Source organism: Dipodomys spectabilis, unplaced genomic scaffold, assembly GCF_019054845.1.
Source record: "Dipodomys spectabilis isolate Male_0828 unplaced genomic scaffold, ASM1905484v1 ptg000095l, whole genome shotgun sequence".
NCBI classification, from domain to species: Eukaryota; Metazoa; Chordata; class Mammalia; order Rodentia; family Heteromyidae; genus Dipodomys; species Dipodomys spectabilis.
Window position 1 is genome coordinate 46,754,164 of NW_024870772.1, and position 72,089 is coordinate 46,826,252.

The window sequence follows — 72,089 nt, forward strand, 5'->3', positions numbered from 1 at the left end:
ATACTTAAGGAAATGAAGAGCCACTTGTTAAATCACATATTTTACAAATGAAGTGAGTGTCTAAGACTTAGGGGTATGTGTGTTCCAAGTTAGAGAAATGAATTTGCCTTTTCTAGAATGTTCTCTAGGCAGACTTGTAACGCTAAAGCAGCAGCTGGGAGGAGCTCACTGCTAGCCGCATGTAGGCAAGCCTTTTTTAATATAGTTCAAGCATTGCTACTTGTTTCCCCCTTGCAGGCCAACACTGTGTAGTTCAAGCATTGATACTTGTTTCCGCCTTGCAGGCCAACACTGTGTAGAAATGTGTATGGCAAGCTTATATTCATTTGACAAATGCAGGCAGAAATGGGAGTGAACTAGGCCAAGATCCATTTTAGAAAGTTTTTTTTTTTTTTTAGAAATTGGACAAGACACGAAATCTTTCAATTACCACAGTGTGTGATCTTCAGGTAACACATAGAATGCACTTGGTGTCCACACAAGGCCAGCCATCCACACTGAAAACAGCTAACTAGTAAACCACTACAGGGCATGTGAACAACAGAGAAAAAGAAATGGTCTTAGCACAAAGGCGCTCCTTTCCCAGGTCAAGGCTGCGTGGCCTCTCTTGCTCCGCCTGGACCAGCAGACCCCTCGCTGCCCTTCCTCTCTTCCTCTTTCTTCCTGTAAACTTTATTTAACAGCTGGATTTCCTCCTGGTAGCCGTCCTTCTCCTGACGCTGTCTCTTGCTGTTCTGTCTGTGTGCCTCCACAGTATCTGGGATGGAGATGCTGATGTCCCCATCTGGGTTACTCGTAGGTAAAAAGAGGGAGTAGGAGGCCGTTTCCCCCAAGTCACAGGACACAAACCTGTTTTCTTTGCGCGAGTAGCGCAGCGATGGTGATCTCACTTGGGTGGAGGACTGGCTGATGTTGCTGATAATCGACACAGTGTCCAAGGCCTCATCGTTGTCACAAATTTCAAGAACCTCCAAGTGTATTTTGACACTGGTGTCTGCAAACGTAGAAGGAGAATCCTCGGTATTTGGTTCATGGCCAACACTTTTAGATCGATAGACTTCTATTTTCTTAGAGGCAGGGGTTATTTTCTGCCCTTCTGCGCTGACCTCATAGGTAGAAAGGGACAGGGTTTTTCCGGTGGGTGCCTGGAGAGACACCATCCCCTGGAATGCACACAGGGGTGTGGCAAGGCTGCCGCCCGAACGCTGAAACAAAACAAAATAGTTATGGACAGCTCTGAGAGGAGGACAGGGAAGTCTGTTACCCCTTAGAACGGTACACTTCTCAGATCCATTTCCCCAGCAACTTTTCAGATGGATTTAAATCCAGACACCAAAGCCCCACAGCTCCGTTTCTCCAAGATCAAATCCAACACCTAAAAGAAGAACAATTCATCGAAGATACGAGAAGTATTTCCACAGGTAAAGCCAAAATGTGTGTACTGAGGGGAAGCAACAGATGATTCCGAGGGCAGAATGTGGGCCTAAAATGAAGTTCTTTGTACCAATCTGAAATTGGTTTTATATTTTTGTCACCTATCCAGTTTAATTTAAAAGCTTGGATGGATGGAAAGAAATGCAGCCTGTATTCACAGCACACACTTTGCTTCCAAGAAAGTGTAATAGTGTGAAAGTAACTCAAATGAAGTACAAAGGAAATCTCAGCTGTTAGATCTGAGCATACACGGGGACAAAAGGCCAGTGGAGCTGCACTGCAGCGCCCTTGTCCTCCCCATGAGAATCAGACATTACAGTAATCCCCACAGCAGACAGAAATACCACACCCCTGCTGCCGCCTTAACCACGCACTGTAGATTGTATTTAAGAACTACAGTCACCACCAGGAGACCCTTAAAGGCAGGTGGAGTTTCATGCCTTGTCTCTCTGTATTGCTGTTTGTGCTTTCATACAGTCCCCTGACCCCGACCTGCTGGTCCCAGAAGAAAATGCAAAATTTCTCCCAGTAGTGGTTCTCAAAACCAAGTCTAACAACTAGAGTACTGTCATTTGGTAATTTGTTACAAATGCAGATTTTTTTTTTTTTAAAGCCCAACCTAAACTTACACTCTGGACTCAATGGCCAACAGTTTATTTCAAATAAAAGCCCTTTGGGTGAATCTGTTACGTGATAAAATTTGAGACACGCTATTCTCATTTTAAAAAGAAGTTGTAGTCCAGAAAAAGTGGGGAAGTGGGTTGCTTTAACAGACACATGTACCCCCTACCTGGAAATCCTGGGGTTGCTTACTGGATTTCTAGTTACTAATTGGGTAATTAACCTTCCCAATTTCCCAGTGACTGTTCCTCAGGTTGAGAACTGAAATGCTCAAATCCCAAGCAGGTGATCATAGAGATGAAGGTTCAAAGGCTAAGCACCCTGTTTGTCATGGGAATTTCAGATCTGGACCTACCAGATTTAAGGAAGTCTTGGGACCAGGGCAGTGGAGCTCTCTTCTGTGCCAACTAGTCTTGGAAAGAAGTGAACCAGGCACTTCCCTAGAGTGTCTTTGCATTACACTCCTGCCTTGAATGAGGAACCATGGAAAATACAGTTTGCATTTTATAAAATGATGTTTATTAACGTGAAATCCAAGAAATGGAAATGAGGCTTTTTTTTTTTTTTTGGAAATGAGGCTTTTATTAATATACCGTTTGCGGTTCTTTCTTTTTTTTGATTTTCTGTTGTCCCTGTTTCTGTTTCTGTTTTTGTTTTTTTTTCCTGTACCCTTTGTGTTGTATATAGGTTTATCCAATTTGGGAATGGAAAGGGAATTACAGAAATGGTGGGACAAAGGGTGAACCAATGCAACAGTGATACTCAGTAGATACTACATTGGAAATGAGCTATACAACTTGAGGGGAAGAGGAGTCAGAGGGGAGAAAGTGGGAGAAAATGAAGGAGAGGGTAACACTGTTCAAAAAGAAATGTACTCATTACCTTATGTAACTGTAACCCCTGTGTACATCACCTCTACAGTAAATTTTTTAAAAAATGACAGTTTGGACGTATGACTGTTATTATTCCTTTCTTCCTATTGTCAGGATTTTGCCAGCAGATATTTATTTGGTAATGAGGAGGTAGGGCCCAGTGTTGCCAGGAAAGCTCCCGGGACATGTGTCCGGAGCTCCAGGGTTCTATACTGGAGTTCATCTCGCATTTGGAATATGTCATTTTTCTAAATGGAGCAGAGAAGAGCGTTCTAGAAACTTTACCTCCATACCTTGGTTGATCAGAAGGACAATTTCAGTTGAGTATACAATTTAATTTCTTGTTTGCATTGTGCAAAACTAGAAAATGTTAGTACATTTTTTTAATTATCCGAAAAGGAAAGGTATTCAAGTAGTCCTCTAGTTCTAGTCAGACAATGATTTGTAGCACTATCAAAGTGGTCCGAATCTCCAAGGCAGGCTCCTCAGGGAAAAAAAAAAATGGTTCTAGCAACAGTCAATGTAAACCTGAACTTATAATTTAGTCTTCCCTTAAGGGGGAAAATAGAGGAAGAAATGTTAAACAAGCTAAGTCACAAACTACATGGTAACATGGATGTGTAAATCATACAAAAGTTCAAGATCTATTTTTTTAAAAAAAGTTTTTTATAAGAAAAAAGCAGATGGGGCTGGGAAGGTGGCTCAGTGGTAGAGCACTTGCCTTGCATGCCTGAAGCCCTGGGTTCAATTCCTCAGCACCACATAAGCAAAAAGAAAAAAGCCGGAAGTGACGCTGTGGCTCAAGTGTAGCCTTGAGCTGAAGAGCTGAGGGACCGAGCCCAGGCAGAGTTCAGGCCCCACAACCGGACCCCCCCCCCCCAAAAAAAAGCAGATAATATAAAACATATGCTAATACTGGTTTTGTTTGTGTTCACATTTATACTGACTGAATAGTGTCACTCACATAAATTCAGACATGAATGTTTGTTCATATGGAAGTAGTTTTCACAGGTACAGTCACACTAAGATGAGATTCTACTCCCTAGTTCAAAATTCACTGCCTGCTGTGTCCTTCTGAGGGAATGGTTTGGACAGGCATAGGTGGAGGGGGTTTGATCTGTGGTGGAGGGAGGAAAGGCTGTAGTCAGGCCTCCATTTCCAGGACTGCTAGGATATCCCTGAGAATCAAGGAAGTATCAGACCCTGAAAACCTGGAGAGACTGCCCTGACCCAGCCTGTCCCACCCCTCTGATACCTTCATTGGAAACAGATTTCATTGGAACAGATTCAGTGGCATGGCAGGCATGTTTGCATTAATTTGCAGTAGTAACTCTAGGGGACAAACACAGTACACTGTTTTCTGCAAACAGTACAAAAATATACATGAAAGTGAATTTTTGTAAATTCTTATAAGTGCCTATTTGCTATCAGAGACTAGGCTATGTGGTCAGTTTTGCCAAATACACAGAAAATATAATCTTAAAGGAGGAGAATATTTCCTGTGGATAATTATTTTCCTTGTCACTTCTAAGTGCCTAACATGACAGGCCCGCAAAAATATTCATTAAATGATCATTATATATGAATCAATGAATCCATATAATTGACCCTTATATATTTTTAGATTCTATATTTTACTTTCAAAAGCACCTCAAAAATATTCATTAAATGATCATTATATATGAATCAATGAATACATATCACTGACCTTTTATATATATATATATATATATATATATATATATATATATATATATTTTTTTTTTTTTTTAGTCGGCTGTGGGGCTTGAACTCTGGGTTCAGCTCTTCAGCTCAAGGCAAGCGCTCTACCACTTGAGCTACAGCACCACTTCCGGTTTTCTGGTGGTTTATTGGAGATAGGAGTCTCACGGTCTCTCCTGCCCGGGCTGGCTTTGAACCGCGATCCTCAGATCTCAGCCTCCTGAGTAGCTAGGATTACAGGCATGAGCCACCAGCGCCCGGCATATTTTTAGATTCTACTTTTGAAAGCACAAATATAGGATCATTTTTTAAAAATATTTTCATTCGATTTTTTTTTTTTTTTTTTTTTGGTCCTGCGGCTTGACTTCAGGTCCTGAGCACTGTCCCTGAATTTTTTTTGCTCAAGGCTAGCATTCTACCACTTTGAGCCACATAATTCCAGTGTTCTGGTGGTATTTTGGAGATAAGAGTCTTACAGATTTGCCTGCCTGGGATGCCTTTGAACCACAATCCTCAGATCTCAGTCTCCTGAGTAGCTAGGATTACAGGCCTGAGTCACCAGCACCCAGCTTTGATGTTCATATTTTAACAACCCTATATAATAAGTAATGAGAGTTATAAGTACATTAAAATCATATTAAGTCTTTTTATATAAAGTCTAAGAGACTTAATTGGACCTGAAAGTTTACTGCATGGTCAGAATGATGTATTTAGAGCATAAAACCATTTCAATGTGTGTTTTCTTTCCATTTAAAAGTCAATGAATTAGCATATGCTGTCAGGAATAATGATAATCCATTATTGCTGCATTCCTGAGTGTGGGTGGCTAGGAGCTTTTCTATCTGGAAATGAAAAGCAGTCTCTAGATCATGCAAATACTTCAGGGAAAGAGAGCTCACCATATAAACACATTAGCACAAATAAGCTGCTACGATAATTGATTCAAACTCATTGGCCTTGGGCATACCGAATGCTTTTTATAGTTCTTCAGTGTAAGCCTGTAGGTGAATTCAGGGTGAAATTATAAAGAGCCTCTCTAATTTTGTCTCCTAACAAGGTTAGCTATTCTGTTGATTATTTAAATCACTCAGGAAAAACAACATTACAGCTCTTAGGATCAGAGCCTTTATCAAAGACGGTGGAGCAGGTCAAGGTTTTCTGTGCTGAAAGCTAGAATTTTATCATTAAGTCTGTATAAACCAGTGACCAGCAATTTAAGCACTAGTAAAACCCATACAGGTGACCTCTAGTAGATTTTTTGAGAACTAAGCCTTGAAAAGTATACACATTGAAGAACTTAAGTCAAAGAAAAACATCTTAAAAAACGGTTTGATTGGGAAATGACACTAAAAAAGACAGAACAAGAACTTACTGAATAAAGCAAAAGTAGATTTAAAATAATTTATTCTGCAGAATTTTGCTCAATATATTAAATGACAGGGTTGCTACATTTGCCTATGTCCAGTTCCCAAGATATTCCTTGTATGATCATTCTCATTTAAATGTTTACTGAGGTAAAATCAGATGCCACAAGAATTGTTCCAGACAGGAGACAATAGTGGGCAAAGAGAACAAGGGTGTGGTGTGTGTCACACTGAAGCTCCTCAGAACTCAGGCCTATATATGAAGCCTGTTTTCTAGCAGTGCAAAGCCTAACCTGTAGTTTGACTGACCTCCTAAGACTTTACTGAGACTGCTGAGCGGGAGCCATGTTTCAGATTTCTTACTAGGCTTTCTGAGTTTCCTACTTAACATCACACTAACTTTATAAATGGAGACCTAAGTTATCCAAAGTGTATAGACAGTATGATCGAGTTGCAGGAGGTGACAGAAGTCAGTACACGTCAGAGCCAATTCCAAACCCAAGCTTCTCTGTCTCAAACCCACTGGTCTGAGGAATGATGCTAGCTTACAGCACAGTAAAAATGTGGATGACACTTGACGCTCCAGACCCAACCAGAAGCCCAAGACCAAGGTGAAGAGCATTTCACTCTTGTATTCAGTGAGAACTTTGCAGGGTCCTGTGGAAACCAGGCCGGAGAAAGGACGTATTCACATGAAGAAGAAAGTAGTTAAAGAAAATCTTCAGACAACCCTAGAAGATAATCTCAGTAGGGGAAGAATGTGTTTCAGGATAAGGAAGTGCAAAGGCAAATGGGGGTTTGGAGAAGTCCAGAGGCAGCAAAAAGGAGCTAGAAACAGAGGGTAGACTCCTCGGAGAGCCCAGAACAGTCGGAAAAGTTGTGTTTGCACGTCAGAAACCCAGCGGGCCTCTGTTGTTCACTTCCACAGATACGGAAGAGAAGGAAGGGAAGCCGTGTGGACTTCCACCTTGTGCACAGTCCACACTCTGCACATTGCACAGCAAGTCTAATGTAAGAGCATTCTGAGAGTATGAAGTCATTTACACGTAATCTGTCCAGGGAGGAGTGAAGGGGTGAGACAACCTGCCCAGGTTGCATGGGAAAGTCAGGGCTGGACCCTCATCTAAACGCACCTTCTATCATCTTCCTACCGTGCAAGAGACAACTGGAGATCATGTAAAAGAGGAATTAGGAGAGAGTGGAGCAGGGAGAGAAGTGCGTTTTAGAATCACGAACCTCAGTAATTGGAGTAGAAATCTGACAATTTAGCCAAAATGGACAGACTCCCTGAAAAACACAAACGCTACCAGAATGCATCCAAAATGAAAAAGATTTTAAACAGCCCTGTCACTATTAGCACAATTAAAGTCATGATTTTAAAATGAAAAAAAGAGAAAGATATATCTCTAGGATGAAGAAATCTATCAAATATTTAGTGAAGAAAAGTTTCAATTCTATATAATCTCTTATAGAAAATAAAAGAGGAAGCACCCTTCATGTTACAGACCTGATTTGATCTTAGTACTAAAGCTACACAGAGTACAAACAAAAAACTACAGATTGAATTACCCATGAATATAGATGCAAGCACCTTGAACAAATGGAATTTAGCAATTTATAAAAATAAATATGGGGCTGGGAAGGTGGCTCAGTGGTAGAGCGCTTGCCTTGCATGCATGAGAACCACATAAGCAAAAAGAAAAAAGCCGGAAGTGGCGCTGTGGCTCAAATGGTAGAGTGCTAGCCTTGAGCTGAAGAGCTGAGGGACAGCGCCCAGGCCCAGAGTTCAGGCCCCACGACCGGACCCTAAATAAATAAATATGCACTGGAACCAAGTGAAATTTACTCTAGAAATGTAAGGTTGTTTATAATTCAAACAGTGATTGATATAATCCCTCATGTGAATAAACAAAAGAACTAACTGCATGGTTATCTCAATTGACACAAAAATGTATTTAACAAAATTCCACATCCATTCATGATTTTTTAATAAACTTAGAAAAGTAGGAGAAGGATATTTCCTCAGGTTCATAACAAATATCTGTAAAAACTCTTTCTCCCCAAGCCAAGCAAGGTAATGATGTCATAACTTATCATTTTTATTCCACATAGTACTGGAAGTTTATGGCCAGTGCAAAAAAAAAAAGAACCTGGAAGAGGAAGCAAGTAATATCAGTCACAACAGAGAAATAAAGCTGCAGCTAAGTACAGATGACATGTCCATATAAAATCAACCTCAAAGACTCTACAAAAAAAAAACCCTCTGAACTAATGACTGATCTAAGCAAGACTGCACAACCAGTACCTTTATTAGGCACAAATACGAAACCTGACTCCGTAGTAGCTTATGATGGGACCTAAAAATTCTGCAATTACTCAAAGCTCTCCAATGATGCTAAGGTGGCTGGTTAATGAATGAAAGCCAGAGATATAGAATCTGTTTGACTCTTCTCAGTACCAAAATCACATAGGTACATAAATAAATACATTTTATAGTGTTAATAATTTAGAGAAGACAAAGACAGATGTTTATTGCAAGAATATAGAAATCCTCCATGAGGCAACCTTACAGTTCAATGGAATGCAACCAAAAATCTTATGTTTTCAATATATTCTAAAACTTAATTAAAATGTCACTTATGTTGCAAGAGATAAACCATTCAGATGAAAAAAAAATGTTCAAGTTTAAAGCATGAAACCTCATTTTCACTGACTCACACCCCTTGAATAAATGTATCACTTTGTTAAAATTACTTTTTAGATGAAAATTCACATTCTTACATTTTCAGTTCATAACACTGGGCACATGAGCTCATACCTCACAATATGAGGGTATGAGAAGTCATATGGGAAGTTTGAATTTAAGTCTGTTCTTTCATTAGGCAAGCTGCTCCAGTAAAATACTAAATCTCACCTCTAAAGTGACATTACAACTTAGCTAGTGTGCATACCCAAGTTTATTTCCATGGATTATCCATTTTCCTGCTTTTCTAACAAGATAAAAGAGAATAAATTAATTTGAAAGGAAACATGCACTAATTAGAAAAATAAGATTTCACAAGAAATAAGTGAAACCCAAGGATTGAAATCATTTTCTTCAGGACTGGGGTGTAGCTCAGCTGTGCTGTGGTAGAGTACTTGTCTGGTGTTTAGTGTTGGCACACTTGCCCAGTGTGTGCAAGGCCCAGGGCTAATCTCCAAGGGCACACATTTTTCATACATAATCACAGACGCACATCATGGAATGTTGAATCACTTTGGAAAATCTTATTTAAAATGATTACAAGAAACTGGGTGCTGGTGGCTCACGCCTCTAATCCTAGCTATTCAGGAGGCTGAGATCTGAAGATCATGGTGCAAAGTCATCCAGGCAGAAAAGCCCATGAAATTCTTATCTCCAGTTAACTACCAAACAAACTAACTAAACCAAAACAATGACAACAAAAAGCCAGGAGTAGCCTTGTTGCTCAAAAGCTCAAGGACAGCACCCAAGCCCTGAGTTCAAACCCCAGGAAGGAAAGAAAAAAAAAGTAACAATGTGACACATTCATTTTAACTGAGTTCCTACTGTAAGCCAGGCACTGTTCTAGGAGCTAGCAGAAGAGACCGTCCCTCTGTCTATCCGTCACCCACTGCTACATGCAGAATGATGTGTGAGTCTCTGGCAGCATAATTTTTGTTCAATTGTCTCTCTCAGTACCTTTTTGTACTGTTTGGATGTTAATAAAGATAGGCTATTTTTATATAAAAACAATTATTTCATTATTTTTAGATAAAACAATTAAGTCATTGTTTCATATAAAAACAATTAAGTCTTAAGACAAAACTGAATGCAACTCATTTCGCTTATGAAGAAAATGCAAAGTAAAATTTCAGGTCTTCAATTCAAAGAAGATGTAAAGGCTGCCTCCTCCCTTTCTTCTGACTCTTAAACTATTCCTCCCACTCCTTACACACCCAAGAAACAGGATGTGTGGAGAACTGTTTTCTAAAACTCATTTACAAGTCAAGGGCTTCAGAATCTTCCCTTACTACTCAGCAAATATTAAAGCATTCCTATTTTAAAACACATGGGAACAAATAACCTTTGGAAAAACAATGAACTCCAAGGCTTACTCACATTATTAAATCTCAAAAAGAAAAATGCTAATGGTGAAATTATCCATCATTCATATGCACAGTGTTCAGAAATTAAGCGCTTGCCTGCCGAGAACAAGTGCTCTAAAAACGACCATAGATGATGCCAGCAGCCATCCCCCAACCAAGCCCCCCCCCCACCCCATCCCATGACCCCTACAGAAAGTACTGGACCCTGAACCTCTGTCATGCTTTTCCTATTCAGATTTACACACCTCAAATGCTTTTCCATCTTTACCAAAGCACAAGTGCTCCCTATGGCGTTAATATTCGTAGCCTGAAGTGTGAGAGCAAAACCAGCACCGATGTCTTCCTCGGCTCAATTGCACAATTTGCTTCTATCACAGACCTTAGGGACCACAGCATTTCTGCATCATTACCTTGAGAACATTCTCCTTTTCCTCTGAAGGGCGTTCTGCGGGGCTTCTTGTCCATCACCAGTATCTCTACCCCGGTGCTTTGGGCCATTCCTACATAAAATGAGTTTGATCTGGGCATGGGGCCTGAGGAGGAGAGGGCTCCTAAGGGACTGGGTGGCCAAGTGGCTTGGGTTCTGGACACAGGGCGGGAGGGAAGGCCCAAACCTCATCACTCCACAGAGGAACACTCAATTTAAATCGTCTTGGTATCATCTGTTTCTTCCTACAATTTCCACTGAATGTTCTGCACTGAGGTTTCTGCAGAACATGAAAACTCTGGAAAGCGAATTTGTGCAGAAAGGAATCAAGCACACTTAATACAGCATTAGGATAAAGTCCTTGGCCTGAAATATTGACTCTTCATAGTATGACTGCTAGTGGTGGTTTGCTGATGTTGTTATTCATTTGTTTTGTAAACTGATGGTATTTCTAGAATATGTAACTTAAAATTTCTATGTTTTTTTTTTAAAATTCACATTAGTTACTTGCATACCGGACAGAAAACCCCATGTGCAGATGCAGTTAATAATTTCACAGTGGGGGGAAACTACTGGTTTTATTCTGCTTTGTTGGTTGTTTCAAATTTGGGCCAGTCCATGGCAGCAGACTTTTCTCATCAGAAATTGTTAGGGTGACAGGATACAGTAACTCTCTTGAGCAGGCAGTTCAGGCATCTGGAGCGGAGCAGCTAGGCTCTCAGAGCTAATGGTTTGTAGATGATAAAGGTATTTGAAGAAAATTAAATGCATAGAGTTCAACTTCCTCCTTCAGGGACCCAGGCTTACAGCTCATCTTCTTTACGTCAGTTTCTAAACATTAGTCTTGGAATTGATGCTTAACTAACCACAGAAGGATTATGAGCAGAGCTGGGTAAAATGTAGGTTCACCGTCACCACTCTGAGAAGATTCAAATTTTGTAGGTTTAGTATTAGAACTACGAATGCATATTTGTGAAGATCTCTCTCCAGATGCTTCTACATGGATCTGAGAACCAGCAATGCAGAGGGTCAAAGCTGAGATGTCATAGAGGGAATGCTCTCCTGGTTCATTCGCAGACATGCCAGTCAAGTATGAGGACAAGATTCCTGGCAGGCACCAGTGTTGTCCGTTTCCTAAGCACTAGTCACAATCTTATTAACTCCCAGAGCCCTGCCACAGGTCAGGCTGTGGCGGAAGCCTCCAGTACTCATGACACTTAAGGACAGAGGGCTGTTCTGTACTCTCAGACAAGGGTGGACTGGCCAAAGATTCACATCTCAGTCTATTAATAACAAACAAGAGGGAGGCTGACTGGTTGAATTACTTGGATTAGAAATATAAAGGCGGGAGGGAATATTATAGAAGTCATTCCTAACAAGCGTGAGTGAGCAAGGGAAGACATGGGCAGCCAACTGCCAGCTGCAAGGTGTCTTCGTGGTGCGAGACTTAGATGGCAGGCTCTGAGCATGAGAGGCCCTGGATGGGTGTGGTGAACACATGGGCATGTCTGCCTGTCAGCCCTGCTTCCCAACAGCCCACTCTGCCATAGCTTCAGCCACCGAATTCTCTGGATGGCTTTCCAAGCACGATCGTGCAATGCACTCGGAGCAAAGTTGAATATTTAAAACAAGCCGTCTGGCAGCTTTTGATGTTCATTTTGAAATTCAAATTTCAGGCGTTCCTTAGGAAATGTTTGTAATAAAACTTTAATCCAAATGTTCACCTGAAAACTACTTTTTCATATTGTTCCTCCCCCCTTTTTTTCCTAGCAAGGCATACTGTCTTAATAGGCAATTTTATTTGAGTTAACTAGGAAATATGAGCCTAAAACATTGAACAAACGATTGGAGAGTGTTTTGTCCTTAACTCCCTGCCAAGAGCATTGTCTTCGTGAATGCTGTCATTTTCCAAATGATGTTCCTCGTCTTATGAGTATGCACTCTCCCAAGTGAAGCCCGTCAACACAGCCTGCCACAGGACGGTCTCCTCAATATTAAATCTGTTTAGAATGTGGCCCAAAGTGCTTTTTGGTCATTTTATTTTAACTTGAAACCAGAACATGATTTTTGCCACAGGACTAATCAGAATATTAGCTTTTAAGATGATGAGCCGATCCTAACAATGAAATGTATCATGAATTCAATCTTATTTTGTCATAACTCATGTTCCTCGGTGGCTGTCAGCCTTAACAATGCTCATTGTCGATGAAGGAGGCTAAAAACGGATGCATGTTCATGTTTATGTGACGAGTATCTATCGCTTGATGAAGGACTTCCCACACAGCTCATAAAACATTATTTGTTGGGGTACCTACCAGGGTATTTCTGCAGAACAAGGAGGCTGAGAAAGAACCAATTTGTCTCCTGCTTTTGCTGTGACATTCACCTTCCACTACCTTTACACTTTCATATTCCTGTGTCTTGGGACTTTGAACTTGAACCAGGACGTACGCAGACTGCCCAGCTCTGAGGCCTTTTGGACTTGGGATGGACCCAAACTCTTGTCTTCTGTAGTTGTCGGGATTTTTGACGTGGACTGAATTACACCAAAGGTTTTCCAGGCTCTCCACCATACAATGGCACAGCATGGGACTTCTCAGCCTGATGTAACAGTGCGGACAGGTTCTTGTAGTGAGTCATCTCTCTATCCAGCCTTCTGTCCAGGTCCCTGCTTGTTTCTGTTTCTCTCTGTCCATCCATGTATGTATGTGTGTAGGTACTCTATCTGTAGTAAGTTTTCAAAATCAGGTGACTTAAATCCTGAAGTTCTCTTGTTCTTCCTTTTGTAGGCTTATAACTTCCTTTCCAGGAAACAAAATCCAAAGCTTAAACATCGAGTAAACCTTGATGCATGCTTATGTGTATGTAGATGTGTATGTGTGTTTGTGCATGTGCATGTGTGCTTATGCACATGTGTGTGATGTGGGGGGTATCTGTGTGTATGAGTTGTGCATATGTGTGCATGTGTTTGTGTGTGCATGCATATATGTATGTATATGTGTTTGTGTATTTCTGTGGATGTATGTGTGTAATGTGTGTGTATGTAGTGTATAGTGTTATGTTATGCAAAGTCCATCACTTGCAATTAGGTTAGGTGTCAAAATCTCAAGGAAACATGAGCTCTGCTTTTCTGAATAATAAGCGAATGACAGAATCTTAAAAACAAGAGCATCAAAGCTAATGGCTGAGCTCAGGAGACAGGAGGAGAGCTGAGGGAAAACTGTAGATTCTTTTAATGTCACAGAGCTTATGTTATAAATCTTTGTTTTCAAATATGATGAATAGTTTTCCTGGCTCTCCAGGAAAACTGAACCTATGAACTTCAGGATTCCATCCTGGGAGTGTCTATAATCAGTGCTGGTATGGACTGGATGCTGCAGGTAATTCTAACCTGCAGTCAACGTAAGCTAACTTCTTTTTTTAAAAAAGTACTGTACAGTGGGGTTACAGTTACATGAGTAAGGTAATGAATACATTTCCTATTGAGCATTGTTACCTCCTCCTGTTTTTCTCCTACCCTCCCTTCCCTCCTCACCTCCCCAACTCTTCCCTACCCCCCCCAAGTTGTAAAGTTCGTTTTCAACATAGTGTCTTGTACATCTCCTTGTTAGAACGAGTCAACCTGTATCCTTATTTCAGCATTTTGTTATTTCTTTTCCCCTCCACGAACTAGAAAAATGTATATGCAAGATGCAGGGCACAGACATCAAATACAGTTTAAAAAGAGGTTATACCGTGGGGGAAGAACATATAAAAGAAACAAAAAAAATCACATAGTACATTATAAGTACGTTAAAAACAATAGCAAGTGGGGCTGGGAAGGTGGCTCAGTGGTAGAGCGCTTGCCTTGCATGAATGAGGCCCTGGGTTCGATTCCTCAGCACCACATAAACAAAAAGAAAAAAGCTGGAAGTGGCACTGTGGCTCAAGTAGTAGAGTGCTAGCCTTGAGCTGAAGAGCTGAGGGATAGTGCCCAGAGCCAGAGTTCTGGCCCCATAACCGGACTCCCCCCCCCCCCAAAAAAATAAGAATAATAAAAAACAATAGCAAGAAAGAAAAAACCACTTGTGTCTCTATCTTGGGGCTCATTTCACTTAGCATCATCTTATATGGTCATAGGTACATAGCTTTTGACATTTTCTTCTTGTCCTAGACATATACTAGTGATTTTAAGCGACTATTTTCCAAATAAAAGTTCATATCTGAGAAATGGGAGGGGGAGTGTGTGTGTGTGTGTGTGTGTGTGTGTGTGTGTGAGAGAGAGAGAGAGAGAGAGAGAGAGAGGGGCGAGAGAGAGAGAGAGAGAGAGAGGGAGGGAGAAGAAGAGGGAGAGGGAGAGGGAGAGAGAAAGGAGACTGTGTCTATGTGTTTGTGCTGCTCCTGGGGCTTGAACTCAGGGGTGGGCACTGTTCCTGAGGTTTTGTTTTTGTTTTTCTCAAAGCTAGTGTACTCTACTACTTGATCCACAGCTCTGCTTCTAGATTTTTGGTGTTAATTGGAGATAGGAGTTTCATAGACTTTTCTGCCCAGGCTGGCTTTGAACAATTCTGAGTTCATATTCCTGAGTAGCTAGGATTACAGGTGTGAGCCACTGGCACCTGGCATGAATCTTTTTTTCACCAAATATTCTCCTTGAGTGATATCAAAATAAGATCTTATGATCTGATTTGACATATTAATAATTTAGTTTTGGTCTTCTAATTTTTAGGGTTTAACCTGTTCTCTTAAATAGTAATTATTTTGAAATGGTCAATAGCACAACAGAAATGTTTAATTGTTTTGCTATATTTACTGTAAGTCATTACATTTTGTGATGGTAGAAGTGGAAGATAGGACATCACACAGACTGAAATGCATTGTAGAAATATCTTAATAACTTACCAAGGTCTAATTGAAGAAAAATACTTGTAATTACAATTACATTATGGAACAACAGTAAGGTCACATTAAGTAATAGTTAAATTTTAATATTGGGTTATATATCATTTAAAAAGAAATATTCCTTTAGCTGGGGTGCTGGTGGCTCATATCTGTAATTCTAGCTGCTCAGGAGGCTAAGAGCTGAAGATCACACTTCAACCTGGGCAGCTAAGTCCATGAAACTCTTATCTCCAATAAACTACTCAGAAAAGTCCAGAAGTAGTGCTGTGGCTCAAGTGGTAGCACACTCATCTAAAGCAATAGAAGCTCAGGGACAGTGCCCAGGCCTAGAGTTCAAACTCTAGGGCAGGAAGAAAAAAAATATTGCTTCATAGAGCAAGAGAAATATATATTCATTCATAGAAGGAATAAGGGAAATATTATTCTTGATCCAAATCAATACAATGGGTTGTTAAAATTATCTATTTTCTTGCCTACCCAAAAGGATAGGGATTTCCCCAGTTTCTTGAAACAAACTGCTGGTAGATGGGTACACTTATTAAATCCAGTAAACTAGCTGTCCAAAGAATTGCTCCTTGGGGGACTAGACTTTGGATGGGTTGGTTCTGTGCTCCTCGCGGTGGGAGTACACCAAGTTTCATTCTGGAATGGGTGACAAGGTCTGGAGTGAGGAATGGCCTCAGTTTGGACGGTAGACAGGGCGACTCAACACACAGGGCCTGCGCCCTATTTGTGGGGCCAGGAGAAGGGAGGCTATAAAAAGCTTGTGTAGATGGAAGCACTGGGCCGTGGCTACTTATTTATGTCCTAAACAGCCCCCCAAACAGCAAGTCTGTGTCTGCAGGAGATGACATAAATGAGCCCAGCCTGGGAGGCCAGGGAGGTAGACACAAGGATGGTCTCCCCCCAGAGCAGACCACGTCTCTGGCCACAGCCCGTAGTCTTGGCTCCCTGGAAGTCCTGGGTGGGACAGGGGTTCTGGGAGGAGGTAACTCCAGTAGCCTTTGGCTGGGGCTGGCCCCTGTTTGTTGACAGATTTCTTCCCTAGGGAGGAAGTGTATTTCTAACTTGGATTTTGTCTGAGTCCTTCACTATGATTCTGGAGTTAGCGCTGGGCACAGTGAAACAGATTTAAAGAAGAGAGAGAGAAAGAAATCTGCTAATGGCTTAGTTACCCATGGGCTCTCTCTAAATCAGATATGGCCTCTCTAAGGACAGAGTTCTGATTTTTGCTCTCATGGTGAACTCCGCAGCCATGCCCGGATCTGTGACCGTCTGCTGCCTGGACACACTAGATCTGCAGTTCTCTAGGTGGTGTTGGGAGATGGGACACCTGGGGCATGATCTGCCCTCAGGAGAGAGTCAGCTCCTCACCAGGGGGGCCCAGAGGAGCAGCTCTGCCCTCCGTCCTACAAAGGAAGAGAGGTGCTGGCTGCTTGGAGCCCAAGCAGGCTCTCAACAGACACAGCGTCTCCCTTCTGGACCACTCAGATGCCAGAACCTGGAGAACTAAATTTGCCTCATTTATGGCATTTTGTTAACACAACCCAATCAGTGTAAAACAGAAAGAAAGTCATATACAAGATTCTGGATGAGTGCCTTGGTGTGCTGAAAGTTCTGAGGGATTTTAGAACACTGTGAAGGGTCAGAGGCATGGTTTATAAGCCAGGCCACCAGCGACGGCAACATCATTTTTCTATGAGGTTAGATTTCCAAGATGCTGTAACTTTGAAACGCAACCAGGAGCATCTCAAATGTAAAAATTATTTCAAACAAATACCCATTTGCCTCACCCATTTGCAACCACCTTAGAGTACGTAGCTCCATGACAAATACAAACAGCTCCAGAAGAAATGCCAGCGCAGGCAGCTGGAGGAGTTAGCACAGAGGTGAGAATCTGGTTGATATAGTAGCAAGAGGAACTCTGGAAGAGACAGTCCTTTAGCCTTTTTTTTTAATGATCTGACCTTAGCTGCACAGAATGGCTTTCATTGTTATGATTCCACATAACTTACAATATATCCCAAACAATCTCAGCCCCTCTAGCATTCCTTCTTCCTCACTTTCTGAAAATAATTTCAACAGGTTTTTCATTCTGTTTTCACAGAGAAGCAGAGCTTCTCTGCGGTGGCATCTGGACCAGTGTGATGCATGAGAGAATTACAGACCCCAGCACTTGGGGATGATAAAGACCTACCTTCATGGAGGATCTTTTCATGCTTCATTTGTCCAAAAACAAACAAACAAAAACCCACGCTTTCCACATATCACATAACTAATCAGTGGCAGGGCTAATTACTGGACAGTAACAAGAGAGTCGCAGCAGGCTTGAGGGCTTCTGTGCCTTAGCGTGTAATAATTCTATGCCAGAATAGAGTGAATTCTTTATCTGTTCTTGGAATTTCAACTAGGATGACCACTTGTGAAAGAGGAAGATATGTAAGGTAATGCTACACACTCTTCACCTGCTCACTAAGCGATTTCTATGAGCTCATCCCAAATGCACATGCAAACCGATCATGGCCTTCACAGGGGTAGCCTTTGTTTTGTGAGTGTGGCTGAGCGTGTGCCTCGCTGTGGGAAATGGACTGTGTTGAAGGTCTGAGGGTCTCCTTACCGGATACACATGTGCAGGACATTCAGACATGTGAACTCGATCTGGCCTAGTTTGTGTCTTGTTGACGTGGAGTTTATCTATTATGACCTAGAGAGAGAATTTGCAGGAAAGAAGTTTACAGGAGGGCTACTGCAAGGCAGGGCCAAGGACGGTGAAGTCTGGAGGCCATTAATCAGATTGTCATCTCTAATCTCTGGGGATGCCTGGGATGGAAAATCCAGAGTGGGCTTTCATGTTTTTTGTCATGGGTGTGAGCACCGGAAGCTTAAATCTGAGAAGAGAGCCAGTAACCGGGCGCCATGCCCCTGGGGTGTGAGCTCTTCATCTGAATTAGACATGATGAGCAAGGTCCTCCTGCTGAATTAGCGCCAGGTCTTTTCAAAGTGACAAAGGGGTAATAACAGAGTTGCAAGTGAGTTCTAGGCCCCGGTGTGCACTGGGGTAGAATCATGACGACACAGTTTCCTAGCTGCGCTGTTTTAGGGGACCTCTGTTTTCGTTTGTTTGCTTACCACCAAGAATACATGTGAACTTGGGTTAAGGGACCAGCTCCTAACAGTCAAGCTTTGAGTGAGCTTCACTGCAATACCTCATACAATAATTCTAGTAACTCTGACTCATCCAATGCAGATAAGGAGAATGAGTAATAGAGCACAAAAATACTGAGCATGAGTAAATACATATTTAATGAGTACAAAAACCTAATATCTAAAAGGTACTTGTTTCTCCCCCAACACCCTATAAGCAGAATAAAGAAGTTGGGCAGGAGCTGGGAGGGTGGCTCAGTGGAAGAGTGTTCGCCTTGCATGCATGAGGCCCTTGGTTCAATTCTTCAGCACCACATAAGAAGAAAAAGCTGGAAGTGGCACTGTGGCTCAAGTGGGAGAGTGCTAGCCTTGAGCTGAAGAGCTGAGGAAAGTGTCCAGGCCCAGAGTTCAGGCCCCACGACCAACAAAAAAAAAAAAACAAAAAACAAAAAAAAGAAGTTGGACAGTAGCTGTCAATCAGAAGCACAAAGCACCATCTTAGAAGCACCCAAGTCGGATCCCAAAGGTGCAGGATGACAACTTTCATAACAGCCAACAGATCTGGAGTGCCTGTGCACCTTGGCTTACACCAGGATGAGCTCAGCCTGACAGGACCCCACTGGAGACCCGGTCTTCTGAGCACACCCTGCTGAGGGCGAACAGGGGACAGTCCCACAGTGTAACTTCATAATCATAATGAAGAGCTGTAGGCACAGATATTTTCTGAAACACCAGGGTTCCAAGGCCAACCCTGTGCGCATCTGATTGCAAAGGAAAGCCACTGTGGCGTAATCAGTCCTCTCAGGCACCGAGTGTCATCCCTCAGGAGAGACGTTTCCCACTTTGATTCCATCAGGACTTGCCTGACAGAGAGTGTGAATTCGAGGTGAGAAAATCACTCCTGGGAAACTTGGAAGGGTTTGAGTGAGTGAGCCTAAATTATTTCCCAAGTTCAACCGTCTACTATCTCTGGCTGACTCATTAAACTTCAAAAGGTTGTGCCTTTTCCTGCCTCAGAGGAATGATGGGAACCTAATGAGCCAGACTTCCTTGTAGCACACTGTTACCATCACATCAAGTAAGCTGCAGAATGTTGGAAAATCTACTCAGAGAAGAAAAACCAAACCAAACCGGGAAGGTGTTCACTCTACTTCTGCTGCATATGTGCTCAGTGATTATATAAATAAAGCTTGAGACAGACTTAATGAAATTACATAGTTTAGAGACATATGAAAATATAGCAAAATCATAAAGATCTGGGAGGTGAATGGTTATCACAGAAAGTCTGAGCAGTGTTTGCCTTTAGAACGAGGGAAATGACCATGAGGGTCAATTTATCAGAGCAAAATAACAATCATAAATACATATGCACTGGATATCCCAGGCCCTCCATGAACTAAGAAAACTGAAGAGAGAAATGGACACTGGGATGATAGTGGGAGACTTGCATTTGTATAGGAAGTAATGGGTAAAATATTTGAACAATCTGTGAATAAGAGCCACCAGGCAGCAGTGGCTCACTCCTGTGATCCTAGCTACACTGGAGGCTGAAATCTGAGGATCGCAGTCCAGGAGACTCCTATCTCCACTTAACCACTAGAAAACTAGAAGTGGTGCTGTGGCTCAAAGTGGTAGAACTCTGGCCTTGAGCAAAGAAGCTCGGGGACAGTGCTCAGGCCCTGAGTTCAAGCCCCACGACTGACAAAAAGAGAAAAACAGAGGACATAAAGAATACTGTAGAAAATGAGGGCTTTGTAGGCCTGCACAAAGCCCCGCAGACATCGGCAACAGAAGACACGTTCTCAAGTGCATGTGGGCGTCTTCATCATAAACCACATTTTAGGTCATAACAGAAGTCTTAACAAATGGACCTAACTGAGGAGGTTCAAAGGTAAACCGAACACTACAAAATGCAGCTGAAAGAAATGAAGGAATACAGAAAAAAATGAAAAGACGCCTGGTGCTCATGGATGGTAAGACTTTACATTGTTATGCACTACATGAAGCAAGGTACACATTCAAAGCAACCCCTCCGCCAGTTCCAATGGCGTATCTTTACATGGATAGAAAAATGAATCCTGATTCATGTGGAATCACAAAGGATCCCCAAAGCCAAAATAGCCTCGAAAGAAATAAGGAAGCTGGATGCATCGTGCTTCCTAATTTCAAAATATATTAAAATCTCTACCATAACCTAATTTGGATAGCACTGGAATTAAGAAAAACATGTACCCCAATAGAACAAAACAGAGAGCCAAGAAATAAAACTCCTACATATCTGGTCAACTAGTCTTTGAGAAAGAAACACATAAAGAACAATTGCCTTTGCTAAGGATAATCTACACTCACCAAAGTTTTCTGGAAAACGGACCCAAATGATTTTAGGAAATGACATTATCTCCTAAGAGATAAGCATATATGTGCAGATAAACACAAGTACACAAATAAACACAGGCGTGCAGATAAACACAGACATGCAGATAAACACAGACTTGCAGATAAACACAGGCATGTAGTTAAACACAGACCTGTAGATAAACACAGACCTGTAGATAAACACAGGTGATATTGATGCCTCTGTTTTGCATGATGAGCATGCAGCCCAGCTGCCAGCCACCAGCCTCATGCAGCTACTGAGCGTTGGAAATGTGGCTAGTGCAAAAATCCAAAATTTCACTCCAAAGTTAAAAACTAAATTAATAAATCACATTTCTATAGCTATGGTGCTGTTTCGGACCTTTTTGTGTGTTAAATTATTCATATTCCCCAAATACCGAATGCAAAATGTAGGGGGAAAAACTTGCCAGAACAAGTTGCTAGCAATGCTAGTGGTTTTCAGGCTTGTGTCTAGAGCTGCTAATTGTAATAAGAAGAATGTGGCGGTGCTGACATAATGCCGTCATTCTTAATTATCCTAAAATGAGGTATGTAAGGGAAATAACAAGGTTGTTCTGTCAATCACAAAACTGTTTTTCAAAATTGTAAATCACAGCTAGTCTGTTTTTGTCATTTACATCTCGATCCATCTGGAACATTTGTAATCAAATTTCATGGAAGGTAACAAGCACTTTTTTAAAATAATAAAACAAGAAATACTTTTAAGTTTTGCATAATTTTTTTCTTTTTTTCTTGTCAGCCGTAGGGCTTGAACTCCGTGCCTGGGTGCTGTCCCTGAGCTCTTTCACTCAATGCTAGTGCTCTTCTACTTTGAGCCACAGTGTCATTTCTGGTTTTCTGGTGTTTAATTGGAGATAAGTCTCATGGATTTTCCTGCCCAGGCTGGCTTTGAACCATGATCCTCAGATCTTAGCCTCCTGAGCAGCTAGGATTACAGGCATGAGCCACTGGTGTCCAGCACATTTTAGGTAAGTTTTGTGAATTTAATAGTATTCTGCATCAGGTATATATGGCTCATGACTGTATTATTAGTATATGTTTAGAGTATATAAGGCTGGTTGCAGAAAACTGAGATGGTAGAGCCAGTTTGGATTAGCTAAGTTAGTAAGTTATATTAGAACATAACTGGATATAGCACACCTAAACCCAAATACAAGTGCTTTAAACAAATTCTATTTTACAGCTATGAAGTGTTGATTGATATACCACTAGAATATGATGGTAATTATCTTCTCTGTAGCACTCACTGAAAGGCTTCTGTTTATCCTTCACCATTCAAGTGGACTTCTTCCCTTTTTGTTTTGTAAGAATAATCACTGATTCCTTGCAGATTTTAAGGCTGGAATATACCATCACAGAGGAAAGAGTCTATAGTTCACATAAGTGAAAAATGAGGAAGAAGTGATTTGAAGTGGGAAGGTTACCGAGTTAGCAAGCATTAACTTGCCAGGAAGCCCGAGCAGGCTCAAAGATTGAGACACCAGGCTGACAAATGGCAGACAGGGCACTTGCTGAAGGAGTAGCTAGGGAAACACCTTTATGACCAGGCCTGGTAATAATTCCCATAGCAAGCCTTGTCCATAGACACCCTAAAATGTACACAGTCTAAGAAGAAAAGGCAATGTTTCCAGAGCATTGATGGTACCAAAAAGAGAAGAAAAGAAACAGACATGGGAAGGCAAGCATCATTAGAAGTGATTTCTTGGTAGGAAAGCAAACACAGGGACTTCACAACTATTTAATATTTTTAAACTGTAACTTCTTGAACCACTGAAGACTTTCCCAGACTGCTTAGGCTAAGCGAGGAGTAACAAGAGTATTAAGTATGCGAGGTGTGATGAAGACTATTTAAGAAAGAGTAGAATTAATATAAATATGCTCATCTATGTAAAGAGATCAAGGGAGGAAGACTTCATTTTCATATATGAGTATGTAAATAGAAAGAAAATATGTAATTTTTATCAGAGAAAATAAAATACAAAACATGTAAAAATTTAAAAAAAAGAGTATTAAGTATGCGAATGATGGGGTATAGTTCTGAATGTGCATCTCGAGTACTGAGGTGGGTTAAGTGCTGAAGGGTACTCGCTAGATCATTGCATTCCAAGCAAACATTTATATTTCTTAGATAAACTCCAACTTATACATTGCATATAAAACTTTTATTTGAACCAGACTTGCTTTCTTATTCCTATTTGTTTAGTGAGGGGACAATATAACCACTCCCATTTCATGATAGTAAACACATAGGAACACAGAAAGTGTCAGACGAGTCAGGGGAGAGAGGCTCAGGTCAGCCCACAGAGGGACTGCACCTAGTGCTCACTCCAGACACTGAATGTGCTGCTCAGCCACATGAAAGAAAGTGGTACTAGAGCCTCACCTGGCTTACAACATTCTTGGGAATCCTGCAATCCAGTTGTAAAAGTTATATTATATACATAATATATAATATATATAACATGTGTTATATATTATATTATACTAACGTAATATAGACTGCACGTTACATTTTGTAAGTTAGAATGAGTATGTTAAAATATAGAATATACATAATATATACCTATATTAATAAACTATATTCAAAAGAAAGACAAGAAATCAGAACCTACAACTTCCACTTTATTCTATTCTGTTATTGTCTGGCACTTTGGGATTTTTTTGCCCTACTGTGTCTATAGTTTAGTGTTACTATATATCTCTTTTCCACTCTGTTCCCACTGGCATTGTGAAACTAACCCTGGAGACCGTGCACACCAAGAAAGTCAGCAAACGCTACATATTGGAGCTTGATTCATTTTACTGGTAGCCAAGAGTTTCGGAAGTCATGCAAAACATGTGAACAAAACATGTGAAAAGTAAAAGCATGCCCCCTGTGTTAGGAATTGCTTCAAAAATAGCATCGAACATGAAAATTTGAGAGATATTATCTGATGGGAGTGAAGTCTCATGTCCCTGAAGCAGGAACTTCACATGTCTTGCCTAAGTGAGTTTTGCCTAAGGAATTAGTGCACAGAAATGATGAGTTGGCTCTGCAGGGTTGTCTGAGGATGCAAGTTTTTGGTCAAAATTGGTCAGGTGTCACTGAGACTTCAAATGGCTATATGGAAATCACAATAAAGAGGTTTTCATGTTGTTTGTAAATGGTGTGCCCACAGGTCCAGTGTCACACCTGTGGAGTTTTCATCAATTGGTGAGAGCCAAAGGAAGCGTCTTCAGTGATTCGCAGCTGTGTGGCAGTGTTTGTCTACCTGGCTCCTGACCACCAAGGAGAGAACAGTTAGCACAATGGGGGGGGAGATGCTAATCTCTTGATTTCTTCTAGTCTGCACTCTCCTCAAAGACTTTAAAAGGGAAGAACCTTGACTCCTTAAAGGCTCCATGGGGAAGTCAGTGACAGTGTATGAATCACACCTGTCTCTGGTATTTTTCTTGCTTTCAGCATTCATTCTCCCTTCTCACAGGCACAAAGCAACACCATCAGAACAGTTGTTCCTATAACAGAAGCCAGTGTGGTCTCGAACATGTATGGCTAGGAACAGCAATTGACTGGGCATAACTTTTAAGAAAAGAAAACATGGCCCCCTCGAGCGTCACGGGGGAAAATGAAGCACGTGGAGTCACCAGTGGAAAGGATGTGATGAGCCTCTTCCATGGTGTTCCTGACCTCACACAATTACCAGAGCCACGTGCACTCCGTTGGGGTGGGAACTGACCCTGTTCCAGGGTGCTCCTGGCCTGGCCCCAAGGCGCTGAGCGGACTGAGGACAGCCCTGTGGTATGCACCTGTGCCCAGACCCGAGGATAACAAAGCGTTCATCCATCCCATGGCTGGCTAGTGAGACTTCAGCACTGGGGACTGAGCAGGTATGGGTGTGAGGAGCACCAGGGCTCCTCTTACCACTGCTTTATCACCTTGGTTTCTGGGCTGGTGATGCTCAGCTGAAGCTTCCCATTGGAATTAATTACTTAAAAACCATCAAATGCCAGCGCCAGCCTGCTCCAATTCTCATTTGCTGCTTCTGAAGTGTGCACGTTCTCAAGGCTCCTCATACAATGTTAATGTCCAGGAGGGAACAGGACTCACAGGCCCAGATAGTGGGATATGTTCCTCTAGAAGCCTCTTCTCCCAAGTTCGGACTCATGAGACATACGCCAGAGGCCACATCCAGAATCAGAAGATCTTGCAAAAGAGTACAGCCTCAGTGATTTTTATTATTCTCTTTATAAAGAAAACGGATCCTCGTGTGAAAGTTGAGCTTAAGTCACACTGAAAAGGAACCCTATTATTGTACGATACTACTGTTTTAAAGATAAATATGGCTAAATTGGGCCTCTCGTTTCTCACCAGTATTTGAAAACTGTCAGTCATGACTTGGAGTAATAAACATCACTTCGTGTTTAGAATCCGCTTGGACTCTTCCCGGGCGTGTGTGCAAGTAGGGTTGGGTCTGCAGCTGTCGGATCCAAGCCACCCAGAGGTGACCATATCCTGGGCCTCTGCCTCATCAATGGAGTCACTCATCCACAGGCTCATCATCTGATGGCATTAGTGAGAGGTAGTGGAGTCAGGAGGCTGGAGGAAATGAGGGAGCCCCTGTGAAATGAAAGGCTTATCTTGCCCTTCGCTGCATCTTCTCTCTGCTTCCTGGCTGCCCTCCACCACCGTGGTGGCCTCCATAATACTCCACCCCTTCCCCAGGCCACAGAGCCCACAGGCCATGGACTGTACCCTCTGAAGCTGCAGGCCCACACCAGAAATCCTCCCAGAAGTACGCTGGCTTCTCTTAGGAATTTTGTAACAGTGTCAAAAGACCCAACATGGTCATTAATTGCCATTTTATCCAGGCTAATGTTTATTCCTAAAGAATTCTAGGTTGTAAGATATACACTGGAATGTTACATGAAAATACTACAGAACATGAACTAAGACTGGAATCACACAGAGAAGATCAGCACCGCCCAAGGGTGGCACACAGATCTGTAAAGTGCTCCGTAAAACAACAAAGTAAAATGCCATAGAAAGACAGTGTCAGACAGTGAGCATTACTGAAAGGTGTCTGTGAGTGAGGACAACAAAACGAAATGCTTTGAGAGACCTTGGATGATGGCGTTGGGCGTGATGGGAGGTGGAAAGCAGGGGAGGACTGAAGTCTGTAAGTGCATGCGTACAATGCCAAGTGAAATCCTTTAAACAATTAACAGGCCCTAAATACAGTGAATGACAGTCCGCTCTGGCCCTGGGTACTAGTGGGAAGGGAGAGGAAGAAGTGAGAGAAGGTGTGTGTGTGTGTGTGTGTGTGTGTGTGTGTGTGTGTGTGTGTGTGTGTGTGTGTGTGTGTGTGTGTGTGTGTGTGTGTGTGTGTGTGTAGGAAAGAGAGAGAGAGAACGAGAGAGAGAGAGAGAGAGAGAGAGAGAGAATATGCCCAAAATGCTTCATGTACAAGCATGAGGACGGAACTGCGGAGCTTGCCGGGGTTGTCCTGGAAGGGAGAGGGGGAGAAGGCAGAGTGATGTAGGACTGAGTATGATCAGATGTGCCCAGATGAAAGCCTCTTGTATAACTAATTGATGCTAATAAAGAGGTAGAAAAATACCACAGAATTTCGACTCTCTTGCCAGATAAATGTGTTATGAGTTTTACCACTTACAGTTCTATGATTCATGGAAAGAAAGGCCGGCTTCAAGCATTATTTTTACTGAGAAGGATATGCGAAATCATTCTTCTCAGAAATTCTTTTCCTTCCTTTTAATTCCTCCAACAGCTTAAAAATTGGTGCCTATCACAAATCAGTAATAATTGTTAGTATGTGATGTTAATTTGCTAGCTGTTTTGACACGTCTCTGACTTTGCCTATAGTGCCCCGAAACTGAATTTAGATTTGTCAATGACAACCTACAGTATAGGAGCAACAGCTCAAAGAGCAATGTGTCCTCGGGCCTGACAGTAGGGCCCGGGCCTCCAGGGTCTGGAGTCTCAGGGAACCTGGGACCTGGTTATGCAGGCGGTGCAGCGGCAGCAGAGTTGTCTCCGTGGGCTGGGAGGCAGAAGCCGGACCTGGCAAGCGGTGCGCTGCAGAATGATCTAGGCAATTTGCACTCATTTTTAACTTCATGAAAATGGAGAAATGGAACAGAGTCAGGAGGGCGCAGCCAGAGCCCCGTGGGAGGGGAAAGCTTCATGGCTCTGTGTCAGGGCTCCCGGCCCTGCACTTGCTCATCCATTCCCCACTCCGACCACCCCTCCAGCACTGTCACTTGTGTTCACATCCCTACACCATTCCAGTGTGTCTGCTTTCACACTTTAATCACTATTACAGGGTATGTTTATTTCCCGTTACCAATATATCACTGTATTTGTGAAACTCATTTTATGGGCTGTGGGTTCAGTTTAAGCTTCATTGCCTCTTCGTAGCCGTGGTTAGAACCAGATTTTGAGACACTTGATGTTTTCCACGACTGTGGGTTCTTTGGGGGGAAAAGAACTCAGAAATCTTTTTGTCCGGTTACTTTTACAAAATGTGCGCATAGAATGCATCACAAGAGAGCAGCCAGCAAGAGCGAGTGGGGAGAAGCAGGAGGCTGAGAGTGTGACTTCACTGTCTACTGCTGGACTACATCGAAGTGTCAGGGTGTTAAGGGCTGCGCCACCAGAAGTAGGAATGTGTTGCAGCTCAGCCCAGCAGAAGCCCCCACACCCCCTCTGCTCACCATGGACAGAGACTGAGCCCTTGACTTAAGGGGAGTGCAACTGAGGAAATTGCTATTAACACTTTAATCTGTTTGGATTTAAATAACCGGTGGGACAGGTTGCTACTAAAATGCAAAGTGCAATTCTGCACAGCCCTGGGAAGCTCAGGGCACATTCATGTTCACTTTTGGAGATTGGATGGTTACCACCTGTGTGCCACAACAGATTCCAGCACTATGCCCCCAGCATTTGGAGGGCCCCTACATTTTTCCACAGTTGTCAGACTGTTTTAACTTCAACTATTTTAGTGTCTATTTTAATTAATACCTCCTGATTATTAATGACGAAGTGTACTTTTGCATATTCATGACTATTTGAATGCTCTGCTTGTATTTTATTGATTATTTTATTATTTACTGGTGCTTGAGTACACCTTCTAAACCCAAGTTCTCGGTTGATTATATATGTTGCAAATATTCATCCATGTGGAATTTTAAACATATAGACAACCAAATCTCAATGAAATAGGAATTTTTTATGGGGTCAGGACAGTTTTAAAGGTTTCCCAGGTGATATTCATCTACTGAGACAGGAATGCATTTGAATTCAGTGTAGAAGGATTTGCTGGCCATCAGAACTCTCTGAAGTCACAGACAGTAGTGAATAGGACAACTGTCTCTGGTGTCTGCTCCCTGGATCTGACACACCACAGGCTTAACCTCCTTGTGTCTGCTTTTTCCCATGTAAAACTCAACTGCCATGCCTAACACGCAGAGTCCTCATGAAAGCTAAATGAGCAATTATACAGAGCATTTAGAATCTCAGGTGAAACATAGTAATTACCTAATCACCATCTCATCACCAATTGTCATGATTATCTGCATCATCTTAACCAAAAGTTTAAGTTAGCGGTCTCCCAGGTAGAGAGCACCAGCAGCTTCCTTAATGGGAGCACGTGCGAGCCTTTTCCCCACGGAGGTCCGGGAACAGATGCCGCCTGCTTCCCTCAGAGCATACACAGTCTAGAAGTAACCAACACAGTACAGTCAGGCGGAAAGTGAAAAGGAAGCCGTATGACTTGGTGACAAAAAAAGTAGTCTCCATTCCACTTCTGCAAGTGTTATACCGTGCCTCCAAAACTGATAGTACAAAACTAATTTAGCAATAAATAATTTAGGTATAAAAGTACTAGGCAACAATAAACCCCCTCAAAGCACACAAGGAGAGCCAGTCACACCCGTGAGTCTAGTGAAAGCTTCATTTGTAGTGAAAATAGGGAAGATGGAACACTTAGGAATAGGAGCAGCCTCAGGCATCTGTGGGCCTCTGGTGCCAGACATGGCCATTGAGTGATCCACGGTGGGTGCTTATTTCATTGTGCCCAGTGCACCACACAGCTGCTGCTGAAGACTGAGCTGCCACCATTCAACACACCCAACAGCGTCAGCATCTCAGTACAACCAAGCATGGTGTCTGCATCTCAGTACAACCAAACACAGTGTTAATGTCTTAGTACAACCAAGCACGGTGTCAGCATCTCAGTACAACCAAGCATGGTGTCAGTGCCTCAGTACAATCAAGCACGGTGTCAGCATCCCAGTACAATCAAGCACAGTGTCAGCGCCTTAGTACAGCCAAGCACAGTGTCAGCATCTCAGTACAACCAAGCACAGTGTCAGAATCTCAATACAACCAAGGACAGTGTCTGCTTCTCAGTACAACCAAGCACGGTATCAGCATCTCATTACAACCAAGCACAGTGTCAGTGCCTCAGTACAATCAAGCATGGTGTCAGCATCTCAGTACAATCAAGCACAGTGTCAGTGCCTTAGTACAATCAAGAACAATGTCAGCATCTCAGTATACAACCAAGGGCAGTGTCAGCTTATCAGTACAAGCAAGCACAGTGTTAGTGTCTCAGTACAACTAAGCACAATGTCAGCATCTCTGTACAACCAAGCAGTGTCAGTGCCTCAATACAATCAAGCACAGTGTCAGAATCTCAATACAACCAAGGACAATGTCTGCTTCTCAGTACAACCAAGCATCGTGTCAGCTTCTCAGCACAATCAAGCATGGTGTCAGCATCTCAGTACAACCAAGCATGGTGTCAGTTTCTCAGTACAATCAAGCACAGTGTCAGCATCTCAGTACAACCAAGGGCAGTGTCAGCTTATCAGTACAAACAAGCACAGTGTCAGCATCTCAGTACAACCAAGCACATTCGCTTTGCTACTTGGAGAAAGTGGGATATGAACACTGAAGTGCACGGCTGTTTATATTTTTATTTCATGTTGCACACAGAATTGTTCTTCTAGATGCAGTACCAGTACAGTAAAAAGAAAGGCACAAGAAGCTGTTTTATCTGAGAAGATAAATAATTGAAATAATTGATTTTGTTCTTATACTACAGCTAAATAGTCAGTAGGGCCAAAACCCAAATTTTCTTTTTTCTGTGTGTTTTTTTTTTTTTTGGTGCCAGTCAAGAGTCTTGAACTCAGGAACTAGGTACTGTCCTTGAGCTTTTTTTGCTCAGGGCTAGTGCTCTACCACCTGAATCACAGTTCTACTTCCAGCTTTTGTGTGGCTCATTGGAGATAACAATCTCACCGATTTTCCCCACCAAAACTGGCTTTAAACCTCGATCCTCAGATCTCAGCCTCCTGAGTAACTAGGATTATAAGTATTTTCATAATCACCATTTAACTCATATGTATATACAAAGTCCAGCTAACTTTAAGCTACTTACTTTACTATTCCATAAAAACTCATTAGGAAAATAATAGTGCTTTCTAAGCAATTATAGAAACAGATGCTGACAATGAATTGCTTTGTAAACTTATTTTTTAAAGAAGACATTTTCCTCAAAATTAAAAAAAAAGATTTATTCTCAAGTGAGTAAAAAGCATGTTCCTTTTGGCTTTATTTACTCCTAAGGCTGAGTGTCTGTGGTCAGACTCAAACACAACCACTTTCTCCTGCTTCGCTTCAGAGTTTGTGTTCTCTACTCCACTGTCAGGGTGAAGGAAGTCCTTTCACACTTCTGGTGGCATAATCACGCATGTATCATCATGTAGAGATGTATCGTGCATGTATAGATGTATCTGCGTGGCAGGGATGCAATGTATTTGCTCCTGATGCATGGAATTTTAGAACCCTAGGAGAAGATATCCAAAGAAAATCAATTGGCATCCCCTGGCACTTATGTGGGTGATGCGGAGATCTGAACTCAGGGAGGCTGGCACTCTACCTCTGAGCCACACCCCCAGCCCTTTCTGCACTGGTGCTTTTACGATAAGGTATGATGTCCTGCATGGGCCCCTGTGGACTCTCATCCTATTGTTTTAGGCTTCCTGCCTTATCAAGGATGACCATTCCATACTGCCCCACTCAGTTATTTGGTTGAGAAGGAGTTTCATGGGCACTTTTCCAAGGCTGGGCTTGATCCATGATTCTCCCATCTCAGACTCCTCAGTAGCTAAGATTATAGGCATGAACCACTTCACTCAGATTCATGGATAATTTTGAGTTTATCACTGAAACAAGAAAAAAATATTTTAAATTATTTTAAGTTCAACCAGGCAATGGTGGCTCACACCTGTTAATCCTAGCTACTTAGGAGGCTGAGATCCAAGGATCATGATTTGAAGCCAGCCCAATCAGAAAAGCCAGAAAAGCGCTTGAGACGCTTATCTCTAATTAACTATGAAAAACAAAAAAAGACAGAAGTGAAGCTGTGGCTCAAGAGGCAGAATGCTCTCCTTGAGCAAAAAAGTGCAAGAATAACACGAAGGACCTGAGTTCAAGCTCCGAAATGCACAAAAAATACAAAAATAAAAATAAATTATCTTAAGTTCAGTTTTCCACACTCATAGATGATCATTAATCACAGGGGGTTCTAGAAACCATCATTTCTCTCAGAAGCAAAGTCATACATTAGTGATCATACTATACCAAACCTTTTAAACTGACAAACATTTCTGAGTAATTCGTTCAGACATTTCAACAGTGAACCATGAAGTATTTATTCTTCCTAAAGAAGGAATTATGTATCAAGTTTAGCCCTGAATTCCAGTCTTACAAACACCCTCAATTCATGCATTCTACCAGACATTATTCAAATCTCTGAAAGTGATTATATTATAGTAACATCATTTTATACTCATTAACTTTGATGTGACATTTCATTCTGACCATAAGTTCCGTCAAGATACAGAGAATCTGACTAATATAAACTTTAATAAAGATTAAGCAAGATGTTGTGTAAATCAATTAGAGCTCATAAAATACACTTAAAAATCAAATCTATTATTTTTTTAAATATTCAGTACAAAAACAAACTACTTGTTGGGTACCAGTGGCTCCCATGTGTAATACCAGCTATGTAGAGACTGAGACCCAGAGGATCATAATTCAAAGGAAGTTTAGGCAAAAAAATGTCCAATAGACTCCATTTTCAAAATAAGCAGCAAAATGCTAACCTGAAGGCATGGCAGAAGTAGAGAGCTGGCTAAGCCAGGAAGCTGAGCAAGAATGAGGCCCTGAGTTCAAATGTCAGTACTAGCAAAACAACCACCACCACAAGAACAAAAATAACAGTAGTCAACCTAGTATCCTCAGACACAAGCTCAGAAACACAGACTAAATGTTTAGAAATAGAGCCACAGAAACCCAATAGCTAAGGCTTTCGTACTATGACTGCAATATTCTAAAGCTTGGACTGTTACTGCTATACGAGCTGACACTGTTTTCAGAAGAAAATACAGCTTCCGTCTCCTTGAAGAAAGGGGCAAAAACTCCCCTCCACTTCTGCTGCATATAGCCTGTGCTGAGTCGGCATATTTACCAGTGAAGGCCTGTTTGGCTAAAGGAAGGCTCTCATAGGCTTGTCAACTCCAAATACATTCCATTAACACGTTAGGATCATTTTAAAGGTATCATTGCATTGTAAACAAAAATAATAATACTTTGCAATTTTATTTAGTGGTAGCCTTAAAGACCACAAACAGTTTTGCCAGGGCTGTATCAGGCCAACAACTTCATTACATGCATGGTTTAAGCTGGGTGCCAGTGAGTCATACTTGTAATCCCAGTTACTCAGGAAGCTGAGATCTGAGGATCTCAGTTCAAAGCCAGCCCAGGGGGAAAAAATATGTGAGACTTATCTCTAATTAACCACCCAAAAGCCACATATGGAGCTATGGCTCAAGAGATAGAGCTGCTATTCTTGAGCAAAATAGCTCAGAAATAGTGGCCAGGCCCTGAGTTCAAGCTCCAGGGCAGGCATACACACATAGCATACACACACACACACACACACACACACACACACACACACACACACGCACTCACAACACACTCACACGCATACATGCATTCACACACACACACACACACACACACACACACACACACACACACACACACACACCATGATTTAATGATTCCTTACTACTGCTTAAAAAATACTATTTATTTTCAACCACTTTCTTTCCTATTGCTTACCACAGAGGTTAAAATATTAATGTTTCGTCAGACTTTACAATAGAAGAATACTAGAAAAGTGAATTATTTATGGTGGAGGGAAAACCTGATTGAGGGCAGTTCATGTGTTCCACACAGTCACTTCTTTAGTTTAGGAGGATATGGGAACAAGCCGTAGTTTGCCATTCTCATAGAACAGAATAATGTAAGTGAACTCTGATGGATTCTATCTTATTCTTCTAGGGAAATTCAATTGTTCATACTTTACAAACATAACTGAAACTTAAATGACAATTCTCAATACTCTGACAAGATGTATTTTAAGAAATGGAGTTATTTTTAAGCAATGTTGAGTACAACAACATTCCCGGAGGCTGCCTCCGGGCAGCGCCATCTTGGGGAAGGGAGGGTAGAACTGCATGTTCTCCTGATCAATGAGAAGCAAGATCTTCCATCACTGTGAACTGAGCAGGGGAGGGAAGAGGGCACCGCACAGCTGCAGTGGAGAGTCTCCTCCCCACCCCCAAGAGCAACCCTTTCCACGTGAATACCAATTGATTTGCAGGGCAAGGACACCATCAGGACACCAGCCACGTCGGTGATGATGGAGTGGAATTCCTCCAATCATCTTGTTCTAAAAATATGCAACATCTGACTTCTAGTTTCCCTGGCAAATAGTGGTATTTTCTGAAATTCCTAACTGCTAAATAGTATAACCGTCATCTTGTTTAATAATGTGAATGTGTGTGTGTGTGCTTGTGCGTGCTTTGCTTCACATTCCGATTACTTTTTAATAATACTTGGTAACCGGTGGCCAACCCCTTCATCAATGAATGCCTCTTCCTATCTTAATACTTCCGGAATTACATTCTTGACCCTGCAGAGCAGGTAGAAGGAAACACAGACTGCCACTCAATCACGTGGTAAAAGCTTCTCTTACCCAGAAAATCAGTAGTGAGGAAGACAGAGGGAACTTTAATGACCAGACCCAAGGTAGCAGGAAAGAACAATTACGTATCAATACCACCCTGCAAACTGAATGCAAAAAGGGAAGAGCCTTTCAGCTGATCACTTTCAGCAGGCTGGCATCTGAGGGAGAATGAGATAAAACTATGTGCAAACCCTTTCCATTTTTGAAAGAAACACTACCAGCCCCTGTCCCCTTACTTAAGAGGTTGGGCTAAGTGGCAGGGCACCTGTGTCTCCCTAGGGTGCATTCTGGAATAAATCTGGCTTTGGAAGCAGCAGACAGGCAGGTTGGGAGCTGTGGCTGAGGACACGCCAGCTCTCCCCACCAGAGATTTTTGAATATTCCCTTTTGGGTTAAGAAGAAAACTTCTCTCTGGACTCCCCAGATGGTTTAGGGTGGCTCTCTCTGAACTCCCCGCATGTCTCAGGGTGGCCCTCTCTGGACTCCCAGGATTGTTCAGGGTGGCTCTCTCTGCACTGCCAGGATTGTTTAGGGAGGCTCTCTCTGGACTCCCCAGATGTCTCAGGGTGGCAGGAGAGGAGCGGACCCTGGGGGCTATACAGTTGAGCGCGAAGCCTGGGTTCCCAGGGTCTGGTCTGGTCCAGGAGGGTGCGTGACACCAGAGCCAGCACCTGTCCGCCCGGCAGGATCCCCTAATGGCGTCGAGTCCAAGACAACATCCGGAAGGGAATCGTCCCACCGGCCATAAAAGTGGGCCCACCCCCAGGGGCCGCGCAAAACAGGACTGCTGCCTTGGGGCCGCGCCAAGACTGGACCGCCACCGCAGGGCCGTGCATTGTTAGACCAAGGGCGGAGGTCAGTGGGGCAGGCGGTGCTCGGTCCGCGCCGTGCCCACAGCGCAGTGCGCACCCCCGCCGCGCGCCCCCTACCGTGCCGTTGCGTATCCTCCACCACGCCACGCGCGTCCCCACAGCACTGTACCTGCCGCGGGGTCCTCTCCGATCTGCTCCGGCTCCACTCCCAGTCGGATAGGCCGGGCCTCTGGCTCTCCTCAGGCGACCGTCGTTTCTCCGGGCCGTCTCGCGGGGTGCCGTCTCCCTGGGCCTCGTCGGGAAGCGCGCCTGGCCCCGGGCGGCTGCCGGGCTCCCGCGCGTCCGCCAGGCGGCCGCCGGGCGCGGCGCTGTCCGCGGGCCTGGTGCTGACCTCCTCCCGCGCGGCGCTGTCCGTGGGCCCGGTGCTGACTTCCTCCCGCTCGGCGCTGTCCGCGGGTCCGGTGCTGACCTCCTCCCGCGCGGCGCTGTCCGCGGGTCCGGTGCTGATCCCCGCCGGGCTCGCGCGGCCCGCGGCGTGGCGGTGCGTTCTGGAGTCAGCCCCGGGGCCGCCCGCGCCGGGCGGGGCCGGGCCGTGCTGGGCGCAGTCCTCGTCCCGCGCTAGCCGATAGATGCCGTAGCTCTGCTGGAAGGACAGGCTGAACTCGAAGCCTCTCCTCTTGGCTAGGGGGGAACAGGAAACAAGCGGCGCGGTCAGCGGGTCATGAAAATTTCTAAAGTAATTCTGCCATGAAGCTGATTGCTGACTGTACACGGATATTAACTTCTGCAACTGAAAAATGGCCCTGGGTGAACTGCTTTCATCTCATCTTCTTTGTGCAAGAATCATGCGCTAGCTTATTCTGAGCAAAGGATTGTTCTGTTTTGTGCCGGTTGAGGGGCTCGAACTCAAGGCATGGGCACTTGTCTCCGCGCTCTTTTGCTCAAGGCTGACACCCTGTCAGAGCTCCACTTCCGGTTTTCTGGTGGTTAACTGGAAATAGGAGTCTCTGGATCTTTCCTGCCCAGGTTGGCTTTGAACCCTGATCCTCGAGTCTCAGCCTCCTGAGTAGCTGGGATGACAGGCGCTAGCCGCCAGGGCCCGGCTGTGCAAAGGACTAGGAAGGAGACAGTTAATACAGCACAGTGAGTGACCAGATCTAGGAATTCCTAACTTCTGTCGGGTTGTCTAACTGGTAGCAGGTAAAAGTGCGCAGCTCTCGGAATGGTTTCCAGGTTTAGGGATCCTGGGCTGCCGCGCTGTGGAGCTTTGTCCTAGTTCTAGGCTAGGCACGCTCCCGAGAATGCAAAACGACAGACTGAGGAGCCTGGCTGGGTTCCGTGCCAACCGAACAACGAAGGCCTCCGAGCCTTCCTCAGACCCAGGCGGACCTTTTTGGCTGGTTGGTGTTAGGCCATGGCGTTCTCATAGCGAAGAACACTCTAGATTTTTAATGTGGGAACAGCTTTGGGGGCTCCGCGCAGGGGAGTCCACCCACCCTGCCCGCTGGCCACGCGCAGTCGCTGCACACGACGCTTATATTCTCATTCCGCCCCGCCTGGGGGTCCTATGTTCTCCGTGTTTCCCGTGGGGCCGCCCCGTGTTTCCCATGGGGCCACCCTGTGTTCTCCGTGTTTCCCGTGGGGCTGCCCCATGTTTCCCATGGGGCCACCCCGTGTTCTCCGTGTTTCCTGTGGGCAACCCCGTGTTCCCTGTGTTCCCCGTGGGGCCGCCCCGTGTTTCCCGTGGGGCCGCCCCTGGGCGGGCCCCAGGCTGGGGCACTCACCGGTCCTCCCGTCTGAGGCTGAGGTGTATGGGTTCCGTCCGCAGTCGACGGCGCAGCCGCAGGGCAGGTGTGCCCAGCGCCCGGACAGCGCGAACAGTGGTGTCACGGAGGCAGCCAGCAGGGTTAGCAGGAAGCCGAGTGTCTCCAGGCCCGGGCTGCGTAGCCCTGCCGCGTGCTGCACCAGCATGTGCGCCTGCGGACACGCGGTGGTCAGGCCGGCCTGGGGCTCAGCGCCCCGGTGCCAGGGTCCCCGAGCTCTCCGCTCCCGACCCCGGCCCGTACCGTTCACTCCATCAGCAAGGGGGCCGGTCCACCCCGCCCCCAGCCAGGGTCACCCCGCCCAGCCAGGGTCATCCCCCCCACAGATGGGGTCACTCCGCCCCCAGCCGGGGTCACGGGGAAGGGGCACTGTGCACGTCTCCAAATTCCCCTTCATCCCTGGCCCTCATCCCCACGCGGCCCTCATCCCCACGCAGGCGCTGCAGCCCCCTCCCGGGCTGGCCAGGGCTGGCATGGACGTCGTCTCCCCCGTACCCTGCCTCTCCTCCAGCGGGGGCCGGGGCTTCTTCAACAGGCAGAGGGAAAGAGGCAAGAGGAGGCGGGAAGGAAAACCTTCCATCTTTGTTTTCCTTTGCTTTCCCCATTAATTTTGTCCGTCTATCTGTCTGTCGGTCTGTCTCTGTCTGTCTGTGTCCTACGGCTTGAACGCTGGACCTAGACACCATTCCCGAGCTTCTTTGCTCAAGGCTGGCGCTCCACCACTTGACCCACAGCTCCGCTTCAGATTCGGGCGGCTTTCCGGAGCCTCAGACTTCTCCGCCCGCGTGCAACACTCGGCTCCCCGCTTCCCGAGGAGCTGGGATCGCAGGTGGAGCCACGTGCCCGCCCCTTACCTATGTGGCCTTGACAGGCTCCTGCTCTGGCCGCCCGCGGGTTCACAGGGGCCTGGGCGGACTCCGTGGGGAGAGGAGGCCGAGCTCGCCGTCCTGTGCCCGCGCCGTCCGAGAGTTACCGCCGCGCCCGCGCGCTCCCTCCCCGCCCCACGCGCGCGGAACTCCCCAGGGGCACGGGCGCCCCGCAGCGCCGCACCCCGGGGGCCCGTGGCCCCGAGCGCGCCCCTCCGCCCAGGCCAAGGGCTCCTGCCGCGGGTCCCCCCGCCTGCGCCCTCCCCGAGCCTTTACCATCATGGGCAGCCACAGGACAGCTTTGGTCAGCGCCAGGATGAGGGCGAAGCGCCGCTGCGCCACGCTGCGCTCGAAGCTCCGGCTGTCCCACGGGTTCTGGCGCTCGCGGGCTCCGGCCTGGGGGCCGTCGGGCGGGCCAGGTCCCGGAGACGCGAGCGGGGACCCCGGGTCAGAGGCCGCGCGGCGCCCTGGCGGAGGGGAGTCCGGGACGGACGCGCCGCCGGCGATCGCCCGGTACTGGGCCTGGGCTCGCGGCGGCGCCTCGGAGCACAGGAGCGGCGGCGCGAGTGGCCCGGCCAGGCCAGCGAGCAGCGCCAGGGCGGCAGCGTAGAGCGCGCAGAGCGGCGGCACGGCGGGCCCCGCCACGCGGCAGCCCCAGGCCGTGCGCTCGAAGGCGCCCCAGCCTCCCAGAGGCAGCGCGGCCAGCCCCAGGCCCGCAGCGCCCGCGCCCAGCGCCGCGCCCAGCGCCCTGCCACGGCCCCGGCAGCCCGCCGGCGTCCCCGCCGCCCGGCGCAGGCTGACGAAGCTATATCCCACCAGGAGGGCGGCCTTGAGGTTCCCGGAGAGGCCCTGGCCGGTGTAGAGCAGCGCGGCGGCGGCGCACAGGGGCCGCGCGTGGCCGGGCGCGTCGCGGGGCCACTGCAGGCGCAGGAAGAGCCCTGCCGCCACGGCGCCCACAAGGTCGTCCACGGAGCAGGCGGCCACCAGCGCGGGCAGCGCGCCCCGGCGAGGCACGGGCAGCAGCGCTGCCAGCGAGCCCACGCCGCCTGCCAGCGCGGCCAGCGCCAGCGCGCCCGTCACGCAGAAGAGGGCGACGTCCGGGACGCCTGGAGCGCCGCGCGCCGCCGTGGAGTTGAGCGCCTCGGGCCACGCGTCCGAGCCATTGCTGGAGTTGCTGAGCGGAGCAGCCATGGTCCTCGGGCGGCGGACCCCGCGCGCCCCCGCGCGCCTCCGAGACCGCCAGGCGCGGCTCCGCCGGACCCCGCTCAACCCATGCCCGAGCACCGACTGGTCCGCGCTGGACACCGGCCGGGAGCGCCTCCGCGGCGGGAAGCAGCCCCGGCGCCCCTGCGCCCCGAGGGCGGCGGCCTGCGTCCCCGGTGCCCGGCGGCTGGACTGGGTTCACTTTTAAGAGCGAGAGACGCCGGGGTCCAGAGTCAAAGGCAAGTGGGCTTTACAGAGCGAGCTAGCTAGCGAGAGAGGCAGACAGACAAGCAGCGCCGGGGCGGGGTCGGGCGGCGAGCGGGCGGGAGCGGCGGCGGGGCGCGGGTCCCAGCCCCGGCGGCTCCGAGCCGCGTCGGGGAGCCGGGGGGAGGAGCCAGGCCGCGCCGGGGTGGGGAGCGGAGGGGGCCGGGGAGGATCGGGGCGCTCGACTTCCCGCCCGCTGCTGCCCTCGGCGTGGGCGCCCGCCCCGCCCCGCACGTCCCCGGAGGGCTCCGGCGGCTCCCACACCCCTGGCTTCCGCGGCTGCTCCTCCAGGTGTCCCGGCAGCGACCTTCGCCCACGGAGAGGGGCATCCACGGCATCTGCAAGCACCCAAGGCGGTCCGGGAGCGGAAGGGCCGGGGAGGGGAGCGCGGGGGAGGGGAAGGCAGGACGGGGCGGGGCCGGGGAGGGCGGGGCAGGGGAGGGGAGGAGGGGGACGTTGGCCAGGCCTTTTTACCGGGCTTGGGCGTGGGACGCCAGTCTTGTCTTGGATTTCGTCTGGCTCGAAGTCGGCCTGGCCCACCTTTGGTGGGGTGTTTTCGTGTCCCAGGACACTAGAGGCCGGGGCTCCTCCCGAGCCGGCCCCGGTGGAGCAAGGCCAGTGCTCCTGCACTTTGAGCCTGAGTTCGCGCCCGCGGAGAAAACCTGTGCTGCAGGGGCCCTGGCTGTGCCGCGAGGCCCGTGGCTTCCACCCGACGCTGTGCTGCGAGGCCCGGTGCATTTTTACCCCATGCTGTGCCGCGAGCCCCGTGCGCATTTACCCCACAGTCACGGATACAGAGGCCTGCTGCGGGCGCAGGAGCTTCGGGTGCAATCTCACCCCAAATGGATCCAGAGAGCCCAATCTTACCCCAAATGGATCCAGAGAGCCCCAGAGCACACCGGCTTTTAAGATGACTTTAGAGAAGCATGCCATTGTGTTTCTTCCACGAGGCTTACCCTTTCTGGTCCGAGCAAGAATGCTCTTCATCATGGTAGTTTCTCTTAGATTTTCAGTCACGTTGGCAAGCTGGGGGGGGGGGGGGTTGGGGAGAGGGGGGAAGGAGGGTATTGAACAGCAGCTGCAGAAATAGAACCCCCGGCCTGGAACATTCCGGGTCTTGCTGCCACCCTTTATGGAGTTTCTGGTGAACACAGGTTTGGAGTGGAAAGGGGACTCAGCCATCGCGCTGTCCTCCAGCACCATAGAGATGTGTGAGCCATGTTGTTCAAAGGTGGGAAGTGGAACAGAAGCCTGGAAGGGTGGGAGAAGACAGCTGAGTTCCATTCCACTCCTGCTGCTAGCTACCCTAAGTGAAAATCCCTATCTCTTCTCTGGATGTCTGCTTCTGTATTACAAGGAGGCCTGACTGGGTTTTTGTTTTTTTGTTTTTGGTTGGTCATGGGGCTTGAACTCTGGGCCTGGGCACTGTCCCTTGGCTCTTCAGCTCAAGACTAGTGCTCTACCGCTTGAGCCACAGCACCACTTCTGGCTTTTTGTATTTATGTGGTGCTGAGGAATCGAACTCAGGGTCTCATGCATGCAAGGCAAGCACTCTACCACTGAGCCACCTTCCCAGCCCCTGACTGGGTTTTAGAGACCTTCCCAATTCTGAATTGCATGATTCTTTTTGAAAGGTTCAGATTAACTTTATCTTGATTTTCTTGTCTGACTACTTCACAGTAATGAACAAGATCATCTAATAACAGGTGGCAGTGTGTGTATGTGCGCTCGTGGACTCCATGCTGCTCTTTCTTGGTTTGCGAAGGACTAGAAACCTTTGTCAATATATAAATGAGGTAAGACTCAAACCATCCACATGCTAGGCTAACACAGACGCGGACAGGCCACTGATTGAAGCACAGACACAAGCAGGGTGCATAGCTGTTCAGGGCTCATGGGCACTCAACAGCAGACCAGGTCTTCACACACAGCTGCATCTGCATTCCATCACAGCACACTCATTCCATCCTCAGCTTCTTCCCAGTGGATAGAAAGGTGCACAGGGTGGTGTTCCTGCTCCTTTATTGAGCAGCATCTGTGAAATGCCTTGTTTAAAAGTTTATTTTACTAGACTTTATAATGAATAGGGTGTATCATCTAATATCCAGCTATCAACTATCTCTCTCTCAGGCTCCAAACTTATACCCTCAGTATCCTGACTGTCGAAGGCACAGGAGTATATCATTATCACCCTAGATCTTTTTTTTTTTTTTTTTTTTGGTCAGTCCTGGGGCTTGAACTCTGGGCCTGGGCGCTGTCCCTCAGCTCTTCAGCTCAAAGCTAGTGCTCTACCACTTGAGCCACAGCACCACTTCCAGTTTTCTGGTGGTTTATTCAAGATAAAAGTCTCACAGACTTTGCTGCCCAGGCTGGCTTTGAACCGCAATCCTCAGATCTCAGCCTCCTGAGTAGATAGGATTACAGGGTGAGCCACCAGCACCCGGCTAACCTAGATCTTATATTCATTTTTTTAAAAAGTTATTATTCATTTTATTATTTTGTATTTATTTTATTCATATATCCTTTATTCATTATGTACTATAAAATAGTATATATTCATCTAAAATCTTCATGATTCTATACACATATATCAGTGCATTACATATATTACAAAACATAAAGGTTTAAAGTTAATTGTATGTAATGAGCCAATAAATTTATAATACCATATGTAGTATAACATATATTACAAATGATAACATACAATATGCATAATACATATATCAGTGTATATATTGAGTGCATGTAATTGTATGTAACCTGTAATAGCATGTGTCCATGCCCTGCATCAGTGGATAGGGTTCTAAGATAAAGACTGTTGAATTGTGTCATAAGAACTCAGATGCTCTGATTTATTGCCTTGTTTTTCATTGTCTCTGCAGTATCCTATAATTCCTTGCAATGTCGAATAACTACAAGGAAGGGGACAATTTAACTTGTCTCTATGCCAGAGAGACCAATTAGGTAAATATACTCTCTAGGACCCAATAGATAAACCTGCCAACCTGAAGGCAGCACGGACATTACTGGGAATCTTTTCAGTAGGGTCTCAAGAGGGAGATTTGAGACAAATTTTTGGGCTGTTCCATGGGTAAGCCAATTGAAAATCAGGCATTTTTGTGCACTTGTAATGTGTGTGTGTAAATTGTGTGAATGTAGATCAGCTAGAGATGAAAGGGTATGTTTGCAGCAGTTGCTATTTATTGGATTTTACTCATTCCAAACAGATCTCTGAGCATGGGTAGCTATGTGGTTTCCATTCCATCATAGATTTAAGACAATTGGTGATGGAGAGAGAGCACCATGTGAAGCTGTTGTATGGATTGGAAGTGGCTGAATCCTTTCCATAGAATGAAGTATAACTTCTATTGAGTTCCCATAAACACAGATGTGTATCATGAACATTTCCCCATCTACTCGGCTCCTGAGGGCCTAAAGTTCAGAAATGTATGTTAGTGTGTACACCGAACGGCATAGCTCCTGTTCTTCTGAATCTTACGGCTGAATCATTAGAACCCACTGTCGTTCGGAATAACCTTTCACCTCAAGGGCGAAATGATTAATGTTCAAATGAAAAAACAAATCAGTCCCAACACCTCATTCTCCCAACGATGAAAGACTGTTACAACTTACTTCTATCACTATAAATGATACTCGTTTTTAGATGTCCTTTTTTTTTTTTAATCCATTGGGGATTCCAGAAATCTCCTACCAAGCTATGAGAATAGTTCTTTTACTGCCTTACGCCAGATTTCTCTTAGTCTGCGTGGTCCAGGCATGTGACCATGGGCCTCTCTGAGGTGTCACTCCTCCCACTGTCCCAGCCTCTTTCGGGCTTGGGTGCTGGTCCCCTTTAAAGTTTTTCTTAGCACTCTCACAGGGAACTCAGTCTCTCCTTCAGTTACTAGTCAATGCTGGACGTAAGCACCCAAACTTCACATCTGTAGTCTCAGAGATGGCTGCTGTTTGCAACCCTGTGCAGACCGGGTGCCAGTCATGGGCTCCGGTGTAGCTTCTTCTCTGTATGCCCAGAGCTACAGTCTTGCTTCTCTCTGTCCATAGAGAAGCCAGCCCACCGTTCCTCAGGACCACCGTGATCGCAGACATTTTCTTACTAAGTCTGTAGCTTCCCTCACCAGGTAAAAGTAATGCTAGCTCTGAGACGTTTCTTGCTTTTATTTTAGGGGCTGGCAGCCTGCAAGTCCATCTTGTCTGATTGAAGTTTTTAGGCTCACAGCCACAGCCTGCCCGTGACATCACACAACAGCGTTCCATTTCAGTAACAACTGAATTCTGAGTCGTTGTGAAAGAGACAGGAGCCAGGAAACCAAAAGGATTTTCTATTTAGTCTTCTTTTTTTTTTTTTTTTTCAGAAAAATATTGACATTTGATTTAAAAAGCAGCATTTCAATAACATTTATTTCTCTCATTGGTAGAATGTTCAGGCTATCTAGAAACATCCTACATGCTTAGCTATAAATGATAAATAATTATGAATAGTAACATCAATGGTGAAAATATCCACAGCATCCAACATTTATTGAATTCTTAGAATGGGGCTGACATTCTTAGATTCACATTTATTAGTTAGTCTGTCCCTATGTGGATTAAGTGATTTAATCTCACAATCTTATGGCATGTATGTCAGGTTTAGCCAGTTCATAAAAGAAGCAGCAAAGGCAGAAACTAACCCTACCTCCAGTCAGCCTGCCAGCTAACAAAGGGATGAGAGTTTGAACTTGGTTATAAAGAGGCAGGCATGATTACAGTGGCAGAAGGCTGCACACTTCATTTTTCTGTTTGTTCCCTAGATGTCTTCCCTTTGCCAACATCCTGTCTGCCTTAATAAATCAGAAAACTTAACCAGGGAAGAGAACCGAGACTCTACATATTTCTACTCCCTAAATCCGTCACCGGATGATAAAGATAACCCTCCAGTCCCTCTGTTTGTCTAGTGCTGCTGAGCTTCAAAGGCTTCCTGGAAATTACCTCAGTAGCTCTCACCTCCCAGGGGAAGTGCAGTTTCCCTAAAGCTAAGAAGTCAGCGTATGAGAGCAAATCACTCATGGGAAGTGAGCTGGAGGTCGACCACCACGGTGGACTACGCCTCAACACCCTGTGTCCTAACTCCTCTTCTACTCACAGGCCCTGTGTCTCTGCAGGAGAGACACCCCGGGTTTGGGGCGTGTTTGAAGTGCAAAGGTAATTTATGTGTGAATCAAGGACTTTAAAACCCTGAATAGAAGGAGAAGGTGCCGGCTGAGAAATAAAAATCTGGCAGAGGTGAAAAGTGGCATTGTCTCTCTAGCCGCTGAGCAGGCACTTCGGGATCTGGCAGCAGGCAGACAGCTCTGCTTCTCCTTCTTACTCAGGTCTCCATCCTGTCTGTGCCCCATTCACGGCCTGCACACACTACCTCACACTGCCTCATACCTCAAACAATTAGCCATGTTTTGTTCTTAAAAGACACTCAAGGCGAGCCTGTGCTGTTCTTACAAAGCAATCTCTTACTGGGCTCTGTAGCAAAGATGAGACATGGAAGGAGAATCTACTTGAAGTAGAAATTGCTATTGTTTTGGTGTTTGAGATTAAATGCCAGGCCTCACATGCTAGGTGCACACGCTACATCCTCATTCCAGAAATGATTCATCTCATCTGTTTTCCTTGTTTTTCTGAGAGAAAACAAAGGAATACCCTGTGGTTGACAGATTCCAATGTTTCTGAAGAGTTATGGAAGAGAATCAGGACAGGAATATTTAATCCTAGTGTTACTCTTTACTTTGAGGGAATTGTGCCACAACTTTTGTTATCATAGTCCATCTCGGTGCAGGTATAGGTATGGTTCAAGCTGTAGGGCACTAGCCTTGAGCAAAAAAAGTCAAGGAAAAGGCAAAGGCTCTGAGTTCAAGTCCCAGTACCAGCACCAAGCCCATCTGTATATTATTAGAAATGAGTTTTCAAATTATAGTTCTCTGTGATTACAGATACACTAATTTGTGTGCCTATAAAAAGGCATTCCATGCAAATAGCAGGTGCCAAAAGGCACAGGGTTAGCCAGTCAGGTTAGACAGCATAGACTTTGAATCCAGAGGTTTTCAAGCTGGGCACTGGTGGCTCACACCGAATCCTAGTTCCTAAGGAGGCAAACTCTTCATGTCAGTGGGATCATACAGCCTCCATCCTTTTATAGATACCTTGCATAATTCAACCCATTGTCTCACACTGTAGCTGTGAGGCAGTCTACTCCTTTGCGAGGCTTTTGTTCCATTGCTTTATTTATATGTGCTACATTTGTTTACTCCCCTGGCAGATATGTGGGAGGTTCTACTACTGTGTGAACAGTGGCGTCATGAAAACACATGTACAGATATTTCAGAAACAAAATATTTCAGCTATACTTTCAAATAAAACTGGGTAGAGATTGAGATTCTGTGTGTTGAGTTAGATTCACTTAATGTGAGTTGTATACCAACTGGGCCCAGCTGCTAAGGAATTAATGAATGACCTTGATCTTCTGGTACTTTTGAGAAATACTCAACACTGGGAGTACGAGCCCCAAGTACATATGGGAGAAAACTGACTTTCAGTCTCTGGAAACTCATTTCATGTTTAGACCATTGATTTATCATTGATCTTGACAGATGCATGAAATTTTACAGGGCGTTAGAGATCTTGACAACTTGAAAAATGTTCCTCGAGGAGTGAACAACATAAAAAATTGGTTTCTGCCTTCGTCCTGTGGTTCTGAGGCTGTGCCTTTTATGGCTCGGCAGAAGCTGGACTTTGACTAATTGTTGACAGGGACCCTGGAGGTTTGCCTGTGTTTGGAGATCTACTCGAGTCTGAAATCCAATGACAAACTTCCCTGGAGCTAAGCGTGGGCCCTCCTGTGGGGAACTTTTCTGCCCATTACAGTTTCATTTAGGGACAATAAGACATAGCCCAGGACGGGCTGAGTGAGCTTGATAGTAAAACACTTTGATAAAATAATGTGTTATTGCAAAGAGTGAGACTGATAGGTTGAGCCAGTGAAACAGACATATTTCCACCATTGACACCTAGTTTGACACCAATCTCTCTCTCTCCCTCTCTTTCTCTAGATACATATATATATATATACATATAACACTGCAATATTATCTGTTATATCAGTTAGTGGCTGAGTTTTGTTTGCAGTTTTATTGGCTTATTGTTTGTTTTTAAGCCTTGAGAGCAACTGCACCCAGATGAGGAGAGAGGAGGTTTTGCTGGTAAATTGTTCAGGAATTGTATAAGCACTTATAGTATTTTCAGGCTAGATTAAATTTTAAAAAGCCCTTTAAGGACTCTTGGTATTGTCGTAGCTACTACAGAACAGTAGTGCATAACTGACTTGGTACATTATGTACGTGTGCCTATCATTATGAATAAAGACTAAAACACAGAATGACTTTAGAAGTCAGACAGTGTTATTGCATATAATGTGAGAAAGAGGGTTCCTGTAATAGCTTAATAAATTAACAAGGAAGCTTCTACTTATCCTCTGAAAAGCTTCATTTCTCACTCTGTCTCTAGAATCAATGACTGCCTCACCGGGAAGGACCTGTGCAATCACAAGGCAGTGCCTTTATTGTGGAGAGGAGAAACATCAAGGCCCAGAGAGGCCAGGAGCCAGCTAATGGCAGAGCTGGCCTCATTTCCAAGTTTGTCGATTTTCAGTAATGCTTTAATTTCTTGGCAAACATTTGGGGTTTATGAAATTTCTTTATTCTGCTCGGCTGATGGAAAGTCAGTAACCACTTGCTGATGCTTTATGTCTTTGCCCCTCTTTTCCTAGTGACTCTCCACATCTCATTTCCCTGCCTCTGGCTCACCCTGAATCTGTGGTAAACCCTCCTGCAGGCTCAGACCTACCTGAATGTTTGCCCATCCAAAATAAGGTGTAGTTATACAGAGATGACTTGCTTGTCATCTAGCTGGGAGCTCTTTAGTTTAAACTGACAGAGAGAACCAGGTTCTGAACACAGGTAGTGTGAACTTAGGAGATCTGGGTGAGTATCCACCACCTGAGTGACAAGAAAGGACAGATAATTCCACTTCTAGTAGTAGTGGGGATAAAGAAAGAAGGAGGACAATAAAGCTTTTGGGGATTTGCTTTGAGAAGACTCAGATACTGAAAGTGTTAAGGCTGTCCACACATCAGCGGTAGAGCACATACTGTTCCTAGCAGCCCATGAACTCTCTCCAAAATAGATCACATTTTAGCCACAAATTAAAATGATAGCAAGTCCTAAGAATGAAGATCAAGCCACAATGGGATAAAACTAGAAGTCAACATCAAGCAAAACTACAGGACATACAAAAAAACACTCTGGAAGCTGAACATTATACATTTATACAATCGGTGGGTCACCAAAGAAATCATGGGAGAAATTAAAAATGTTCTAGAACCAAATAAATGTAAAAGTACCAATTATCATAATCAGTTGAGTTCTAAGAGGGAAGCTTGTAACGATGAGTTTTTACATTAAAAAAATCAGAGCAATGTGAAATAACGATGTACTTCATGGCCTTCATACGACAAGTGCAAACCAAATCCCAAATAGTAAAATGAAAGAAATAGTAAAGATCGGAGCCAAAATCAGTGCAATGGAAACCAAAGGACTAACACAAAAGAGCAATGAAACAAAGAGTCAGTTTCTTGGGAACCAACTAAATTAAGATAGATAAAGACAACCTTTAGCTGAATTAAACCAAAGAAAGAAGAGCAAAATTAATTTAAAAAATCCGTGATGACAAAGGGGATATGATGATGGGTACTACTGAAATCCAGATCACCATTAGGGAATGGTTTGAAAAATTGCACACCAAGAAGTTGGAAAATCTGTAAAAAAAAAAAAAATGCGTAAGTTTCTGGACATATATGACTTTCCAAAATTGAGGCAAGAGGAAATAAAAATTTTAAATAGATCTAGTATAAACAATGTTTGAAATAAGGTCACCTTACAAAGCAGGTTTTACTGCTAAATCTACTAGACTTTAAAAAATGAACAAGTTTCTCAAGCTAGTATATGAAATAGAAATGGAAAAATATGCTTCAAAGCTCCTTCTACACATCCAGTATAAGGTCACAACAGAATAAGTATGTAGATCCTCAAAAATTTCTTAGAACTCAACAAAGCATTGAAAAGATCATATAGAATCATAGTTCCCCCCCAGAGATAGAAGGATGGTTCAATATACACACATCAATAAATGTAGAATAAATGTAGCATACAAGCAAAAATAAAGAGTCACATGATCATCTAAATGATGCAGAAAAAGGCCTCTGACAAAATCCAATTTCCCTGAAGAAACCAGGAACAGGAGGAACATGCTTTAACACATTAAAGGCTCTATTTGACAAACTAATAAGAGAAAATATAAAATCATTTCCTCTAAAATCAGGAACAAAGCGAGGCTAATCCAGACTCTGAGACAGTGCTTGAAGCCTGTGCTATCTTTTGGTTCACCTGATTTTTTTTTCTAGTGCTTTACTCCACATCTGAGTGCACAGACGGACGGAACGCTATGGCTGCTCGCTGGTGGGATCCTGAAATGTAGTCCATGTACAATAAGAAGTGAAGTTGTTGAAGGCCACTCATCTAAGGGCATGTGGGGGTGGGGGTCACCACTTCCACATCATCCTGTAACAAGTCATCCAGGACCCAAGGCCCTTCCCATCTCAGCTCTACTATTCCCAGTGTGTTCCCAGTCTCTTAGAGCCTTAGGGTCTTAAGATACTACCATGCAACTGTTACACAACCATCTATCTGCACAGGAGTAAACTCTTGTATGTAATCAAAGATTGATTTGTCTTCTCATAAAATATTGACTAAAACTGCCTTATAGGTTCATTCCTAAACCAACTCTAGGCAATACAGATGAGATTTCTATGAGGGACTGACATTATTCTTGACTCTAACATGGCCTCGATATTTCCACTGCCCATCTTGTGCATTAGGAAAACATCTCAACTCAGCACAATTTGAAATTGTTTCTAACTTCCCTTCAACTTGATTCTCATGTCTTCAGTTACTCTCATGCTGGAGAAGCAATATGATGTTAACAGTTAAGAACAGAGCTCTGGCTCTCCACATCTCTCCTCAGTATCTGTCAGCAGCTCCTGGGTTTCCTCAGCGCTGGAAAGGACCTGACTACATCCACACCATGGGGCTGGTGGGAGAGGCAGTGAGCTAAGGTGATGTGTTTGGAGTGGTCCCTGTGTCATGGCCATCAACCCTTCCTGACTAGCTAAGATGTGGTAGGAGGGCACATCTGGAGACCCTGGCAGTATCTCAACTTTCCACCATCTGGTAGGATTCCGCTTTGCTTTTCTGTTATACTCATTGTGGACTACACGGTTTAAGCAGATTTAAAAAAATACCTGTTTATTGGACAGCTCTAATGTAGTAATTTTTTTGGTGGGGGGGCCAGGTCGTGGAGCCTGAACTCTGGGCCTCAGCACTGTCCCTCAGCTCTTCAGCTCAAGGCTAGCACTCTATTACTTGAGCCACATCGCCACTTCCTGCTTCTTTTTTTCTGCTTATGTGGTGTTGAGGAATCGAACCCAGGGCCTCATGCATGCAAGGCAAGTGCTCTATCACTGAGCCACCTTCCCAGCCCCTGATGTAGTCATTTTTATGTGCATTGTTTCAAGTCCCATGTCAGTTTTATGAATCAGGGGTCATAGAAATACTTTTTCATTTTAATGCTTTTTAATATCCTTAGAATTGTGATTCCAGCTATACAGGTTTTCCAAAAGGAAGTCAACAAGGTTAAAAACTTTAAGTAAAGGGGCTGGGAAGGTAGTTCAGTGGTAGAGTGCTTGCCTTGCATGCATGAGGCCCTGGGTTTGATTCCTCAGCACCACATAAGCAGAAAAAGCCAGAAGTGGTGCTGTGGCTCATGTGGTAGAGAGCTAGCCTTGAGCTGAAGAGCTGAGGGGCAGTGCCCAGGCCCAGAGTTCAGGCCCCACAACCAGCAAAAAAAAAAAAAAGAACTTTAAGCAAAAACAGTTTTATTATGAAAATTTTAGAAATACATTCACAAGTAGAAATGAATTACCTAACTTTGACAATGATCAGATTCTGGTCTAACATGTTTTCTTGTGTTGTACTAATTCCCTTTAAGCTATTATTGATTTATTGATTTATTTATGCCAGTCTTAGGCTTTGAACTCAGGGCCTGGGCACTGTCCCTCAGCTCTTCAGCTAAAGACTAGCACTCTACCACTTGAGCCACAGCGCCACTTCCAGTTTTCTAGCAGTTTATTGGAGATGAGAGTCTCAGGGACTTTCCTGGCCAGGCTGGCATTGAACCATGATCCTCAGAACCTAGTCCCTGAGTAGCCAGGATGACAGCTGAGCCCTAAGCCCAGCCCTTTAACCTGTCCTGGTTCAGAGTCCAGACACCCTGTCTTTTCACATGAAAGCATTTCAGGTGTTTTCCTCAGTGGTAGACATTTCTTTTCAAATGCAGGAACTCCAATTTCCAGAGGCCTTGAGCTTCCTTCAAAGCCTCTCTGACTGTGAGGAGAGTCCAAGTGAGGGTCATGAGGGTTTTGGGGGGTACAGGTCCCAGGCAGGAGATGGGTGGCTGGGGATGCAGAGGCCTTGCCATGGCTGTGTGGAGTGGGAGCCTCTGTGGCCGTGTGTGTGACATCCTGGTGACATCTGAGGCAGGTCCCCCACGGATCAGTCCTGGGGGGGAAGGGCTGCACCTTCCAGGTGGGAGGCTGTCACGGGGCCGTGCCCAGCAGTCTCAGGAGGGGCTGTCCAGGCTGGACTCCTGGGGGCCAGAATCCAGGGCCACGTGCTTGGTAGGAGGCCCAGACACTGCATAGGAGAGGTGGAGACCCCAGGTACAAGGCCTGGAGATCCCATGTATGAGGCCCAGCGACCCCAGGTAGGAGGCCTAGACACCAGGTAGGAGAGACAGAGACCCTGGGTAGGAGGCACAGAGACCCTGGGTAGGAGGCCTGGACACCTAGTGGCCACAGCATCATGGGGAGGTGGCCAAGGGAGGCTTCCCCATGGATGGATGCAAGCCTCTGAAAAGCCACATCCATCCTTTTTCTGAAGCATTGTTAACCAGGTGACATGTTCATGTTCAGTGTATTGTAATAACCCCGAACAAGAAAACCCATGGAGGCACAGTTAAAGGTGACACAGGAGTTTTATTAGTTGGATGCAACCCTGTCCTAGGTTACCTCAGAACCAGGAGTAGCTGCAGCCTCCTGGGGGGCAAATTGTTTTTCCTTTTTTCCTCCTTCCTATAGGCCTCACCTCTCCACAAGCCTCTCCATCTTCCCACAGGCCTCTCCACCTCTCTGCAGGCATCTCTGCCTCTTCCCTAGGGCTTTACGCCTCTCCCTGGGCCTCTCCGACTCTCTGAGGGCCTCTCCAACTCTTCCCCAAGCCTCTCCGACTCTCCCCCAGACCTCTCCGCCTCTCCCCAAGCTCCTCCACCTTCTTACCCCTTAGGTCCTCACACTGTGAGTGTATTCAGCTCACAATAGCAACTTTTCCACTGCAATGTGGCAAAACCAAACATAATTACACTGCACGAGTGATAATATTTAATATCACAAAAGGAAAGAGAAGACAAGCACATGTGCAATGCAAGAAATCATGGACCCTTTATGATCCGGAACAGTGCAGTTGGCCTGTCGGAAGACTTCAGGAGGGAATGGGTACTTCCTTCGGTGTCTCACCAAAGAAACATATCCCTGGCCTACGAAAAGAACACAAAAGTAAACTTTAGATATTGAAGATGGCAAGTCTTTCCTTGGTATGCATAAAAGCCTGCGTGTGACCCGTGGAGGAAGCCCTGGTCAGGATCACCACAGGACACTTTTTTTTTTTGTCGGTCGTGGGGCTTGAATTCTGGGCCTGGATGCTGTCCCTCAGCTCTTCAGCTCAAGGCGAGCACTCTACCACTTGGGCCACAGTGTCACTTCCAGTTTCCTAGTGGTTTATTGGAGATAAGAGTCTCACAGACTTTCCTGCCTGGGCTGGCATTGAACCATGATCCTCAGATCTCAGCCTCCTGAGTAGCTAGGGTGAGCCACCAGTGCCTGGCTAACCACAGGACGCTTCTGGAATCACAACACAAACACATTTCCAAACTAGAGTCAGCTTTACCCTAGGAGAGAACATCCCTCAATGTGACTGAATAAAATTATTTTTTTGAAAAACCTTTACCAGAGCTAATTTGAAGAAGACAATGCTTCTATAGACTATTGAAATTTCAGAAGAAAATGTTCTGCTTCTGCAAAAGCATTTGTTATAAATGGTAATCAAATGCTTTCTTTGAAAGCCATTGTTTTGATCATTATTTATGAGGTCTTGCTCATTATTTATGAGATCTTGATGTTGAGTTCAAATGAAAACGCCATTTTTAACCTTCTAAAATGTCCTTAGTAATAGTTCGTTAAATACCATTCATCAAGAAATTTTTATGAACAATAGTTGGTCTGATTACTCTAAGTTGATTTTCTCAGGAAGATCTTTTTTCTTTCTTTCTTTTTTAATGTGCTCCTGGGTGGAGGGCCTGGGGACAGGGAGCTATTATATTATATTAGTTTTCAGGACTGCCATGAAAATTGCCACAAACTTGGCAGCATCTAATGCAGGTCTGGAAGCTGAAGACGATGAGAAGAGATCACTGGGCTGAGCTCCAGGGCTCTGGTGGTTCCGGGGTTGGCTGGGGGCCACATCACCCTGCTTTCATCCTTGTGCTCATCTCTGCACCTCCATCCTCAGTGCTCCCCTGTGAGGAGAGGTGGCACTGATTCAACATCCCAGTGATTGATTCAACACCCCATTGATTGATTGATCCAGGATCATCTTATGTTGAGATTCTTATTTGACTACCTCCATTGCAAAGTCCTCTTTCCAACTGTGGTCACAGCCACAGGTTCCAAAGTCAAGAAAACAGAGCTGTGTTTGTGGAGCCCGCCATTCCACCCCCAGCACTGACTTAACATCAATGTTGAATGCAGAGTTCAAGAACGGCCTTTGGGATCTGAAAGCTGTGGCCTCAATTTTTGTCTCCAAAACCTATTAGCCGTGACATTTGGCAAATGACTTACCTTTTCCCAGCTAATTGCATGAATTAGGAAACTGTACTGACTCTGTGTTGGTAACTGGGTATCTGTGTTTTTGCTGGTTTCTATTTTTGGAGATGGAGTCTAGCCGACTTTTCTGCCCTGGCTGGTTTCAAAACAGTTTGCATCACGGATGTTGGATTAATAAGAAAAATGGTCTGTCATTGAAAGCTGAAAAGTTTGCCAATTTAACCAAAAGTGTTATACTTTCTATTTTATTTTACTAGCACAGGGTTACTTATGACTTTGATATTAGACAGATGGTTGTATCAGCAGCCAGGATGGCCAGGCAGGAGCCTACGGCACTGTGTGGAGGAGAGAAGCGGTGTTGCAAAGATCCCAGTGAGCCTTCCGTTTGCTGCCTCCATCTCCTCATCTATCACATGAGAAACACTTCGACACTTCCCTTCAGAGAGGGGTTTGTAAGTAATCGATGAAGTCATTCTCGCTGAGCTTCCAGACCTGGTCTAAGTGTTCAATCAAAGGTCACTTTTATTCCATTACCACAATTTATGGTATCATTTTTACAGGCAGTTTCTACAATGCCAGCCCCGTTGCTTCCTAATGCCTCCCCGATGGCCTTTCTGTCCAGCAGCTCTGATGGTACAGGAGCAGTGTGTGGCAGGGAGCCTGGCAGCCCTCAGCCCACAGGGAGGCCCCTGGGCCTGGGGCTGGGCCTCTTCTAGCTGAGCCTGGCAGACAGGAGGAGAAGTGACTATTCCCTCCCTTAACAGCAATGAGTTTAAGCTGCCCAGAGCTCTTCATGGGAAAGTTTTGAGACCCTCTTTGATGTTTTCTCTGTAAAGTGTGGAGCATCCAGTCTTCAGTCCCTGAAATGACTCGGGAATTACATGCAGCACACAGTCCTTCTGTTCATTATGTAGAGCACAGTAACCGTTTTTCTTCCCCCGGAAGTTCTACACCTCCATCTCCAACTCGAAACACATCCGGCCCACTGCTCACCCTCCCTCAGTCCTGCCCCGCTGCCCTGCTTCCCGACCCCAGAAGCCATCAGAATCTCCTGTACAGAACCTTCTAGTCAGCCTCTGGTTTCAGCCTCTGATGGTTTCTCTTTCACTTCTTCCTTCTGTGGGTTCTGCACCCTAACGCTTTGTTCTGCCTCCTAGAACCATGGCTTTTGGAACTCATCCCAGACGCATGCCTGTCCCCAAATACTGGGAAACCCATCAGGAGACTTTTCTAGAAAACTAGGAGCTCTTGTTTATTTCCACATAGAGTGACTCGGGGTTATAGGAATGAGACCTCCAGGGTGAACTTGTATTAGTCAGCTTTCTGTTGCTGTAACAAATACTTTAGGCACTAAACTTATAGAGACACAGATTATTTGGGCTCCTGTTTAGAGGTTGACATTTTGCTTTGGGTCAGCGGTGGCATATTAAGACTACTATGCTGAACAAATAGCCTCACCTTGAGAGAGGAAGAGGCAGAGGTGGAGGGGCTGCTGTCTCCATGAAGGGCCTGTTACCAATGATCAAAGCCCTCCCACTACTCGTGCAGGTCCCACGGCCTCTCCGCGGTGGTGCCGTTCTAGGAACAGGCCCACCTGGGTCTCTGGGGGACACTTCAGGCCCAAACAGCAGCGCCCCTGGTCAGGAGAACTGGAGCTGACTTGGGATTCCAGATGTGAGTTTTGGCTTGTCTTAATGGGAGCACAGCAAACTCCCCACAATTGTCCCAGGTAGACTGAGTCTATACTTTCTGGTTTGGTTTGGAAATGTATAGGTCTCTTGACAAGATGAGACCAAATGTTGAGGATGTGTCTGGTCGTCAGACTTATACACATCAGGGAATTTACTGCTTAGATTTTCCTCCAAGCAGTAAACATATCTGTCTCAGGCCATGCAGCTCTGTGGAAAAGTCTTGCAGCAAAAAGCAAAAAACAGACTTACGGCTTAGAGGCAGACCTTGAGAATTCTGCAGGTATGTTAAAAAGTCATTACTGGGGCAATGTACCCAGCAGCTCCAGGAGGAAAGGTTTCTTCTGGCCTCGTTTCAGAAGTTTCAGTCCACAGTGGTCAGGTTCACACTAGGCTAGGGTGAGACAGAGCATCTGACAGGGTAGGATATAACAGGCCAGGTTGGAGGAAAAAAGGGAAGAGTGCAAGAGAGACAGAGACAGAAGAGATGGAGAGCACACAGGGCCCAGGAAAGATACAACCTCCAGGGTACTTGTTAGAAAATTGCCCAGGTGTGCTATTCGGAGTCCATTGCCGTGGTGAAGTACCCGGTAGAGAATCTTCTCCAGCCAGGCCCTCCTTTCAGACGTGCTCAGAATCTCCTCAACCAATGTCCCCACGTGGGGACCAATTTTTCAATATGTGATCTGTTCATGAGAGGAGGGACTTCATATCCAAGCCATAACAAGAGCCCTCGTAATTGGCTTCTGTGGGGCACAAGATTGTGTCCCCTAAGGCAGCCAGAATCGCAGTCTATAGCTTTTGGTCCAGACTCATCTTCCCAAGGCATTCACTTTGCTGGAAAGTTCTAAACATGCTTTGCATTGTTTAGATTTGTGTACAGGATGCACAGAACGTTCTTATCTGTGTACAGATTATTTTGCCTATGAAAAGTCAGGAAAAGCAATGAAAACACAGAAGGAGTTGATCATTTTAGGTTGGTGGCAGTTGGCTTCATGGTTGAGGTAGATCTGAGCTAGCGCTGACACCCAGTTGACAGCAGCTGTGAAGAACACCCCACTGGGAATCGTCACAAAGACTTGCACTGCAGCTGGGAACAAAGCCATCAGGCCGCTTCTGTGCTTTAAACCTTTCCAGAGTTTTTCAGGTGGATTTTCAGACTTGGTTGTGCACATGCAATCAAACCAACGAGCCAGTTATAATAAAATGTGGATTTACATTCAGGATATCTGCAGCAGAGTCTGAGGGTCTACATTTCTCACAAATGTTTAGTTTCACTGTGGCTGCTGCTGGAATGCAGATGAAACCTTGGGAAGAATGAGTCTGGAGTAGAGATGGGGAGGAGGGTAGTAGCTCCATGCTGGGAACCAGCCATTACCTGATTTTATTTCATTTTATTTATTGTTACTGTAGAGTTGGTTCACAGAGGGGTGATAGTCACACGATTCAGGCAATGAGTAACAAGTACAATCTTTTTGAACCATGTCTCCCCTTCCTTTGATCTCTCCTGGTTTTTCCCTCCTGTCTCCACTCATAAGATACCCAGTTCATTTTCCACACAGTGTATTGTGAGTATCACTGTTGTATTTGTTCATCCTTGTTCTACCTTTTATGTACCCTTCCTTCCCCTCCCCATAAAAACAAACTAATAAACAAAAGGAAAAGAAAACAAACACATCAACAATTGCAACTAAAGAGTGTCTCTTGTTTCCTTTTCTCCAAATTCATTGCATAGAATATTATTTTATATGATCATCTGCACATAGCTGTTGAGTCTTTGTCCACCACTCCTATGTATATCCTCTTTGGTCTCAGTGTGTGAATGTCTAGAGCTCTGTATAATTTATCATGTCCCAGGGTATGTGCATGTATGTGTGTGTGTGTATATATATATATATATATATATATTTGGAAAAATTATATTGAACAAAGTAAGCCAGAACCAAAGAAACCTAGGCTGCATGTTTTCCCTTATTGTGGTAACTAGAATGAACACACTGAATGACTAAAATATATATATATATATATATATATATATACGTATATATATGTATGTATATATATATATATATATATATATATATATATATATATATACAGTCACCTGATTTTAAGGTTGAATGGGAACACAAACACATCTTTCACCTTGCATTATAGGAGCATTACTGTGATGGAGGCCACAGAAATCTTAAGATATTTACTATCTTCTTTCCAGAAGAGGTTTACCAACTTGCAGCTATAAGAAGGATCAGATTGAAACAATGTGTCTTCAGCAAATCTGTCAGTCCCTCTGCTCAGCTCCTGAAGATACCCTACAACCCCATGGTCAGCTGGTTCTCTTGCCAAATCCTTTTTTTTTTTTGTACATGCCTTTTACCTAAAAGTTTCTATTTATCCTGCCTTGCTTACTGACTCAGCTTTATTTATTTCGGAGGCCTCTTCTTACCAGGCTCCCAGTAACCTGGGTAGGCTCTGAAAATGGGCAACTCTGTTTCCCAAATGATTCTGTTGGGGTCCATGTCTGAATTCCCTGACCTGGAAATATCAAGGCTACTCTGTTGACTCAGGCGACCTTGAGCTAGTGACTCAGCTCCACCCTTGATCTTACCCCGGCACCAGCCAGCCTCGTGTGACATCACAATTCTTTGCTGGACCTACAGAATCCGGGACTTCCTGGCTTTTGCTTTTTGCACTTTTGCTGTGAGTGACATTGTCTTTCTGCTACTCTGTGCCCACTGACCATGCTTGCGCCTCTCCCTGGGCATCTTCGGGGAGAGTAATGGTGTGCTGGGGTTTCTTCTGCCCTCCTCAGGGAGGGCAGCTTCACAGCACACCCCCTCACAGGCCTTTGGTCGTGCAAGGATGCTGGCTATGCAGGGTCACACGACATGAAGTACAGTGGCCAGCATTTGGGACATGACAGGCGTCCTATCCCAACGGCTCTGCATTGCGGGCTCTTTGAAAGGCAGTGTTGGACATGACAGACACAGTCATGAAATATCTATTTGAGGCAATTAAGGATAGTTCTAGGGGAGAGAGTTCTGTAATTTGCTGCCAACTCAACCATAAATTAGCTTGGGAATCCTGGGAAGATTTCTGTTTTCCCCAGGCCTCAGTTTCCCCAACAACAAAGGGAAGGCATTGCCAGGTGAGCTGCAAATTCCCCATATCACTGTACTATGATTCATCGGCTTCCGTACACAGGTGCACAGTGAGGCCAGTCTCATTTCCAGGATGCCAAGTGCTGACTATTACAGGCTAAATTTATATTCTGATTTTTCAAGTGTGTGGAAACAGATCCATCTTCCTGGATTTGATGGCTGGTTATTGCCACTTAAACTTGGACTGAGTATTTTGTTTAAATATCATCTATTAAAGATTCAAGATTTCTTTACAGTTTCATTTCATTTAAATGAGTTATTAGAATATTTATGTGCATTTAGAATAATTGCAAATGAAATGAGTTAGTATGCTGAAGTGTTTATTCAGGTACCTGTTACACTGACTATATGTGTCTTTGGTCAGCACTGTATTTTGTCTGTTTGACTTTCATTTGCATTAATACCCCATAATCCCAGGGCTCATAGCTAGAATTGTGGTTAGAATGGGAAGTTATCAGAAGTTCCTCTTAACAGATTGCTCTTGTACTGGGGAGATTTTTCTTATCCTTCTTCTATTTTATTTGAGTATATTTTTGTTCATTCTTTTTATATCAAAAGCGTCTTTCCTTCAGTTTTCCAAACTTCCTTTCTGACTTACGCATTTGAGACTATAATTGCTTGTAACGATTATTTACTTACATTAAACGAACTGATACCTAATATTTTGTTATGAATTTATTATAAATCAGATAAAATGATTTCACAACTTATACTGTAATACATTATTTGATACATTAAGAACAATATTCCTGAAAAATCTACACAGGTCACCAAACTGCTCAGGGTCTCACGGCATGCCAAAGCTGAGAGTACACATTTTACCAGACGGGAAGGCATGGTGTGTGTGTGAGAAGCAGGGAGTTCAGCAGATTCTGGTTTGAAATTGAAGAATTTCTCTAACTCTATCTCTGTCTCTGTGCCTTCCCCCCCATTTCTCTCTTTCTCTCTGTCCCCCCTCCCCTTCCTTATAGTTTTCTGAAAAAATACAAGGCAAGGCATCAGGCGAGAGTGAGAAAGGGCAAGGAGATAATGGAAATTGGAGTGTAAGAAAGAAGGTGTAAATTGGTTTTCTAAGAGAAGAAGAAAGCTAATTTTCCGGGAGAATGGAGCAAAATTGCAGGGCAATGTGGTGAACACCCACTTGTATTTTCACATTTAAAAGGAGACCTCAGTGGCGTGTCTATCTTCTGCTTTGGCCGTCTGACGGGTAAAAAGAGGTGAACAAGCCAGCATTAGGGTTTCTGAAAGGGAGGTGAAGGGAAGAGGAGCAAGAGAATTAGTGGAGAATGGTGTCTGCTTGTCCAGACGAGAGAGAGAGAGAGAGAGAGAGAGAGAGAGAGAGAGAGAGAGAGAGAGAAGCCACAGGGGTGGTACAATAAGTGGCAGGGCCCATGCATCCTGTTCTTAGGAGGAGGATGAAGTGGTGGAGTACGGACACTACAGGGAATTAATGAGAGAGAGGGGGGATAGGACAGGGACAGATGAATAGACTAATCTTGGAACGAAAAGTTAACAAGACTAATGGAATACAGGCAGCACCTTGTGGAGCTGGAAATATTTTGAAGATCTAACTACAAGTGTTTGGTTTTCTCATTCTAGAGAATCTCTTTACCATCCTGCCAGGGCTGTGTTTATACACACACTTAACTGTAGTTGCTGCAGTTGGCTTCCTGGGAAGTCTTCTGATTCTGTTAAGTAATATGAAACAGAACACACCCGGTTTTGGTTTTGTCTTGCCTGGATACAATCCACGTATTGTGAAGATGAAGTTGAACACGACAACCAAACCCGTGGTTCGGTTCACCATACTCACCCCTCCACGCGTCCATCCTCCATCCACCTGGTCAGAACGTTTACTGAACCTTGCCATATAATCTGGGCCCAGAATATACTGAATGTTGCAGGAGAGGCAAAGGTAACCGCCAGCTCAGAGTGGGAGAAACTTCATTGACAGCTCAGAGTGGGAGGGGCTTCAGGTGACAGCTCAGAGTGGGAGGGGCTTCATCAGAGTGACAGCCCTGAGGAGGAGGGGCTTCAAGTGACAAGAAATTCAGACTAAATTCTGACTCCATGTGTTGAAAGGAAGGCAGGAAGAGACTGTTTCTAAAACTGCTCAAGCCCTGGAGAGTCACGGGAGTAAGCAGAGGACTCCCATTTTTATTCCCAGGTTCTGGGGTGCAGGTGGTGTGGTGATCTAAGCAGTGACCCAGGCAGGATGCCTGTGCAGAAGGAAACCATACTCTTCGGCCGGGGCAGCCTCCTAGGGAGCTCGGCTGGGCCTCACGCCAGGGGTCAGGGTTGGCAAGCAGCTCAGTAGCAGAGCCATCTGGTCCAGCACCAGAAGACGGTAGTGTCAGTCCTTTCCAGCCTTGGTGTTGGGGTCATCCATTGGTCCTGTTCTAAAAGCTCCCTGTTTGTGTGGGAAAGCCAGCCTCCTTCATTGTTCTTCCAGTCACATTACCTGTCATCACTGCCACGGTTACTGAGAATAATTACAATACTTTCTGTATATGATCACTTCACTCTCCACTGCTTTGGCTGTTGTATCTGCATTGCTTGAACTTATCACTAGCACCTCGTGTGTCTCAAAGTCACTGCTATGAGTTTAATTAGCTTCAATCATTTTGGCTATCTGATGGTCATTCTCCACTCCATTCATCAGGAAGGGATTATGTGATGGTATTGGCTGAAAATTTCCATGTGGATGACTATTTGTCTGTATCCAAACCCCTTGGCTGGGGTTTTCTCTCCTTGTATGTCTTGCATTTTGTTATGAAAAAAAGTGGCACTCTAAAGAAGTCTGCCCATATTTTCATGTTTGCAAGTCATCTGTTACTTACTTTTGCCTATGTAGACAGAGATTTTTTTCATCTTCATGAAATTCAGATAATTTTTTTTGTTCCAGTCCTGGGTCTTGAACTCGGGGCCTGAGTGCTTTCCCTGACTGTTTTTGCTCAAGGCTAGTGCTCTACCACTCAAGCCACACATCCTCTTCCTGCTTCTTTGGTGGTTCATTGGAGATAAGAGTCTCACAGACTTTCCTACCTGGACTGGCTTTGAACTGCGATTCTTAGTAGCTAGGATTGCAGACATGAGCCAGCAGTGCCCAGCTTCAATGTTGGATTTTTTTGAACCTACCCAGTATTTATCACTTTCTCCCAAATTCTTTTGTATGTCATAATTCCGATTTGTATTACAGCTTTCCCTCATAAAGTGATTCTTGTATCTTTGGTCCCTGTTGTGTCCCCTCTGGTTTCCTCTTGGTTTTATTTATGTTGTTTCCAAGCTCTGTGATTTCATTTCTGAGGTTTTTCTGATAATAATTTATCCTCTGACTGTTCTTCTATAATTTTCTTAATGTGTTCTAGCTCTGCTTAAAATAGAAAACCAGTCATTTGGGATGTTTTACAAGCATGCCTTCCTACCACTCAAAAATTTATCTCTAGCACTCTTCAGTTTGTCTTTAAAAAAATCTTGTGAGATCTTTTTGTGGGCTTGGAAGGAGGCTTTGTGAAGTGGAAGAAGTTCCACCCCCCCACTCCATCTCCTCATTAATTGGGGTAGTGTTCCAAAATACAGCGACTTGCTTTCAAAATGTCCCAGTCCTTTCTCTTCTTCACTTCTGGATCCTGCATGTCCTTTCCCTCTTCTCTATCTATTGGCTTGATTCTTGCTCTGCTTCCTGCCGCTCCTTGTGAAGGCACCCCTCTCTGATAGGGAGCCACAGCAAATCACTTCCAACACAGCCACTGTGTGTGATACTGGGTTTGAACTTGGGACCTTATGCTTGCTCGGCAGATGCGGTACCACTCAGCCCTTTCTGCACTGGTTGTTTTGTGACAGGGCCTCACTTTTGACAGGTTCACCTGTACCACATCCTCCTATCTATGACCCCATCATTGGAATGACAGATGCCCTTCACTGAGCTCAGTTTACCTTTTCCTGTCGACATGGATCTTTGCCCAGCCCAGCCTCAAACCATGACCCCACTGATCTCAGCCCAGCTAACTAGGATTACAGCTGCGGGACTCTCCACTTCCCTATGGCCTCCATTTCTTCAGTAGGAAGTAGAGCAGCCTTTCCCAGTTCTAGCCTCCCATGCTTTCCACTGTGAGGTTGATGACTTATTCTTACTCCCAACCCTGTGGTGCCCTGTGGTGCCCTGTGGTGCCCTGTGGTCTTTCCTGCTCACGATCTGGCTGAGGTGGCTGTGTTAAGGAGGCCAGACCCTGGGTGATGCTAGGGAGACATTCAGTCTGGCTTCACATCCTGTCCAGGCTCACTGGCCCTGCCAGCTTCCCAGGGTCCCCTCACACTCAATTCTGCTGCAGATTTATATCAGATGCCAAGTGTTAATAAAAAATGTAGGAGAGGGAACAAAGATGGAGAACACTGTCTCCATGATTTCTTATTAAATTGTAAATTGGAGAACATTGGATTTCATGTGCAGAGTAGAGTTGATACTGATCTCAGAAAATGTCCTGGGTGTTGAAACCATAATTTATATTAAAAAAATCAGTATAAAACATTAAACCTGCCTGTGGAGAGTGGTTCACCTTTAGCTAGGAAACGGATGCCGGGGGATGTTGTCATGCAAGTGGCCAAAGCCTAAGGGTGATCAATTATTTGGAGATGGCCGATTTCTTCTAGGTTTTTTAAAACTGTTTCCTTTGAAAATAAATACATATTTACATTTTATTATATATAATATATATTACTATACATAGTCATGGAGGTTTCAGAGGGAAAGGTACCGGTGTGGTTTCAAGGGTGTTCTTTCCAGACATCTGGTGTCAGCGAAGGCTTCAGGCTGGCCAAGTGGCCTAGAGGGCCAGGCCAGTGGGTGGCCATGCAGGAAATGGGAGACAGCTGCTGTGCCTAGCCCGGAGTCATCCCTGTGAGCATGGGTGTGGCCTGGGGCGGTGGGGCAGGGAAACCTCAGGGCTGGCTTGAGGCCTAGTGCTATCTCAATGGCCTTCTCGACCCGAAAGTCTTACATAACTCCTTTGGGCCACAGCTAGTTCACCTGTACACTGTCAATGACTGGGACACTGTCACTGGTATACTGTCACCGGAACACTGTTCACCTATACACTGACATCTGAACACTGCTCACCAGTATACTGTTCACCTGTAAACTGTTCATCTGTATACTGTCAGTCACCAGGATACTGTCACCTGTACACTGTCACTGGGACACTGTCACCGGTATACTGTCACTGGGATACTGTCAACTGGACATTGTCACCTGTACACTGTCACCTGTACACTGTCACCGGAACACTGTCAGTGGGATACTGTCACCGGTATACTGTCACTGGGATACTGTCAACTGGACATTGTCACCTGTACACTGTCATCAGGACACTGTCACCGGGACACTGTCACTGTGTTACTCTCACTGGGATATTGTCAACTGGACATTGTCACCTGTACACTGTCACTGGGACACTGTCACATGCAGGTGATGGCTGAGCAGTGTTGCTATCACCAGCCATGGTCACTCCTGCGCCACTGCCGTTGCCTTGAGCCGTCCTGGTCTGAGCACTGCATCTCTCGGGTCCCAATCGCCCCCAAGATGAGGGCCTGGAGCCCGCACTCCCTCCCCAGCTTCCTGGGTGGCTGCAACGGCACCATGGTCACTGAGCCCCATCTTCCATGGGCCACCAGATGGGCAAAGGGTGCAGTGTCCATCTGGCTGATCACAGCGCTCAGTCCCATTCCACGCCCCGTCGCCCATTCCACGCACCGCACCCTGTCCATTCCACACACCACGCCCCATCCCATGGCTAATACAAACTAGATAATTTTATAAATAAATATGTGCTTAATTACGGATCACCAAGATAAAGCCCAGGCTTATGCAGTGTCAGGGGCCGATCTCTAATAAGGCCCAGAGGCTGGTGGGGTGGGGAGTGGGCGGAGAGGCCCAGCAAGCTCTTAGAAGTGGGTTTCATCTGAGAGCAGTGGAAAGTCATCAAGTAGAGAGGCTGAAAAGATAAACATTTCCAAAGAGAGATGGCCACAGCAGGAATGAACTCCTTGCGGGTAAGGCCTGGTCTTTAGCTCAACAGAACCTAAAACAAAGGCACATAAGAAAAGCAGGTGTGTGTTAGAAAGGCCTGGATTAGTAAACTCCTGATCTCAGGAGATCTGACAAAACAGCACATTGGGACAGGAAAGAGCAGCCACCAGGACCATGGGCACAGTGTCGCCGGCAGGAGCGGGCCAAGTCACCAGTGAAAACCCCACTGGAGAAAATGGATTCGAGGAGCAGAGCTTCCCCCCTCCCCATTCCTTGCAGAGATGCAGATTCATAGGTGGAGTTAGAAGACCCTTCTTCCTCAGGCTGGTGAAACAAAGAACGCAAGGGCAGATCTCGTGTGAAGAAATCCATCAGTCTTTGGTTCCTTAGCTGTAGAAAGTCTCCTACTTTGCTTAGTGATTGGTCTGGTTTTCCTTTTGACTTTTTCTCTGTCACCAAATCAGATTTCAACCAACACACCAGTGCATTTCTACCTATGGCCGTCTATTTGTTATGGACTTGGGACTTCCATCCTAATGTAGTTGGCTTTCACCATGTGGAGAGAATTTTCTTTTGTTATATTTTTAATGGGACCCATGATTCCTGTAAGAAAGAAAGACTCATTTTTTTTTCTGGCATGCATTCATTAGGATATCACATTGAAATTCACAAAAGTGACTAATCTACCATTAATCATACAACCACTGCTTGCAGTTTCTAAAGAAAACTCTACTGATCAAAATTAATTTATCAGAGAAAGAATGAGAATTCAATATATATTCATTTCAATAGCCCACATTCTCAAATAGAGCAGAAATCTTCTTCTGAGAGCAACAGGAAATACTAAAGACTAAAGACCGACTGTACGCAAGTCCTGCTTTATGCTTTTCAAAACACTTTACAATGGATACGATCACGCACCTAGGACTTGATGACAGTATTCAGAAGTATATTGTGGTTCTCACTAGTATTTGTCATTTGAAATATTTTTATCCTTGCATTCACCAGTCAAGGTACTCAACTTGGAAGTGGGCCATAGCTCAAGTGGTAGAGTGCTCGCCTTGAGCTGAAGAGCTGAGGGACAGCGCTCAGGTCCAGAGTTCAAGCCCCATAACCAACCCCCCATCCAAAAAAAAGGTGCTCAACTTGAGCAAAAAAAAAAAAAAACTACTATGTCATCATGTCAGGTCCAGAAGAGGCGAGAAAGGTCACTGGCAGTGCTGGTGTCTTGTAAAATGTGTTTGTAACCAATTATGCCTTTGGCCGAGGGGATCCAAAACAGTGGTGATGAGCGTCTAAGGTGGGGTAGTGCATGTACTGCCAGGAGAGAGGGTTCTCGGGAGGACTCAGGACTCCTGGGGACATGGGGAAGGGCAGTGTGGGCAGAGGAAGGGGTGTGGGTCAGGAAGAGCTTAGGAGCCTGCAGGAGGAGAGCTGGGGTAGAGGAGCTGCGAGTACAGCAGCACAAACTTCCTCCTCTGCTCCTGTTCTTGGCTGCTCGGTCCCTGTGGGACCTGACTCACGCTCTTAGGATAATCACATTGCCTGGCAGCTCTCCTGCCACAAATGCATGGTTACTTTTGCCAACAGTGAGCCAGGGCCACTCCACAGCAAGCTCAGGACACAGCCTTGCTGGAGTTCCCTCCCCCCCCCCCCCCCCGCCCTCTCTGTTGCTTTGCAGCCCTCAATGATCATCTTTCTAGTCTCTGGAATTCTCCATGTTGTGTTTTCTCTCTCTGATTTTCCTCTCTGGATTCGACCCCAAGTGACAGAGTGGAAGCAATCACATCATCTTTCAGTGATCAGTGATCATTAGTTTAGGTATTATGATATCCTGCATTGCCTTCACCAACACATAACCAGCTAAGAAAAACAGAATTTAAAAGCACTTATTCTATATTGTAACCTGAGAGGTTTTGTGCATGAATAAAACCCTTGGGTACTGAAAGCATTAGAGCTTTTTAAAATTTGTGATGTATTTGCAACAATTCTGTATACTGGCTTGGTGCATGGAAATCACTTCTATTATAATGATGTATTCCTTACTTCTTTTCTGGTTAGTAACAAGATAAAACAATTCTATTGGTCAAAGGTAAAAAATGGAATCATGAGAAAAAAATCTCACCAAATTACTTTATGTAAAAATAATTTTCTTTCCCACCCTTCCTCCTTTCCTCCCTTTCTTCCCTCCCTCCCTCCTCTTTCTTTCTTTCTTCCTTCATTTCTTTCTTTCTTTCTTTCTTTCTTTCTTTCTTTCTTTCTTTCTTTCTTTCTTTCTTTCTTTCTTTCTTTCTTCCTTCCTTCCTTCCTTCCTTCCTTCCTTCCTTCCTTCCTTCCTTCCTTCAGATCATGCCATAAGTATTTGTTTTTATAAAGATTTCATGATTTATAAAAATTGAACACCTTAATGTATTTTCATACCTAACAAAATAAATATGTATCTATTTTATTTTTGAAAATCAACAAAATAAATTGAAGTTCCCTTGTCTTTAAAATTGCATTAATTTAGGATATTTTCCTAATCTCTAATTCTTGTCTTTTTTGATTGTTTTCTCTTTTATGACTGGATAATCCCAAGAGATGAGTTTCAATTTTGTGTATGTGGCTGCATTTTAAGAAGGACAGGCATGAATGTTCCGTTATAATGCTTGGGGTTATCGAGTTTAGGCATTTTTTTTAAACCTTCCTGGCAGTGCAATTTCCAAGAGAAATTGAATTCTGGGAACTTTCCAGTGAGTTTGCTAGTGGAGAAACTTGCTCATTATACTTTTCAAAAATGTTGTTTGCCCTCATTAAGCGAATCTTAAATTACATTAAAAAGTACTTTAAGAAATCTGACCCAGTGCAAATTGGGAAGTAATTGGCCTTCCGTTACAGCGAATGGCTGTTTTGCCAGTATCTGAGAGGCCCATGGCTAGTGTGTTAGCCCATGGCTTCTGGGCTATTCCGATGGAGAAGCAGACATGTTGAGAGCCTAATTCTAAATTCAGAACCCTCCATGCATATTTCTTAGCCACATACCCTTCCTTCAGTGAAAGAGTCTCTCCACAAGGAAAGCAGATTGGTGTTGTGTCGAGTTACCCTGTCCATTTGGAGAGCAGGCGCAAGCCTCCATCCAGTCACATGGAGTATTATGAATATCAGAATCTCCTCAAGCAAGTCTCTTACAATAATTGCATAATGAAGCCACACGCATGCGTTGCCTTCTATTGAGCTGGCCTTGAATCACACACGGGCAGGCAGAAGGTTGCTTAGCAGCTGTGGGCTGGGGAAAACAATTGTCCTAGGAAGATGGCCTCACAATGACCAAGATGGAACCCATGTTCTTATAGTGTTCGGAAAGTGCGTGGGATGCTGTTTGAGCAGTTAGGACATTAGGTATCTCTGAGAGCAAGGAATTGCTTTACTTTTCCCTAAATAGCCTTGATTTTGCATTATTGGTTTATTTTCACGTTTGCTGTTGCTGCTGTTTTTAATGGCGCACACTAAAGTTTTCAGTCCTTTCTCCCCCCTCCCTCCTCCCCCCCCCGCGTTGTGTTCCCTCCTCTTTGGAGTACATGGCTCCAGCCATATTTTTCTGCTTCTGTTGTAACATACATGGCTGAACAACGGCAGAGTACACGTCTTCCTTAGTATTAAGACATTTACAAGACTTCATAGACTGATGTGTATTTTACGCTTTTTCTTCCCAGCAGATCTGCCGTTCTATCCATTTATTTGAGTGTGTTACTCATCACCTCCCACAATGTTTACCCATCACCTCCCACGAGCACTAAGATTGCTTTTAAGCCTTCACAACTTCATAAGTACTGCTGCAGCAAATAGTGGTGTCTTGCGTGTCTGGTGAGGACGCCGGTGGACCAGACGCTAGGAAGTTGGGTATGCCCGGGGCTGCTTTCCCAAAACTGGCAGAACCCACTCTGAAGCAGTTCTGACTGTTTGTGGAGGAGCCAGGGTAAACAGAGACACACCAGAATGTGTTTCTTTCCAAACGAGTGCTCACAACTCTGCCCCTTTGAATCTCTTCTCTGCCAGGTAGAAGATTTCCTAATGGTGTCTTGAGCATCTGCTGTAACCTTCTGGTTATTTTCAAGGATCACATCTGACTGCCCTCAGGCTGCATTTGCAGTCCCACAACAGTGCAGAACAAGGGTGAGCTGGACCTGCTGCTGGATTCCTGTGGGTTACAACTCAGTCAGGATGGGACCTGTTTCTGCACACTTCCTTCACACTGTCTGTCTTCTCTGGAGCCAATGGTGGAAGAGAGATGGTAGAAAGTTCAGGTCTTCCTGCACAGCTGGGAGGTTCTCACCGGGCTGGGCCATTTCTGCCCACTCCAGCTTGCCTCCTTAGTGTATGTCAAAGGCTCAGTGCTGGGGAAATGGACGCACAGTTCACTCTGGCCTTCACGGCCATCTGGGAGCCCTTCTGACTTTCCACTCTGGAACTTTCCACTCCCCAACCTGTCTCTGAGCTGGTTGTGCTCTGATCTCCATCCCATGTTGCTATGGGAACTGCAGAGCTGCTCCATAGCCTCAGAGGGTCCTGAACACAGTCCCTCATGACCACCCAGTCCCCCATCACCCCGGCCTTCCGGGTGCACATGCCTGTGCTGTCGGGGTGCTCCATCCCGCAGCTACTCACCTCCCAACATTGTCAGGTGCTGCTCACCTCCCGACATCATGAGGTGCTAAACCGCCCTCCCTTGATCTGGAATGTGCTCAGCTCTAGAGAACCTCGTGGGGAGGAGAGCGTGCCACCTTCTACCTCCTCTGCTCCTGTCGGATGCGGGGACCGCATGGGTGCCCAACGCCATTAGTCCCTGCATCATTAAATGGTTTCCCTGGAGTTTGCTCCTTTTATCTGGCCTTGGGGAAAGGAACCGGAGTCTCCCTCCTTTACCACAAGAAGGGAAACACATGAAGGTTGTTCTTCCTGCGAGACCCGGGTTCTCTTCTCCCTGCTGCCTGGTACTCTTGTGAGACAGCTGGGATCGTTCCTGTGGGGCTCTTGGCAAGGTCATGCTGAAAGCAGTCTTCAGCATCAGGGTCTCAGCACTGGCCTAGGATGGGGAATACAAGACCCCGTCTCTGTCTTATAGTCAGCCTCACTCATTTCCTTATTGTCAGTGATTGTTTGTTTCCCCTATCTGCACCATCATCTGCGTAGTATTAGTCTGCGATGTTCATCAATGTGATAAGCGCTCTTGTTTGTTTTCTTGGTAATTACTGAATTCAAACACCCTTCAATTCTCACTTTTTCATTCAGCTTCTTCTTCACAAATATAGATGTCTTCACCCCACGATGGGATCACATCCTTATAAATTCAAGTAAATTAAAAATATCACATTGGAGCTGGGCACCGGAGGCTCACACCTGTCATTGTAGCTACTCAGGAGGCTGAGATATGAGGTTTGTGGTTCAAAGCCAGTCCAGGCAAGGAGGTTCATGAGACTCTTATCTCCAGTGAACCACCAAAAAGTCAAAAGTAACACTGTGGCTCAAGCACTAGCCTTTAGCAAAGAAGCTCAGAGACAGTGCTTGGGCCCTGAGTTCAAGTCTCAGGACCAACACAGATGGGCGCACGCACGCACACACACACACACACACACACACATACCACTTGCACATGAGTGCTCACTTCACCTTTATTCTCTCTATATATCTTTTTTTTTTGGTTGGTCGTGGGGTTTGAACTCAGCCTGGGCGCTGTCCCTCAGCTCAAGGTGAGTGCTCTACCACTTGAACCACACCTCCACTTCCAGTTTTCTGGTGGTTTATTGGAGATAAGAGTTTCATGGACTTTCCTGCCTGGGTTGGCTTTGAACCATGATCCTCAGATCTCAGCCTCCTGAGTAGTGAGGATTATAGGCATGAGCCACCAGCACCTGGCACCTTTATTCTCATAACCAGGTAGTGCCAATGATCCAGTTTCTTCTCAGGTAGCAAATGGAGGGACAGAATGTGTCTGTCCAGCAGACTGATAATGGAACTCGCGGGCAGTATCGCACTAACTCGGGTCGGAAATTGCTCACAACTGCTGTGTGCAAGTCATAGGTTTATGTTCATGTGAAGGGTGACATAATAAATCTTTTATATTTGCTGGCCACATAGTTCTCCATCTTCTCCTTCCCCCTATTTCTGCCCTTCTTTTCTCTCCTTTCCTCTTCTTGTCTCTCCTCTTTAGTCTTCCTTTCTTCTTCTTCTTCCTCTTCCTCTTTCTGCTCCCTCCTCCTCCCCCATTCCTATGGCTTCCTCTTCTTGTGGGGCCATTACAAATAGGCCACAGGCCCACAACTGACCCTTGGGCTGCAGTTTGCAGACCTCTAACCAAGTTCAGCAAATAAAAGCACACGGACTATTGTCCCGAGGGTGTGGTGTGGTCTCCCTCCTTTGGGCAGTGATTTCAATGTGCATTCATCGCTTTGCCCTCTGCTGCTGGGCGACTCACCTTTTCCTCTCCACACACCCCTGTCCTTCCTGTGAGAGGCCCTCGGCCGGGCTTGGCCCTGAGAAGCGCTGGGTGCTAAGCGTCAACATTTGTAAGACATAGACTTCTCCAGAGTGGTGGTCAGGGGCTGGTTTCCCCGTGGTTTCTAGATGGATCTGCAGTGCTCCTGAAGGGCACCTGTTCGAGAGTCAAGGCTCTTGAGTCAGATCCTCAGAGCTCCCAGAAGCCCCTGGTCTCCCCAGGGCCTCACCCCCCCCCCCCCCACTCCCTGAACTGAGGCTGATGCGGGCCGGCCCCACGGGCTTCAGAGGCTCTCACCACCTCCTCCCATGCAGAGATCCATGCGGCTTCCGGCACTGTTTCTGTTAGAGATGTTCTCCGTGGGCTTTTGTTTTGACGCTCCTAATTGCTCTGCTTTTCTGAGGGTTTTGAGGGATTTATAACCTAAACATTGAGTGCCCAAACCTTCCGGAATCTTCCATTTTTCTGTAGGAGGATCTGGCTTGTCCTCGCAGAAGGGGTGAGCGGAGAGCAGCAGATGCTGATGGCCGGCCTTGGGGAAGTGGGCTGTGGGGGTCACGGTAGATGCCGTGGACCAGGGAGAAGGGACCGCATCTTGGGGTCTCCTTAAGGTCTCTCTTTGTTGTCTTGTGGGAGAGCCCTTTCTCCACTCACTGGAAATTCCTTCTGAGGTTCCTTTGGGGGCTTGTGGTTTTCCTCTGTTGACTTAGGCCTGGCTTCAGATCTCTCCTGGAATTCAGAGGTAGGGGTTTCTACTGTGACCCTTGGTGACATGGTGGCACTGTGGCAGGATGGCTGTCCCTCACCTGCTGACACCCCTGATGAGACCCCTTGGTGATTGTGCTGTGCTCACTCCAAACCCGAGGCCCCTGGAAGTCTCCTCTCCCGTTCATGCTGTCTCTGTCTTTCCAGGACTGGTAAGAGTCCCTCAGCAGCCCAACTTGGGAACTAAGCACTGAAACCTCCTCAGTTCCTGGTCAGGTCCATTCCTCACCTTGCGGCTGAGACTTGGAGAAAGCGCTTCACCGTCCTTCATGCCAGGAGAAGGCCAAACATCCCTGGAGTCCTGGATACCATGAGGCTTTTGGCCAGCAAAGACAAACAGCTTTAAGTTTGGAGAGGAGAGAAGAATTGTATTCACATCACTGTGCTCCAAGAATCTGCTCTTGAAAGCCATCTTTCTATGCTGAAGACCTTTAAAATAATCACAGTCTGATCAATCTTAATAGGATATATGTTCTATTATATAGTTAAAAGATTGTTTTTATAGTAAGTTTCAAATTTACTTACGGAACTGTGGAGATTATAAAAGAATAACTTTGGGAATAGACTATCACATATCAACCTGGATTTATTTACTGGGCATTTACTCTTCTTATTTTTATTTCTAGTGCTGGAGATCAAACCCAGGGCCTCGACAGGTCAGACAGTCAGACAGACGCAGTGTTGCCACGCTATGCTCTCACCTGAGCTGACTTATTGATTTCGTAGTTGTCTGGAAACATGAGGAAACATCTGTCAGAAACATTGCTCTCCTTAGACGGAGGCCCAACTCAGAGCTGGAGAGTCTGCCTAGCAAGGGCAAAGCATGGACTCACATCC

General features: G+C 45.3%; 1 protein-coding gene across 1 annotated transcript; it reads right to left on the reverse strand.

The window, feature by feature from the left end:
• Positions 1 to 587: 587 nt before the first annotated feature.
• On the reverse strand, positions 588 to 38,767 carry Gpr149 (G protein-coupled receptor 149). The gene is made up of 4 exons (XM_042685849.1): positions 37,853 to 38,767; positions 36,672 to 36,864; positions 35,057 to 35,568; positions 588 to 1,205 (listed from the first exon to the last, which is right to left on the reverse strand). The coding sequence occupies exons 1-4, from the start codon at positions 38,765 to 38,767 to the stop codon at positions 588 to 590; spliced, it is 2,238 nt and encodes a 745-aa protein (XP_042541783.1).
• Positions 38,768 to 72,089: the final 33,322 nt, after the last annotated feature.

Bases quoted from the DNA above. Each gene is read 5' to 3' on its own strand.
- Gpr149 (XM_042685849.1), bottom strand. From the start codon at position 38,767: ATGGCTGCTCCGCTCAGCAACTCCAGCAATGGCTCGGACGCGTGGCCC. The intron at 36,865-37,852 runs GTAAAGGCTCGG...GCGTGTCCGCAG, and splicing joins TCCTGTGGCTGCCCATGATG to GCGCACATGCTGGTGCAGCA. The intron at 35,569-36,671 runs GTGAGTGCCCCA...GTTCCCCCCTAG, and splicing joins AGCCTCAGACGGGAGGACCG to CCAAGAGGAGAGGCTTCGAG.